This window comes from Humulus lupulus, chromosome 9 (genome assembly GCF_963169125.1).
Source record: "Humulus lupulus chromosome 9, drHumLupu1.1, whole genome shotgun sequence".
NCBI lineage: Eukaryota > Viridiplantae > Streptophyta > Magnoliopsida > Rosales > Cannabaceae > Humulus > Humulus lupulus.
Genome location: NC_084801.1, coordinates 147,097,929 through 147,170,017, shown reverse-complemented (window position 1 = coordinate 147,170,017; position 72,089 = coordinate 147,097,929). Strand labels below are relative to the sequence as shown.

Sequence of the window (72,089 nt, the reverse complement as noted above, 5' to 3'; positions counted from 1 at the left end):
GGGTGTTGAACATCCCTAAGTGGTCAGATGGGTCTCCATCCCCGTTGAACTTTGACAAGTGAGGCATACGAAAGCCAGAAGGGTATGCCGTTGCTGCTATGTTGGGGGCGAAGAGCTCCATCTCATCCCCTGAATCATATTCGTCTTTTTCTTTTTCTGACAGGAGCTTCTTCATCAGCTCCTCCATTTGAGTTAAGCGCTCTAAGGTTTTGTCCTGAGATCCTGGGTTATTCCGGGGCTGTTCAACAGCTCCGGACCCGTTGTACATATTAGGCGGGTTATTGCCCCTCCTATCTGGAGATAGGTCATTTGGGGCATTCCCGCCATTACGTACTTCGGATCGGACCCCAACTGAGCGGGCCTGGCTACCATCCCTAACTGGACCCTCTCTGTGAGAGTTGAGGCGATCTCGAAGGTCGCCTCCATGGGAATTATGGTGACTTTGTGCTGAACTTAGTCGCTGTCACAGGTCCCCTCCTGAAAGATCACTCCGTGCGCTACCGGTCCAGTGACTCCTGCTGGACAGGCTCGATGTGCGTCTTTGGCGGCTCCGACCTGCTCCTCCTCCCGGCGCCCTGCTGCGGCGGGAAGGCCCGGCCGATGGCGGGTCTCTCCTACTATTTCCGTAGGTCGGGATGTCTCGGATGGTTTGAGGAGACGGATATCTGATGGGAGAGGGAGGATGTCTGACCGGAGAGGCGATCCTAGTGCCGTCTGGACGGACTAAATTTGGTGGGGGCCTCTCGGCCCTGCCAGCTTGATGGTTTCGCGCTGGGCGATCTGGACGAGGAACTGGACGCTCTTCGGGGACGGGCTGGTGTCTCCGGATCTCCTCGGCCCTCCTTTGGGAATTTCCCCTATCTCTTCTGGGTGTCCTCGAGGAAGGCTGAGAGCTAGGGGTTGATGTCCTAACCGAACGGCTGTACTGCTGCGGTTCGGTCTGAGGCATTTCCCTGAAGTTCGCCTCTTGATGGCGTGATGAAGGGGTGGAGTTGGCTGCAGGGAGTCTACCCGAACGGCTATGCCTGGATCGATTACTCCGGCGAGACTTAGGAGCCTCGCCTTGCCTCTCTCCAACGTTACCGTTGGTTGTGAGAGGGGGTAGTCGACTCAGAATATCCTGGATTTGCTGACCAGCTGATGCTAGCTGGCTCCTCAGTTGAGCATTCTCCATCTCCACCGCAGTATAATAACCTGGATTCGGATTAGGCGGCCGGGGCGTCGAACTACCAGTGTCGTCTTGGCCGGCCGGCTGCTTTCCTGGCCTTTGCTGGACTTCAGGAACTTGCTCCTCGGGGAGGGCAACATGGCGGGCCTCCTGCCCATCATGCTGTTCTGTCTCGTTGCCATGTTTGGATCGAGTGGTCACCATAGTTGTATGTTTGTGGTAGTACTAATTGGACTTGCTCTCAATGAAAGCACCAAACTGTTGACGCGGTTCTTCGGCAACAGGTAATTAAGAGAAGAAGAGAAATAGATTAGTACTTAAAAGTAGAACCGCCGCAGATATGAAATCTTTGTGAGAAGAACTAGGTGACCCTAAACACGTTTTTTAAGTGGTTCGAAGGTTAAAATCCTTCTACTCCACTAGTCAATATTATTGATCTTTTCTGGGTAATTGGTTTACAAAATATATAGTTCTTACAAGACTATTTTTTCCAACCCCTATCAATTCCCAGGGTCTCCATATTTATAGGAGAAGGCACCTGGAAATTGGTAGGGAGGTCATCCCGTGACCTTACCATTTGTCATATCAAGTCTGTGATATTCATGATTACTTCCTAAACCTGACACACCAGTGTGGTCTAATCAGTATGGAAGGAGATAATGGGCCGCACGGCCCAACCCATCCGTGGGTGTCTGAATACGCACGTTCCTGCGGCGTGTCCGAGAAGTCAGGGGGATATCGGACACGTGATGGCAGGATTATGCACGTTTATCTTGCGTGTTGACCTCCCATAGGGTCAGAGCTTCCTGAGAAGCTCGTTACCGGAGCAATCCATAACCCGAGCTGATCCTTCAGTGGTCGTCGGATGTTGTTCCCAGCTCCTGGAACAACAAGAAGGAGCAGGAAACTCCATCCCCTCGAGCTAGAAAGGGCCCGTCCTGAAGATAAAGCCTCTGTCCTGTGGGAGCCTCGGGCTAAATCATGTTTAGTCCGAGGATCGTCCTGCTAAACAGCCCGTGGGAAATCCAGGGCGTACAGTGATATATATGTGTATCATTACATGATTACGTGAGTTATATTATAATATGATTAGATATGCATTTAGGTGTATTAAATATGCATGTGGACCCGTTTCTTATTAGAATGTCAGTTTTTGTAAAATGGCTTGTTACTGGTATATTTGGAATATATGTGCATATATGTGATATATGTGTGAGACCACATTATTATGTGGATATATTTGGGTTACTCGACACGAGGCAATCCTAGGGAGAAAGTTAGCGGGAGAGTCACAACGGGACCAAATACCCGACTCAAGGTGAGTTAATGGGTATTTAGTACATTACCGGGATATCGGGTAATGGGAATAAATATCTGAAGATATATTCGGAGTTAGTAAGATTAGGAAGGAATATTGAGAATTTTGACCATTTTACCCTCGGGGAAGTTTTTGGTACCCCGAGCTCGGAATTTGCTTAAGGTTACTTGAACCCTAAGTAAACCACACAAAAACAAAAAAAAACACTTCGAACTCTCATCAGCTTTCTCTCTCACACGTGCACACTCTCTTTCTCTCTCAATTCCTTGGAATTTCTTGCGATCTAAGGAGAATCGAAGCTAGCTTAAGCTCGGGATTTCTTGGGGAAAGGCTTAGCATCATTTTGGGGAGCAGAGGTATCGATTTCTAGCCTTAATTCTATATGTTTTCTCTGATTTTAGTTGAGTTTTAGAGTCTTGAAAACTCAAATCTGAATTTGGTTTTGTGAGGGGTTTTAAGCTTGTGTTTTGGGGATGGTTTTGGGGCTTATGAAGTGCTGAGTTGATTGGGAACTTTGTTTTTAGGGCTTGGCTATGTGTTGATTGGCTTTTTGGTGAGTTTTGGCTTGAAGAAAATGGAGAAAAACTGGATTTTTCATGTTGGGTCACGACCCTGTTCTTGGGGCATCTCAGCCCTCATGAATGAAGGGAGAAGGAGGTGTTGAACCTCTATTTGAGTCGCAACGCTTGTAAGGGTGGGTCACAACGCGTGAAGAGGAGAGCCCTTGGGCTCTCTGACTAGGGGCGGGCCGCGACACTTGAAGGGCTTTTGAGCCCCGGGTAGATTTTGAGTGCAGGAACTTAGACTTAAGGGCTCGAGATCGATTCTACTACCCAGTTTAGTAGAATTCGACGTCCCCAGGCTAGGACTCAATCCGGAAGCCTTTATTCGCTTGTTATTGACGGGATTCTATATTATGGTTGTGACTTGGTTATCGCTAGGGGCTCGGAACCAAGATCGTGCTCGATGGTCGTTCTTATTATACATTGCACACGAACTTGGGGTAAGAAAAATGTACCAATTACGTGTTAAATGTGATTATCTGCATGACTAGGGCTCGGCCTCGTTAAGGAACATGGTTATTACTGTAACGACCCGGATTTGCTAATCAGGCTTAGGGCCTTGATTAGTGTGTCTGGAGGGCAATAAGTGGTTTAATATGTTTATATGTGGATTTATGTGTATATATGATTGTGATGCATGTTTAATTGAGTTAAATGTGCACGTGGGCCCCGTTTGGATATTAGGGGCATAAGTGTGATAAATGAGATAAATGTTGTATATATGTGATATGTCTGTACTGTTGGTTTTTATTGATCAAATCAGATATTATGCGCAGCGGAACAACAATCAAATTGTCAAATTAATCCCATAAGATTTCTAGATCTACTTCTTCACACTCATATATATATTGAATCAAGGACAAGAATAGAAAAATTACCTTAGGTCCTTCCTTGCTGCTATCTTTTCGTATGGCTGAATCCTTGAGATCTCACACCAAGATCTTCCAAAATGTTCTCAGGCACACAAAGAACGAGTGTGGGCTCGCTATACAAATAATAGGCAATAACTATTTATCAGATGTTCTCAACACGAGATCTGATAAAGTTTGGACCTAGGTTTTTTTTTGAAGAACAATGACCTTTGTTTTTGTCACTGTTCTCTTTTCTACGAGAGAATCCTAGATATTTTTCTATCCCTGAAAACTTACGTTCTGTGAAAACTGATATCCCATATTTAATAATATCCAATATATTAAAATATTTGTTATTTTAAACAAATTCAAAATAACTGATCAGTTATCAGATTTTTGTTTAAATAATAATATTTTAATCATATTAAAATATCTCATTATTTATTTAATATTTAAATAACTAAAATTGTGGAATCAAGAGACTCAGTCTATCTCTTATGCGTGTAGCACAGTGCCTATGCACTGTGCCACACGTGTACCACATGCATGTGCAGGCATGTGATTTTTCCCAATTTTTATTATTATTTAAATACCAAAAATCCCAAAAATAATTAATTCAAAATTAATTATATTTTTGATAAATCAAATAATTAATTAATTCTTAATTAATTAATTACACATAATTAAATAATAATTATGTTTGATACATAGAAAAATATTTTACTTATCACATAAGTCTTTTTTGCCTATTTTTTGTATTTGCCTTTGACAGTGATTGTTTGAGCCATTTCGGGGACCATGGACCTATAACATTAAGCTCCAATAAATTGAAACTAAATAATTAAACTCTTTAATTATAATAGTTAATTTATTAATTCTGATATTACTCCACTATAAATTCAGAATTGCACTCTTTATGTTATAGATATACTTTTACAGAAATCTTTTTCCTAAGTTGTCCATTGATATAACCATCTTACAATAGCTCAACCCTCTAATTAATTAGTTCATAAATTAGAATGGGAGAATTACCATTTAACCTTTCTAATTTACTTCTTATTCCTTAAGTACCATTAATTCACTAGTGAATAATTGATCTATAATCTAATTATAGATTTGAGCTCAAAATCATTCAGTTCCAGAATTAACCCTTAAGGGAACTAATATATGATCCGTTAGGAAAGATTAGATTCCGTATTGTTGATACATGTTCCCAGCCATCCATGATATTAAATCTCCAAAACAAAAGTCATTAGCATCATTCTTTGAAGAGACCTTAACGAATGAATCAAAAGATTTAATAAACATGAACAGGGGTTCATGAACACTCAGGATTTAGGTTGATCTATAAATGATCATCTGTTATGATATGAATTACAATTCTTTATTGTTAAATGGTTTTTGGATAAAGACTTTAATTCATATCGGTCCATGTCATATATAATCATATTATATAAAGCACCTTTACCAAGATGTCTTACCATATCAATAATCCGAATCTAGATTATTTGTATCATTATGATACTCAGTAAACCATACTTACAACTCCAATTAAAGAATTCCATAACTTTAATGTGTTGTTGTTGACTATTTTTATTCATTCATGTGATCTTAATTCTCTCGTACTAATACAAGATCACACCCTCAATAATGAATATGGAATTTTTCTGATATTTACAAAATTATTCAAACAATAATTTAACAATCTAAATATAACAATAATAATAAACTATTGTATTTATTTATTCATAGAAAATCAAATGTCTTTACATGCTTTTAGGACACACTCCTAACATGTACAGCACGATCCGAGACAGTCCTGGGGAGCGGTTAGCCAGAGAGTCACAACGGGATTGGGATTCGGACTCGGGGCGAGTCGAGGGGTAATTTGGGTATTAGATGAGTTATGAGGTTATCGGGACATGAAAATAAATATTTGGAGATATATTTGATGATAGAATGTCTAGGCGGGAGTATTTGGGAAATTTACCATTTTGCCCTCGGGGACGTTTTGGTACCCCGAGCCTTGAGGTAACCCTTTAGACTTAAGTCAAATAAAACAAAAAGGGAGAATTGTTTAGAAACTTGAGGAAACCGACACATATTTTCCTTTGAACTGAAGATAGCTCTTGCCTCTCTCTCTCTTTCACTCTTTAAGGCAAAACTCAAAGGGAACTCAAAAGGAATTGGCTAGGAATTAAAAGGATTTCAGCTGGGATACTCTAGGAACTTGAAGCTTGGGGATTTGAGGATCAAACTCAGGGATTAAGCTCTGCAAGGTAAGCTCTAATTACTAAGGTTTAATTTTAAAATTTCTGCTGGTTATGGGGGATTGCATGTTAGCTAAGCTTGATTTATCTTTGGGTGTTCTAGCTGAGTTTTGGTGCATATTTTAATGGGGTCTTGATGTTGTTTTTGAGCTGGAATAACTATGCTGGATATCTAGGTATGCTGGGCAAGTTTTAGGATGAATTGGCTTGAGGAAAGGTTTGGAAAATGGTGTGAAAATCTGGGTTCGGTGGGGAGCGCCGCGGCCCTAGGAGAGGTGTGCCACGGCCCATGTGCGCGCGCGACCATGGGAGGCCGGGAGGTTCATGCGCGCTGCGGCGCCTGGTGGGCACGCCGCGGCCCGTGTGGGGGTCAGTGAGGTGCTAGCCTCTGTTTCGAGGCTAGCCGCGGCTCTTGTGGGTGAGGTCGCGGCCCTTAGTGCCAGTTTGAGTTTTTAGGGTATTTTAGGCTTGAGAACTCAAGGGGTAAGGCTCGGGGCATATTTTATCACCCGGATTGATAGAATTCAAGGACCCGGAGGTTAGGGTTATGACTCGAAGTTATTTATTGGATTAGAATTTGATGGATGGACGTTGTTAATGTGTTGTGACTAGGGTTTCGGCAAGGCTCACGTTAGAGGACTGTGCTTGGGGCATCGATGCTCAGAAAGCTCGGAACTCAGGTAAGAAAACCCCTGTTCCCATAGTGCTTGTGTGCAGGGCTGAGCCCAATGTGTTTTAATGGAATTGATATGAAGGGCTGAGCCCAATATGTTAGAACTGCAGGGCATAGCCCTTCATCTGTTTATGCTAGAATTTTGTACTTGCTTGTTATATTATGTGTGTTATTCTATGAGTGAACGGCAAGAGCCGGGAATGGTGTAGACCGAGAACGGCAAGGGGCCGGGAACGGTGTTGGGCACATTGAGTGCATGGCCAAGAACGGCAAAGGGCCGGGAGCAGTGTTGAGCACGTAGAGCGCGAGCTGCCAGGGCGGGTCCCTAAAAGGATACCTGGGATATCCTTACGGCGTGGTCCGCGAACCCAGGGCTTGGTAAACGCCTAGGACGGCTAGGCTGTATGTGTTTACCCATTGGAGGCCTGTTTTATGCTTGACTTATGTGTTGCATATGTTATCTGTTTGTAGGTTTTCTTGCTGGGCTTCGGCTCACAGATGCTCTGTGGTGCAGGTAAGGGTAAGGAGAAGATCAACCAACCATGAGTACAGCAGGCGTGAGGCGGCGTGTACATGTTTGGCCAGCCTGGCTGCCACAGCCAGAGGATTTTGGGAGATGCTTGTAAATGAACTTAAATTTTGTCGTCTAGCCGACTTAGTACAGTTTTTATGTTGTAAATATTTCTAAACTGTATTTTGGGATTCCAGGTGTCAAACTTTTATGATTTACTATGAAAGATTTCTATCTCTAATGTTTTTCCTTTGTTTACGGCTTAATTACACCGTTTGACCTAAAATCTCGATTAACGAGTTAAAAGCACGTTTTTAAACTCACTTAGTAGCGGCTCTAAGGAAGTAGGGCGTTACAATTACTGTGCTTGTATTTAATTGGTTGAGATATATGATTAATATGTATGCATACTTGTATTATTTGAAGTATGCTTATATATATCTGGTTATCTGTTTATCTGGTTGTCTAAATATCTAGTTAAGGCATTGACTCATTAGACAAGGGTGGCAATGTTGGGAATAGTGCCCTTGAAGTAATTGTAGTTTACAAATGTTTTAAATGAAATAAATAATTGAATTGAATTATTATATATATAGACTATGTCCGATATTATGTTGATAATATTAAGTAAATATCATAAAATTCCAAAGTTTATCTATGTGGTCTTAATCTCATATTGGTATGAGAGGATCAAGATTAAGATAATAAACTTAAAACAGTTCGCAGTAAAATAAAGTTATGGAATCTTTAGATTAATTACTGCTAGTACGGTTCACTAGTATTATGAATACATGTGACCTAGATCCGGGTCACTAGTGTAGTAGGACACTTTAGTGAATGTACTTTATATATAGTAATATATAGGACTGGACATACTTGTTTGAACACTGTTTCATAGTATTAATCAAACGCATCAAACGATGATCATAAACACGATGATCTTAATCCTGAGGTTGCTATGAACTCCTAAATATGTCATCTGATCCTTTGATTCATGCGTTAATGTTTGTCAGAATGATCAGGCTAAGAACAAATGTTTTGGGGACTCAATGATATATATGGCTGGGGACATAGTTTAACTGATATGGAATATACACCTTCTTATAGATTGAATAATGGTTCCCTATTGGGTTGACTTTTAAAACTGAAAAGGTTATGAGCACTCACATCGCAAACTTGTTGTGACACAACCTTCACTGGTAAAGTCAATGGTACTCTAGGAACAAGATATAGTTAAAAGGGCAAAACGGTAATTTTATTCTCTTTTAATTATGAACCATTAATAGAGAATTATCGTTGTATGTAATGATTATATCAATTGACTCTTTATTTTTTAATAAAGTATTATTTAAATATATGTCTATAATTATCAAGAGTTCTCATATTTATAGTGGAGTAATCATGAGATTAATAAATATGATTATTTAATCAAAGAGCTTTGATTAATAATCTAATATTTATTAGAGCTTGATATTATAGGTTCATAGGTCCCCAGAGTGGCTCTATCAACACCATATCAATGTAAGAGTTGATACAAGGGTAAAACTATAATTTTGAAATTTGAGAAGAATTTTATTTTTCGGGTCAAGTATATAATTATACGATAATTGAGATTAAATAATTCATTTGGAATTAATTATTAAATTTTCAAAAATATGTTTATTAATTTAAATATATAATTTCAAAATTCGTATATATAAATAAATAAATAAAAATTTTAAATTAGTTATTTTATTTGAGTGGGAGAACAATGGTATGAAATGAAAAAAGTTTTTACGGAAAACAATTGTTGAAATACCATGAATCTAGAAATGGAATTTGGAATTTTATGACATCTAGATTCTTGAACATCCAACTAAAGTTCATTGAACTTTAGTTTGAAACAGAATATTCAAGATGAAGAGGAGAACAAAGGAAGTACAAACTTTTCAAAGTTAGGTTAATAACCTAAGGCTATGAACAGAAAGAATAATTTATTACTCGAAAAAACATCTTCTATTGTAACCAAACTTAAATTTGTCTACATACTCTTATCCACTACTTTATGCTTGAATTATGAGATTAATTTAAATGGATGTCTAAGTAGTCTTTACTGAATGGCTGACATGACAAAATCATTTGAAGATCTCGACCAGAAAGATTCTAACGTTCTAATCATTGAGAATGATGTATAGAAATCGTCAATAGAAAAGAAATGGTTAGCTGAACAATTATAAATATTAGATTTAGAAAATTCAAGAATGTTTTATACATTCAACTCTATAGAGATTGAAAGAACAATCCTTAGGCACTGTCTCAAGCAATTTATATAGATAAGAAGCTTAAATGATTTAGTTTACAAAAATTCAAGAAGTGTTTTTTGCCTTCTCGGTCGAGAGGATGTATTATCTAAATAATAACGTCAATTTATTATTTTACTAGAAAATGAGGACATGAGACATTTATTTCTATAATTATATGATAATTGAGGTTAAATAATTAATTTGGAATTAATTATTAAATTTTAGAAAATATGTTTATTAATTTAAATATATAATTTCAAAATTCATATATATAAATAAATAAATAAAACTTGAAATTAATTATTTTATTTGAGTGAGAGAATAAAATTGGTAAGTCAAAAATAGTTTTTAATTTATTGAATTTTAAAAGATGATCATCAATTTGAATTTTGAATTTAAAATTTAAATTTTGAAATGTGGTTGTCATATTTTTCCTTTAAAAGATAAATACCTTATTTTGTGAAAGATTGATTTTAGTTAAATAAATAAATAAAAGAAAAATGTAATATCGCTGAAAATGGAATATAACAGTTCACGCATGACAAAGTTCAAGGATTGTACCATGTGTATAGCAGTACACTGATATTGTATCAGTGTTGTTTTTATTTTATTTGTTTAATTAATTAATAATTTAAAAATATATTTTTTCAATTTTGATAAGTTAGATATTTACTTTAATCAATTCCTACATCATTATGATATTATTATTATTATTAGAAATAATAAACTAATAGAATAATTTCTATATATATGATATAGAATGATAAGAAGAAAACAAGAAACATATACAATTAAGAATAGTTTTCAGATTTTTTATCAGACAAAAGATTATCTTCTTCTTCTTCTTTATTCTAAGATTTCTCATACTATAATCCAAGTTCTCATGTGTTGAGAAATACTTGTGATTCCTAAATTACAAACTCATGTTCTCTATGTGCCCACACACATCTTGAGGTGTAGAGAACACTCCGGAAGATCGTGGTTTGAGTACTCAAAGCGTTGGATAGGAAGAACGATATAATTATAAAAAGACCCAAGGACACTTGATAGGCTTCAAGAGGTAAATACTTATGTTATTGAATATTCATGTATATGCTTATATGATATATATATATATATAAATATATTGTACATTTATATATATGTTGCATGATTAATAATATTTTATGTTAATGTTTTTGTCTGGATGCTTTCTTGATCATATAAATTGTTTATATGAGAGATGGAAAATTTTATTTTTGTATACACTGGGCCCACCACACTTATTCCCCTACGTACTCTGATTGTTTTTCCAACAGGCAATAGTGCGTTGTGTGCTGGTCGAGAGGCTTAGGCCTAATCAGGGACGTACTATTACGTTGACCGGCCCTATGGTCATTTGGAAAAATAAAGCGCTTGGCTAGCTCTATGGCTAGTTACTCAGAGCTAGGGCAAAAGGCCCAGAGTGACTCTATGGTCACTTAGCTAGGGCACAGGGCCCCGAGTTACCTCTATGGTCATCTATTCAGGGCAGCGCCCCAGAATGATCATATAATCATTTATTTGTAATTGTATACATGCATGAGTAGGTTATTACTACTCGGCATGTTAGATATGATCCTATAATAATTTATTTGTAATTGTACATATGCATGAGTAGGTTATTAATGCTGGGCATGCTAGATATGCATCTGGAATCTGTATTTACTGTTCATGCACATGTTAAAGTTTTCTTGCTGAGCCTCGGCTCACGGGTGCTATGCGGTGCATGTAAGAGGAAAGGGAAGTTGGACCAGCCATGAGTTGGAGAGCTTCAGTGGTGACTTGTACATATGCGGCTGCTCGACCACCACATCCGAGGGTTTCTTAGAGGAACTACGAGTCAAACCCTATTTTAACGCTTAGGTTGGATGGTTGTAACTTTTGAACTGTATTAACCTTTTAAACGTTATTTTGGGATCCAATGTATAAACATAAATATTTTAATGAAATGGTTATTCCTTTTTAACCAAAAATTTTAACTTTAACCCTTGTCATTAACCTTAGTTACATGTTTATAACCAAGGGACCATATTAGCAAGTATGACACTATTTAAAGTACATAGTGTAACGATCCTGGATTAGGAGGACTTTACAACTTGGTATCAAAGCTGCCGAGGTTTAAGGGTTCCTGAAGACTGGCCGGGCATGTACACTCGCCACTAAAGACAAGCTCGACTCAGGGTTCGGTAACTATTTATATGATTAAGTGGTTGACTGTTTAAATGAATGTATATGCCTTATCTGCATGCCTTATTAGGAAACATGAGGTTATCTAATAGGGTCAGGCCCCTTGATTGTAATGTGCATTATAGAGAGGTTCTTATTAGCACTATGATTAATTATAAATGTTAAAGAAATGCTTATTAGCGTTATTAATTGCATATAGGACAGGGAATGCTTATTGGCACTGTTAATACTGGCAAAGATTAAAGAACATGCTTATTAGCATTGCTATACATGTATAAATGCTTGAACATGCTTATTTTCATCGTTAACTGCTTATGAATGCCAGAAATGTTTATTAGCATCGCTATTTGCTAATGAATATCAGGAAGTGCTTATTAGCACCATGGTTGAATATATTATGTGTTGGCATGCTTATTAGCATTGCATCTGTAGGTTTGTTTAGTCTTGGACTGCCAAGTGGCAAGAGGTATAGTTATTACTTACCTAACAACCGAATTGATCATTGCAGAGTGGGACAGTTGTCGGTATGCTTCCTCGAAGGTCAGAAAGTTTGGCTAGCCATGAAATACAGGCCAGGGAAGAGAATGACCAGGGCCAAGCCCCACCGCCAGCTTCAAAGAACTGGTAACATGTGCTTGATAATATGCAAGTAAGGTTACAAAGGAAAGAAGATGAGATTCACCTCTTGAGACAGCAACAAGTTCCAGCAGGGAACCTACAGCTTGCAGTACCGGCAGTGGTATAGCCAGCGGTACCAGTGGTAGTACAGCCTTAGGCAGTGGAAAACAGATGGGAACCCCTGATGAGAGGTTTAGGAAACAACACCCTCTGGTTTTTAAGGGTAGCTTAGACCCACTGAAAGGCTGAGCAGTGGATGACAATGATAACTGCCATCCTGGATTTCATGAGGGTGGGTGGTAATGAGAGAGTGTCATGTGCCACTTATATGTTTTGGGAGGATGCCCGAATATGGTGGGAGGTGGTATCGCAGACCAGGAATGTAAATACTGTGGAATGGGAAGAATTCAAAATTATGTTTAATGAGAAATACTACAATGATGCAGTTAGAGCTGTGAAGGCCAAAGAGTTCAGCAAGTTACTTCAGGGCAACATGTCAGTGACCGATTATGTTTTGAAGTTTGATAGATGGGCAAAGTTTGCCAGGGATCTGGTGCCCACTGATGGGACCAGAAGGGAGAGGTTTCTCCATGGGCTACAACCGATGATTGCCTGGGATGTTCATATTACTACTGTGTCGGGAGTGACTACTTACGCACAGGTTGTTGAGAAGGTGCTCACAGCTGAGAGCACAAAGAACAAGATATGGCGTGAGGGTGCGGCCAGAAGGGATTTTAGGAGGCCAAGACCTCCATTTGCAGGCTTTGGTTGGGGCAGAGGCCCTAGTGACCAAAAGAGAAAGATTCCAGATACATTTTCAGCTTCAGGGCTGGATAGGAGGCCACAGGGTGTACAGATAGGCGGCCAGAGTGGCAGTGAGACCTAGAAAGCATTCCCAGAGTGTACTCAGTATAGGAGGCACCATATTGGGGAATGTCAGGCAAAGGCTTGCTTCGTCTGCAGGATTGTGGGACACCTGAAGAAGGATTGCCCGAAATCCAGGAAGGAAGAGCCCAAGAAGGTGGGCAGCCTTAGGCCAGCTTGGGTGTTCACCCTGACTCAGGCAGAGGCCGAGGCTAGTCCCTCGATGGTTTCAGGTCAGCTTTCTAGTGCTGGGACCATTTATATTGTTTTGATTGATTTGGGTGCTACACATTCTTTTATTGCTGGCAGGATTGTAAATAGATTGTGTAGACCTTGTAACTTTTATCCAGTGGGGTTTGGTATGTTGCTGCCTACTGGGGAGTTAGTGGTTTCCAGGAAATGGGTCAGATCACTGCCAGTGATAGTGGATGGTAGAGACTTGTCATTTAATTTGACTGAGCTAGTCATAAGTGACTTTGATATGATCTTGGGTATGGATTGGTTAGCCAAGTATAGGGCAACGATAGATTGCAAGAAGAAGATGGTAACCTTTGAGTCTGAGGGTGATGATCCCTTTGTATTTGTTGGCACTGTGCATGGACCCCGTATACCTATGATATATGTACTTAGAGCTAGAGACCTATTGCAAGGGGGATGCATAGGGTTCTTAACTAGCGTGGTGGATACCAGTGACAAAGCTAGAAATTATTTTCAGAGAGGGCTTGATAATTATTTATTTATTTTTTTAAATTAGCTGGTGTGTAATGATTATTTTACGTTTTTTAAAGAATAGTATATAAATGTTTTAATTATCAAACACATGTAAGTGTTAGCTCAATTATTGAGTGAGCCTTATATTTCCTCAGGACATGGGTTCGAACCCCTAAGATTTTTTTCCTCTAAATCAATATAATTTTAACAAAATAGAAGGATGCACGGTTCGAACTCGGGAACTGGTAGAAGAAGAAACTTACCATTTCACCAAGTAAAATTAATGTTATAATTAACTAAAAAATTTATTTATTAAACTTCAGTGTAGGCTAGAGCCTACACAAATCACCATGTGGCTCCATCCCTGGTGGATACCACTCAGGTCGTGCCAGTGGGAGCAAGACAAACCAGATTGGTGTGTGAGTTTCTGGATGTGTTTCCAGAAGATATGCCAAAGTTAACTCCATACAGGGAGATAGAGTTTGTGATTGAGTTGGCACTAGGGACGGAACAAGTTTCTAGGGTGCCATACACAATGGCTCCAGTAGAGCTAAAGGAAATAAAGGTTCAGTTACATGAATTACTAGACTTGGGTTTTATTAGGCCCAGTTTCTCGCCATAGGGTGCACCAGTTCTCTTTGTGAAGAAGAAAAATAGTTCTCTGAGGATCTGTATCGATTATAGATAACTGAACAAGTTAACTATCAAGAATAAGTATCCTTTGCCAAGGATTGATGATTTGTTTGATCAGTTACAGGGTAAGACGGTATTCTCCAAGATAGATCTTCGATCTGGTTATCACCAGCTGAGGATCAGGGAAGAAGATATACCGAAGACAACTTTTTGCACCAAGTATGGGCCTTATGAGTTTCTGGTGATGTCATTTGGATTGACTAATTCCCCAGTATCATATATGGATCTAATGAACAAAGTGATCAAAGAATACGTAGATCAGTTCGTGATCGTTTTTATCGACGACATACTGGTGTACTCTCAGTCAGAGACACGAACACGAGCAACATCTCCGATTAGTACTACAGAGGCTGAGAAAGCACAAGTTGTATGCAAAATTCAAGAAGTGTGAGTTCTAGTTACCACAAATGACTTTCTTAGGTCACATAGTCAGTAAAGATGGAATTATGGTGGTTCTAGCAAAGATTAAGTTAGTCAAAGATTGGCCAAGGATGAAGAATGCTTCAGAGATCAAAAGTTTCTTGAGACTGGCAAGTCATTACAGATGCTTTGTGGAGGGGTTTTCCGAGTGTTGACGGTTAGAAAAAATAGGATATTAATGTTTGATCTTTGGATTTCCTAAGAATAGGAATCGATTCCTATTTCTGTGATTAATGTAATTATTCTTGTATACCCTATATATATTTCTAGTCCTAGGTTGTACAAAGTGTATCAGAAAATAAAATAGATAGTGGAGGTGATTAGTTCTCACCATTTTTCACATGGTGTCAGAGTTATAAGGCTCCACTCCGATCCTCACTGTCCATTCCAGCAACCGCCATTTTTCTGGCAAACTCATCTCAGTCACTGATCTCAGCAAGAACCAGTCCGACCCAACTGCAAAAGCCCTCAGACGGCCAGCCACGACACACCCTCGACAAGTCCTCGGCAAGCCCAACCCGACCCCAGTTGCTCAACTCCGGCATCGTCTCCGAAGGTCTCGGCCTGCCCAAAAGCTCTCGGCCTTCAGCCCCTGTAGCCCTTAGAAGGTCTCGGTCCACTCTGGCGTCATCTCCGAAGGTATCGGCCAGCCTTGAATCTCTCAGCCTTCAGCCCCCCATAGCTCTCAGAAGATCTCGGTCCTCCAAAGGTCTCGGCCCCCTGTAGCCCTCAGAAGCTCTCGGCCAGCTCTCCTCAGGTGTCCTCTCCCTCACAGCCGTCAATCTCACTAAGATGTCTAACAGTGATGAAGTTACCTCTCAAACTATTGGGCCTCACTCAACCCAGCCCAATGAAAGTAACCCTAACCCCAACTCAGCCCACACTCAGCCCAGTGAGTCTATGGGCTCTCTTTATAGCTTGGACAGTGGTTCACTTAATATTACAACCCATAAACTTTATGGCAAAAATTATTTGCAATGGGCCCAATCTGTCAAACTTGTCATTTGTGGTCGTAGTAAACTAGGATACATTACTGGTGATCTCCCTGCACCTCTTTCCAATGATCCTACATACAAGGTATGACAAGCTAAAAATTCTATTGTACTTGCATGGTTAATTAATTCAATGGACTCAAAAATCAGTCGCAGAAAATTAGTCGTAGATATCTATTCTTTAAGACCGCTAAGGAGGTGTGGGACACTGCCCAGAAAATGTATTCTAACCTTGGTAACGCCTCTCAGATTTTTGAAATCCATACCATGCTTAAAGAAATCAAGCAAGGTAATCAAACTGTTACCCAATATTTTTCTGACTTACAAGACTTGTGGCAGGAGCTTGATTTGTATCTGGATATCACACCACTATGTGCTAACTGCACTACAACCCAGCGACATCAGTTAGAGAAAGAATGAGTTTTTGAATTTCTTACGGGGTTAAACAGTAATCTTGATGAAGTTAGAGGTAGTCTGGTGGGTCGTGCCCCATTTCTTGACACTGAAGAAGCCTTCTTTGAGGTTAGACGTGAAGAAGCACGTCATTGTGTCATGCTCACTACTCCTGATCTGCAGTCCATTGAAAGTTCAGCTCTCGTATCAAAATCCAGCCCCCCACCACATGGAAAATCCACTCGTGACCCTCGACCTAATCGTAAGGGTGATCGGCCTTAGTGTGATCACTGCCAACGTCACAATCATACTCGATCCACTTGTTGGGTAATCCATGGTAAACCACCCAATTTAACCCCTCGCCACCAAAATGAGAGAAAGGCCTACCAAATTGAGAGTACCAATGATCAGAATAATGCTGCTACTCCTTCATTCAGTAAGGAACAACTTGCCCACCTATACACTCTTTTGAGTCAATAATCCATGAACCCCAATTCCGGTCCTGACACTCATAGTGCCTCTGTTGCCACCAGACAAGAAGGTAATAGGGTGAAAATGGGTGTTCACCATAAAATACAATGCAAATGGATCTATTGAGAGGTACAAAGCTCAGCTAGTTGCCAAGGGGTTTACTCAAACCTATGGAATTGACTACACGGAAACATTCGCTCCAGTTGCCAAACTCAACACTATCGAAGTTCTACTCTCGCTAGCTGTTAACATGGATTGGGAATTGCATCAACTTGATGTAAAAAATGCATTCTTGAATGGGGAACTTGAAGAAGAAGTGTATATGAGCTAGTCTCCGGGATTTGAAGAATCTCTCAAGACAACCACAGTCTGCAAACTGAACAAATCACTCTATGGCTTGAAACAATCTCCTCGAGCATGGTTCAATCGTTTCCTGAAAGTTGTCAAAGGTCTTGGATATATACAAGGCTAGACTGATCACACTCTCTTTGTCAAACACTCAAGAAATGGAAAAATTGCAGTACTAATCGTATATGTTGATGACATAATTATCACTTGTAATCACACTGAGGAGATAAACTCAATCTAAGAAATGTTGGCAAAGGAGTTCGAAGTCAAAGATCTCGGTGCTCTCAAATATTTTTTGGGTATGGAATTTGCTAGAAGTAAAAAAGGTATTTCCGTGTCCCAGAGAAAATACACTCTAGGTCTTCTAAAGGAGATAGGCATGCTCAGAAGCAGGCCCAACAAAACTCCAATTGAGCTTGGAGACAAAAGAAAAATGTTTGAAGGAAGTCCAGTTGACAAGGGAAGTACCAACAGCTAGTAGGAAACTCATCTACCTCTCACATACTAGACCCGACATTGCTTTTGCAGTGAGTCTAGTCAGTCAATACATGCATGATTTGTGTCATGGACATCTCAATGCAGTGTATAGAATTCTGAGATATCTCAAGCAAACATCGGGATAGTGCCTCTTTTTCAAGAAGACAACTGAGAGAAAGGTTGAAGTGTTCACAGACGCAGACTGGGCCAGTTCGGTTAATGATAGAAAGTCTACATCTGGATATTGCACAATGGTATGGGGGAATGTGGTCACATGGTGAAGTAAAAAGCAAACCGTGGTCGCAAGAAGCAGTACAAAAGCAGAGTATAGAGCCATGGCACATGGAGTGTGTGAAGCTATATGGATCAAACGTCTACTAGAAGAATTGAAGGTTGAATATGAAGAACCTATTCAGCTCTACTGTGACAACCAATCTACTATCAGCATTGCACATAACCCTATACATCATGACAGAACCAAACACGTGGAAGTTGACCGTCACTTCATTAAAGAAAAAATTGATGGAGGAATTATCAGCATTAGATATGTGCATACTGATCAACAACTAGTTGATATTCTCACAAAGGGACTATCTGAACAAGCATTTGATTTTCTTGTAAACAAGCTTGGACTAATCAATATCTATAGTCCAGCTTGAGGGGGAGTGTTGACGGTTAGAAAAAATAGGATATTAATGTTTGATCTTTGAATTTCCTAAGAATATGAATCGATTCCTAAATCTGTGATTAATGTAATTATTCTTGTATACCCTATATATATTTCTAGTCCTAGGTTGTACAAAGTGTATCAGAAAATAAAACAGATAGTGGAGGTGATTAGTTCTCACCATTTTTCACACCGAGATTGCGTCACCACTGACAGAGTTGACACGCAAGAATCAGAGGTTTATATGGTCAGACAGGTGTGAGGACAACTTCCAAAGACTGAAGAAGAATCTGATCACCGCTCTAGTTCTAAGTCTTCCTACAGATCAAGACAAGTTTGTAGTTTATTGTGACACCTCAAGATAAGGTTTAGGTTGTGTCCTTATGCAGACAAGAAAGGTGATTGCCTATGCATCACATCAGCTGAAGGTTTATGAACAGAGGTACCCCACACATGATCTAGAACTTTCAGCAGTGGTTTTTGCACTGAAGGTGTGGTAGCACTACTTGCATGGTGAGAAGTTTGAGATATATACTGATCACAAGAGTTTGAAATACTTCTTCACCCAGAAGGACTTGAACATGAGGCAGAGGCGTTGGTTGGAGCTGGTGAAGGATTATGATTGTGAGATTCTTTATCACGCGGGGAAAGCCAATGTGGTGGCAGCTGCCTTAAGCTGGAAAGGTCCGGGACAGTTATACAGTGCAAGACAGATATCTACGGAGTTGACAGAGGATATGACTAAAGTAGGTATTGAGATAGTGGTGGGAAGTTAGCCAACATCACCCTGCAGTCGACTCTTTTAGAGAGGATCAAGGAGAAACAGTTGAGTGACCCACAGTTGGGAAAGATTAGAGGGGACGTCCTAGCTGGAGTGGCTAAGGACTATACAATGTCAGACATGAGTTTATTGAGGTTTAAGGATCCGGTTTGTGTTTCGATGGACACTGGGATGAGACGGGATATTACCCCTGATTCTCTACATCTAGGCACCACGAAGATGTACCAGGATCTAAAATCTTTATACTGGTGGCTTGGGATGAAGAGGGACGTGACTGAATACGTAGCAAAGTGCCTGGCCTGTCAGCAGGTCAAGGTAGAACATCAGAGACCAGCAGGGCTACTACAGCCTTTGGATATCCTAAAGTGGAAGTGGGAGGACATTAGGATGGATTTCGTGATGGGGTTGCTCAGGACAGTGGGCCAGCATGATTCAGTCTGGGTCATCGTGGACTGGTATACGAAGTCAGCTAACTTTTTACTAGTGAGGATGAACTACACAGTTGACCAGTATGCAGATCTCTATGTGAGAGAGATAGTGCGCATTCATAGGACTCCGAGGTCTGTCGTGTCAGATAGGGACCCTATATTTACTTCCAAGTTTTGAGGAAGTTTATAGAAGGCGATGGGTACACAATTGAAGTTAAGTACATCTTATCAGCCTCGGGCCGATGGTCAGTCTGAGAGGACTATCCATATATTGGAGGACATGCTGAGAGCATGTGTATTGGACTTTGAAGGGTCCTGGAGTAAATATTTGCCTCTGATAAAGTTTTCTTATAATAACGACTACCAGTCAACTATTGGAGTGACACCTTACGAGATGTTGTATGATAGGAAGTGTAGATCGCCCATTCTTTGGGATGAGATGGGTGAGAAAAAATATTTGCGTCCTAAGGAACTTCAAAGGACCACTAAGGCTATTGAAAAGATTAGAGCTCAGATGCTCGTGTCTCAGAGTAGACAAGAGTTATTCAGACCCAAAGTGGAGGAATGTGGAGTTCCAAGTGGGAGACTATGTCTTCCTTAGGGTTTCACCACTGGGAGGGGTGAAGAGATTTGGGAAAAGTGGCAAGTTGAGCCCCAAGTTTGTTGGACCATTTGAGATCCTGGAGAGGATCGGTCATGTAATGCCTCGAATTCTCCGATGTGGTTTAATGGCGGGATTAGTAGGCCAGGAGGGCCATACTTGTTTAATTATGCCATTAAATGATATTATGCATGTGTATGTGAATTATATTATAATATGATCTTAAATGCATGCATGTGAGTCCACATTTTTAATTACAGGGGTGTGATGGTAATTTGGCCCGTTGAGGGTATAATTATATATTTGTATGCATGTCGGTGATATGTTGTTGAGACCACATTATAATGTGGGTTTGTTCGAGCCATTCGACATGAGACGATCTTGGAATATTGATTAGCGGTCTAGTCACAACAGGTTTAAGTTCGGGACTCGGGTTGAGTCTCGGGGTGATTTCAATGATTAGAGCATTACCGGGAGTTAAAGGGTAACCGGATGTGAATTATTGGTGTTTGAGATTATCGAGAATAGAGGGAATTGGAGAGCGTTAATTATGATTAACGAGATAGGTGGAAAATACAAATTTTGCCCTTGGGAGCCTTTAGAAACTTTAAATTGACCTAGGGGTAAATGGTCATTTCACCCCTAGGATAGATATAAGCCATTTTTGGCTGAGGAAGAGGTAGAAAAACAGAGTAGGTTCTTGAAGCTTTCCCGTATCCTCTTTCTTCAGCTTTCCTTTGAGATTTTTGAACCATTCTTGAGGATCAAGCTTGGGAAGCAAGCCTTGGGAGTTTGGGAGTGTGTTCCTCCATTGAAGGGCTTCATAAGCTGAGCTTTGGGTAAGTTTCTAACCATAGAATTCTCTGGTTTGCCCTGTTTTAGTTTTGTATTACAGTTGAGATTTCTAGGTTGAGATCTTGGTTTTGTTGGGAGTTTTGGCTAGGGTTCCTATGGTTGGGATGTTTGGGGTATGTTGAGATGGTTTTTGGGTTCATTTGGCACCAAGAATAGGTTTTGGAAGCTTTGGAATCAGGTTGGAATCGAAGGAGATGAAGAAGGTCGGTTCAAGGGATTTTTGGTCTGGAGGTAGCGCTGTAGCGCCCACCCTTGGGCACTACAGCGCTACTCAGGAAGCAAATGGGCGTGTTGGGGGTTCTGAGTATAGCACTGGGGCGCTAGGGATCAGCGCTGTAGCGCTACTCTGTTCCTTCAAAGTCCCGTTTTGAGTGTTTTTGAGGGTTTTTGACTTGGGGTTTCAATCCTGAAGGCCCGGGATCGAATCTACTCACCGTGTGGGCATGTTTCGAGGTCCCGAGAGTGGTGCTTAGGTTAAAACCCTATCCATGTTGATTCTCATTAATTGAGGTTATAATTGGTTATGATTAGGTAACCGCTAAGGAAGCAAGAGTCGATCGTTCTCAGGAGTCGTTCTTATTATTATTTCTCCCTCGAACCAGAGGTAAGAAAATTGCACCCCATATGTGACATGCATGATTATTCTTGAGGCATGTTAATTGTGTACATGTGGACATGGATTGATTAATGAATGCTTAGCAAATCTTGCTCACTTGTGTATGGCACTGACTCATTAGTTAGAATTGGCAAAGGTGTCGGTATCAACTGTGAAGCTATGACTCATTAGTCAGGTTCGGTAGTGGTACCGGGCATTGGTCACACGGTGCTGACTCATAAGTCAGGACGGCCTTAGCGTGTTTAACGCAAGCCAATAAAGATTAGATCTAATTGATATCTACATTGGATGACTCAAAGAGCATTAATGCCGGACCGACCTCAAGTTCGATGAATACTATAAGCGCTTGTGTGGCTTACCCATCAGTCACTCATCTGATAAGTTAGAGACTTACCTATAAGTCTCTCATCTGTTTAAGGCTAGTGGCTTACCCAGCAGCCACTCTTTTTTTTTTAAATTAGTGACTTGCTTGTCTGTCACTCAGTATGGTTTTCTAGAACCTCAAGTGATATTCACTCATCTGTTTAAGAGCTATAAGCTCTGTGTGATTATAATGATAATCATTTGATAATGTTTATATACAATACTGCGTTTTCTTGCTGGGCTTTGGCTCATGGGTGCTATGTGGTGCAGGTAAAGGGAAAGAAAAGCTCACCCAGCCTTGAGTGGAGAGCTTAGGTGGTTATGTGTACATATGCGGCCGCTTGACCACCACGACCAAGGAGTTCTCAGGGGAACTAGGAGGTTTACTCTATTTTTGCCGCTTAGGTCGGCGGGTTTGTAATTTTGAGACAGTAATGACCTTTTTAAGTTGTAAATAACTTGTAAATGTTCTTGTGGGCCCATGAACGGTTTTATGCATATAATAAAACATATCCTTTCCTTTTTGTTGGTTTTTCACCTTAACCTGATAATAACACTTAGAACACGTTTTTAACCAAAGGACTCGGGTAGCGGGTCAAATTTCTGGTTCACCGTAACAGTTCTGGGGTAACCAGGGCGTTACAGGTCAGGTGGCCTATAGGTTGGCCTTACCTCCGGCATTGTCTAGTGTGCACAACGTACCTCATATATATTTTTTTGATGGAAAAAATGAATATATTGAACAAACCAGCAAGATTACAAACCAGCAAGCTTACAAACCAAGCACAAGGAGCCACACAAAAACAGAAACTAACTGAGAACTAGTCCCTAAAAAACAGCTCCTCACAGGACCTAAAAAAGACATAAACCAGCAAGAGAACAACTAAGCTCAAAAGCCAAATAAACACAATTACAACTGAGTAATAGTCTCTAAGAACGCCACCTCACTGGCTCTCACTTTCCGCTTAGTCAATCTGGCTAGTCTAGATCTAATACTGAACTTAATCAGCTGCATAACAGGACCAACAGCCAGAGATCTCATCTCAAACACACAAAGATTTCTATTTCTCCAAACCATGTAAACAGCAGCTGCTAATGCAGCAGCCAACACCTGATGCCTCAGACTCTTCAGCTTCCCACACATCCAGGTACACCAACTAGCATAAGTACTCGGCCATATATCCCTGCCCAACCAATCCAACAAATGATCCCTAAGCTGTTGAGAAAAGGGACAGTCAAAAAACAAGTGTGCATGAGATTCCTGTGCCAATTCACAGACAAGACACAGCAATGAAGGCAGCACCAAATTACACTGGTGCAACTTATCCCTAGTAAGAAGATGGCTGAGAGAAGCTTGCCATAGGATGAATCTATACTTCGGGACTGCCATAGAGCACCAAACCACATCAGCGAATTCAACTCTTTCCTTGTTAAGAAGGTTGTAATACAGCAACGTACCTCATATTTCCATGTTGAGGAAGTATGTATCAGATGAGACTCATGTTTTGAGTTACGAGGATCTGGAACTGGAGACAGATGTATCCTATGAGGAGCAACCAGTTCAGATTTTAGATGTAACACCCTGGATAACCAAGGTCGCTACACTGTGTGTTTATAGAGGTGCAAGACTTGCTAATTAAGTCATATAGTTGAAAATGTGACCATAAAGTTATAATTAGGTTAGGGTTAAAAGATTTTGGTCAAAAACATGAAATTTCTCATTAGAATAGACGTTTAACACATGGGATCCAAAAATAGGTTTTAAAGGACAGTTTACAAAAGTTTCAAAGTTTATGTACAATCACAAGCCACTTTAATGGCAAAATAGGCACTTTAGGTTCTCCTGTCCCTATATCATTCCTCGACCGTGGCGGCCAAATAGCTGACTATGTACATTCTGCCCCAGAGCTCTCCAACTTAGGACTGATCCAACCTTGCCTTTACCTACACCACGTAGTACCCGTGAGACAAGGCCCAACAAGAAAACCATAATGCATAGCATAAGCGACAATCAACAGACATATAATTCACAAATCACCAATCAGATACTCAGCAAGTCACATTATTCATATAATTAATGATACCAATCTGCAAACCAATAATCAATCATCCAGATAATAAACATGCCATAATCATCTGATTAAAAGAAATAAACATATCACATAATATCCAGGGTCGATACCCTTAGGCCACACCCTCTGCCTATTCTACTGACTCTGCCTCTCTTAGGCCAAGCTCAGTGATTATATACTTAACCTCGACTACTAGTGGCCGAGCCGCGTCCTGTGCGCAAATATAGATTCCGACACTGTTAGGCTGTTTATCTCATGTCCCCATGGCATAATACCATCATATGACATCACATGCAAGTATAGGGAACTCTTAGTCCCAACATAACCACATAACTGGGTGCAATTTTCTTACCTTTGATTCCAATTGCTTTGGTTAATGAAAACGACCCTCGAGCGCGATCCCGCCCGAGCCCTAACGTACACCTAGTCACAACTGCAAAGTAGAACCATCATTAAATCTTAATTCCTTAACCTAACTTTGGGTCCAATCCCAAGCCCTCGGGAAGCCCAATTCCACCAAACGGGTGGTGGAATCATCCCTCGAGCCCCAAGAAAAAACCCTAAGAAAATGTAAAGTCCCAGAATGTTTACTTAGTTAGCTAGATAGTTAGTAGTAGTTATAGTATTTTAGATTTCGTGGATTTTGGTTCAAACTGGGACTTAATTGGAAACTCATAACAACAATTATGGATTTTATAAGTTTAACCTATAGTTTAAGAATATTAATTATAACATAAGGTTTGATTAATATTGTTGGTCCTAAATATGATATTTATTATAACCTAAAGTTTAGATAGAGCCAATAAGAACATGACACTTGTCATAAGCATGATTATTAAGGAATTAAGTATTTTGATGATAAAATAAAGAAATATAAGCTTTAGTGCCTACCAGAAACTGTTAGGGTCGTATTATGACTCATTCAAAGCAGTTATCTCATTCAAATTATGCTGAAAAAGTGCAATTACGTGTTTAAAATATTTACGTATGCCGATATATCGCAGCATGGGAGTTGATATATCGCCTAACGGAGGATATGAAAAATACGTTGGCGTTGCACAAACGTACGAACGGAGCCTTGGGACTAGGGCAGAGTCGATATATCGCCATATAGGGGCGATATATCGCCCTTAGTGATATAATTTTTGAAACTTTTGTTTTTAAATTTAAAAATAAGGCCTAACTACTTAGACCTACCTCTGAATGTTTTTGACTGAGTCTTAAGCCTCTGATTGACGAATATTCAAACATTTTCAATTAATATTCATTATTTTTATTCAAATAAAAAAGGGGTTAGTTTCACTCCTTACCTCTATAAATAGAACCTAGTACCCAGCCATTCCTCTCATTCTTCAAGCTGTGATCAGAGTCTCCAAGGTGCTAGTGTTACCATAGAGTGATAAACACTTGGGTTGGGAAAAAGCTTTGTCATTCTTAAGCTTTATAAAATACTTGGGAAGTGAGGTTTAGGGTATTTTGGTAATGAATTTAGACCAATCCATAAGGTCAACTAAGGTATTCTTATTCTTTAAGTCCAGTTCTTTAAAATTCTTTAGTTTTCTTTAGTTTCTTTTATTCAGATCCTAACTTTTGGTTATTGGTTCTTGATTAGGTTCTTGAAACTTAAAGATCTTTCTTGGTAAGTTTCTTCTTGAAGGTTTAGTTTCCACATTTATTCTTTACTCTTTAGAAATACTCACCATTCTTATTGTTGGTTTTAGGAGTGTTCTAAGTCTCGCATTTGTTCTCAAATATCCCGGTTTTGGTAAGGAAAATAAGATAATTTTTTTTATATGCTTATATGTTATGATTATGCTATAATATGTTATGATATGATATGTAATGATATATATGTTTTTGGGGCTTATAGTTGCTTAAATAGCAAACCCCAATACTTTTATGTTTCTTGGGGCTTATAGTTGCTTAGCTAGCAAACCTCAATGTATTTTGAGGCTTATAGTTGCTTAGCTAGTAAACCCCAATGTTTACCATGTACATGGGTTATAATTGTGATATATGTTTTATAGTGTATGTTTTTGTTATAGTCATATGTTTATGTTTTATGTTTTATGTTATATGTGTTAATATATTTTCCTTACTGGGCATTAGGCTCATTCCTTTTTCTTTTAGTGTGATGCAAGAAACTAGATACGGAGGTGGGAGGATTCCTGGTGGCTTGACTTGTGTATTGAGGATGAATGGAATGAATGGGCTGCGAGTCAATCGAGGATGACGTTATTTTTAGTTTTTTTAAATTATATTTTTATGTATTTTTCGCATTTAGTATTGTAAACAATCTTCTTTAGCTTAAAATTATGTTTTATATTTTAAACAATGGGTATCCATACCAAAATTCTATTTTACTTTGTAATTTCCAAAATATTATGTTGAAGTTTTAATAAAGTCATTATTATTTCTTATGTATATGTTCTACAAAGTAATAGCTATGTTTAGTAGTTCTAATGGTCTAAGGTCTTAGAATAGTTGGGTCATTACTAAAACCCATTTCTGGAGGCAGGGTAGCGCTACAACGCCACAAGGAGGGCGCTATAGCGCTACAAGCAGAGAAAAACGCCCCCCAGAAAGCCAAGCATAGCGCTGTAGCGCTCTAATGCTAGCGCTACAAACAGCACCAACAACCCTCTGAGTTTTTCCTTCGAATTTCCTCGAGCCAAAACTCCATTAATCCCCTCCAAACCTCAACCACCTTCAAATTAAGCCTACCATCCACTACATCTCATCAAACATGGCCTAACAACATCAAACTTGCCCACATGCACCATCAAACACAGAAAACCAAGATTGAGCTTGAAGCTCAAGAACTTAAACAGAAAACCCAGAAATTCAAATGATCAAGCCCATAAATTATTACCTTTAATGGAGAATCCGACCCTAGGTTGCCTTCTCTGCCCTTCCAGCCTTTAGTTCCTCAAGTTCCCAAGCTCAAATCCTTGAATTCCCATCCAAAGTTCAGATTCAAAGATCAAACATAACAAAATTCAGCCATAAAAAAAAACTAGAAACCTTACCTTAATTGGACACTAACTTCAGCTGAATCTTCTAGCTCCACCAAGAACCAAGTCCCAAGCTCTAGCCTAAACCTCCTCTGAGTTTACAACTTCAAATTTCAGAAGAAAGGGTGAAGGGAGAAGAAACCGTGTGGGAGAACAAGGAGTCTCTGTTTTCTTCTTTCTTTCTTTCCTTTAGTTTCTATTATTTTCTACAACTTCCACTAAGTCTAAAAAAAAACAGAATAACCCTTATCCCCTTTTAACCATCAAATGACCATTTTTCCCTCCCAAATAAACCTAAGTCTTTAAACATTCTAAGGACATTTTGGTCATTTGCTCCCAATTCCTGCTAATTCCTAAAGTGTTCATAATATTTACCACTTAATTCCCATCATCTAATTAATCACCAATTATTTTCCCCAAGGTATAAAAATCTCCAATATATTTCCTTGATTCCCAAAAAAAATACCCCCAGGCTTCCTCGAGCCGGGTATAAACCTCACTGTGACTATTTCGCTAAACCGCTCACTAGGATCGCTTCGAGCCACAAGCTGCAAATATATCCACATAACAATGTAGTCTCAACAATTTATCACATATCTTCGCATTTATGCCCTCGGGCCAAAGTTACAGATACGCCCCTATAATCTAAACAGGGCCTACATGCATACTAATACTCATAATCATACATCTCATATATCCATATAATCATATAAGCATGCTTATCACATAACCATGCATTTAAACATTTAAATCACACATAAACCAATTATGCTCTTCTGACACACTAATCAAGGCCCTTAAGCCTTATTAGTAATTTTTGGGTCGTTACATTAGACAGGAAGGACAAGATCTTGAGGAACAAGACTATACCTTTGGTTAAGGTATTATGGAGGAACATCAAGGTCGAGGAAGCGATCTGGGAACTAGAGTTAGATATGCGGGATCAGTATCCAGAGTTGTTCAGGTAAAATTTTGAGGACGAAATTCCTATAAGGAGGGATAGTTGTAACATCCCAAATTAACTAATAAGGCTTTGGGCCTTGATTAGGGGGCAGGATGGAAAATTATTTGAGTATATGTGATTTAATTATGAAATATGTGTTTATGTGATATATATGTGTATCATTATATGATTACATGAGTTATATTATAATATGACTAGATATACATGTTTATGTGTATTAAATATGCATGTGGGCCTGTTTCTTATTAGAATGACAATTTTTGTAATTTGGTTAGTTACAGATATATTTGGAATATATGTGCATATATGTGATATATGTGTGATACCACATTATTATGTGGATATATTTGGGTTACTCAGCACGAGGCGATCGTAGGGAGAAAGTTAGCGGGAGAGTCACAATGAGACCAAATACCCGACTCGGGGTGAGTCAATGGGTATTTTGGGTGTTTAGTATATTATCGAGATATCGGGTAATGAGAATAAATATTTAAGGATATATTCGAAATTAGTGAGATTAGGAAGGAATGTCAAGAATTTTGACCATTTTAACCTCAGAGACGTTTTTGGTACCCCGAGCCTCGGAATTTGCTTAAGGTTACTTGAACCCCAAGTAAACCACACAAAATTAGAAAAACACTTAGAACTCTTATCAGCTTTGTCTCTCACTCGTGCACACACACTCTCTCTCAATTCCTTGGAATTTCTTGCGATCTAAGGGGAATTGAAGCTAGCTTAGGCTTAGGATTGCTTGGGGAAAGGCTTAGCATCGTTTTGGGGAGCAGATGTATCGATTTCTAGCCTTAGTTCCTTATGTCTTCTCTGGTTTTAGTTGAGTTTTAGAGTTTTGAAAACTCAAATCTGAATTTGGTTTTGTGATGGGTTTTAAGCTTGTTTTTGGGGATGGTTTTGAGGCTTATGAAGTGCTGAGTTGATTAGGAACTTTATTTTTGAGATTTGGCTATGTTTGGTTGGGTTTTTGGTGAGTTTTGGCTTGAAGAAAATGGGGAAAAAACTGGATTTTCATGTTGGGCCGCGACCCTCTTGAACGAAGGGAGAAGGAGGTGTTGAACCTCCATTTGAGCCGGGACGCTAGTAGGGGTGGGCCGCGGTGCGTGTGTCCAAAGGAGAGCCCTTGGGATTTTTGAATAGGGGCGAGCCGTGGTTCTTGGGCCTTGGGCTGCGATGCTTGAAGGAATTTTGAGCCCCGAGAAGGTTTTGAGTGCGAGAACTCAGACTTAGGAGCTCATGATTGATTCTACTACCCATTTTAGTATAATTCGACGTCCCGGAGGCTAGGACTCGGTTCGGAAGCCTTTACTCGCTCGTTATTGACAAGATTCTATATTATGGTTGTGATTAGGTTATTGTTAGGGGCTCGGAACTGGGATCGTGCACGAGGGTCGTTCTTAGTATACATTGCACTCGGACCTGAGGTAAGAAAACTGCACCCAGTACGTGTTAAATGTGATTATCTGCGTGACTAAGGCTCACCCCATTAAGGAACATGGTTATTACTGTGTTTGTATTTAATTGGCTGAGATATATGATTAATATGTATGCATACTTGTATTATTTGAAGTATGCTTATCTGTATAAGGTTATCTATTTATCTGGTTGTCTGAATATCTGATTAAGGCATTGACTTATTAGTCAAGGGCGGCAACAACATTGTGCGCTGGTCAAGAGGCTTAAGCCTAATCAGGGACGTACTATTATGTTGACTGGCCCTATGGTCGTTTGGAAAAACAAAGTGATTGGCTAGCTCAATGACTAGTTACTCAGAGTTAGGGAAAAGGGCCCCAAGTGACTCTATGGTCACTTAGCTTGGGCATAGAGCCCTGGGTGGACTCTATTGTCATCTATTTAAAGCAGCAGGCCCCAGAATGATCCTATAATCATTTATTTGTAATTGTATACCTGCATGAGTAGTTTATTACTGCTAGGCATGCTAGATATGATCCTATAATCATTTATTTGTAATTGTATACATGCATGAGTATGTTATTACTGCTGGGCATGCTAGATATGCATTTGGAATCTGTATTTACTGTTCATGAACATGTTTAAGTTTTCTTGCTAATCCTCGGCTCACGGGTGCTATGTGGTGCAGGTAAGGGGAAAGGGAAGCTCGACCTGCCATGAGTTGGAGAGCTTTGGTGGCGACATGTACATATGCGGTTGCTCGACCACCACGGCCGAGGGTTTCTCAGAGGAACTAGGGGTCAAACCCTATTTTGCCGCTTAGGTCGACTGGTTGTAACTTTTGAACTGTATTAACCTTTTAAACGCTATTTTAGGATCCCATGTATGAACGTAAATATTTTAATGAAATTGTTATTCTTTCTTAACCAAAAATTTTAAACCCTAATCCTTGTTATTAACCTTAGTTACACATTTATAACCAAGAGACTTGATTAGCAAGTCTGGCACTATTTAAATTCTTGTTGAGATTTGTTATATATAATGGTTAAGTAGTATTACACAAGGTGATGTAAAACACTTAACGATTTTCACTTAAGTTGAAGTGAAAATATGAGTTTTTGTTGCAGGCATTAATAATTGAATTTTATGGGTTGAAAGTGATACAATGAGGTATCTAAGCTTACCCTAAAAGTTTGGAATCATTTTGAGGTCATTAAGGGTGATTTTGGGCATCCTAGGCAGTGGGGAGATGACATGTTGCAACCTAGGTGGCTGTAACGCCCTGCTTACCCCAGGACAGTTACTGTGTACGATGAACCGTGAATTTAACTCGCTACTCGAGTTCTTTGGTTAAAAACGTGCTTCTAGGTGTTATTAATAGGGTAAGGTGGAAAACCAATCAAAAGGAAATGATATATTTTATTTAAAACATAAAACTGTTCATGGGCCCATCAAAACATTTACAAGTTATTTACAACTCAAAGTGGTCATTACAGTTTAAATTTACAACCCGTCGACCTAAGCGGCAAAAATAGGGTAAACCCCCTAGTTCCTCTGAGAACTCCTTGGCCGTGGTGGTCAAGCGGCCGCAAATGTACACATCACCACCTAAGCTCTCCACTCAAGGCTGGGTGAGCTTTTCTTTCCCTTTACCTGCACCACATAGCACCCATGAGCCAAAGCTCAGCAAGAAAACACAATATTGCATGAATATAATATCAACAATGATCATAATAATCATCCAGGACTTTCAGTCCAAATTAGAGGAGTGACAATTAGAAAAGTCACTAAAGTGGGTTCCGTTCCCATTAGCCATGTGACGATAGGGTCACCTGGGCTTTACAAATAAGTGATCCTTTCACTAGCTTATCAAGATAGGTGCTCGATGAACTAGTCACCAATATAACCTACCGCATGACCATAAAGTCACAACCATGAGATTCCGCTCCCTAGCCACGTGATAAGCAGTCACCTAGGCCTTTGGCCCTGGCTCTGAGTAACTAGTCCTAGACTAGTCAAGCGCTTATAATTTTCATCGACCTTAGGGTCGGTCCAACATTAATGCTCCTAGAGTCATTCAATGCTGATATCGATTAGATCTAATCTTTTATCGGCTCTGCGTTCACGACGCTTATGCCGTTTCTGACTCTCAGGTCAGTAATACGCGACCAGTGTTGTTTCCGAATAATCAGTGCTATTCACAGATAAGCAAGATTTGCTAAGCATTCAATATTCAATCCATGTCAACATTTAAACATTCAACATGCCTCATTAACAACCACGCATGTCATATACACAGGGTGCAATTTTCTTACCTCTGATTCGAGCGAGAATGAATAAAAGAACAACCCTTGAGAACGATCAACCCCTAAGTCCTTTAGCGGTCACCTAGTCATAACCAAATATGGGATACCATCAATAAATTGAATAACAAAGGTTCCCGAACCAAGATCTAGCCTCCGGGAGATCGAATCCCACTAATCTGGGTAGTAGGAACGATCCCGAGGCCTAAAACTGAGTTCCCATGATCAAAACACCCAATTGGCCTCAAAAACCTCCATGAGTCGCGACCCCCAGCCACACCAGGAGCAAGCGCCGTGGTGTCCACTACTCAGTGCCGCGGCCCCCAACACACACAAACCTCACCTCCTTCAGCATCGAGCTTGGGCGGCGGCGCCCAAGAGCAAGGCCGCGACCCCACCTGGGAAACCTGCCATAACTCCGTTTTCTCCCATTTTAAACCTTCCAAAAACATACCTAAACATCTCCAAATCCAAAAATCAAATTTCCCAAACTTCCCAATGATCCAAAATCATCAAATCTCGAGGCTCAAACGAATCAAAAACTCATCGATACACAAAATCCAAATCAAAGCTTAGAAACTCTAAAACTCAAAACTTAAAGCTTGAATTACCTTTGATTGGGTTGTTTCTTGTTAAATCCTTCAGTCAAGAAGCTTCTAATCTTTTCTAGGATTGCTATGCCTCGATCCTCGCTTGATTCCGACTCCTGGAACTCAAGATTCCTTCGAAATTACCACGAACGTCACAAAGGTTAACGGGAGAGAGAAAAAGTGTTTTAAACGTACTGTTCCTTCTGACAGACTACTTCAGGCTTAAGTAACCTCAAATAAAACCTAATGCTCGGGGTCCCAAAAACATCCCCGGGGGCAAAATAGTCAAAACTCCCAGAATTTCCTCCTGATCTCAATAACTCCCAATAAATCATCAAATAAGCATTCCCATTATCCATATCCCAATAATTGATCCCGTTATGACAAAACTGCTAATTTACCACATAAGACCGTCTCATGCCGAATAGCTCGAATATATCTCCATAATAATGGGATCTCATCCATAACTCACAATATGCACCAAAATACACAAATATGCCCTCAACGGGCAAAATTACCAAAATGCCCTAATAATCAAATGTGGACCCACATGCATGCATTTAACATCATATTATAATATAATTCACATAAACATGCATATAATCATTTAATGGCATAATTAAACAATTATGGCCCTCCTGGCCTACTAATCCAGCCATTAAACTGCATTAGGGATTTCGGGGCATTACAGTGGCAATGATAACTCTTGAATAAAGAATTATTTTTTATACTTTTAAGCTTATAAATATAGAATTAGGAAGAGTGATGTTTGCTTTTTGTTGTTATTTTTAGTTAGTTTCTTTTCCTTTTTGTGTGTGTTATGAGTTTATGGTGTCTTGTTAGTTTTTAAGAGCTGAAAGTAGGAAAATGATTAATTTTATGCATAAATTATCCAAGGAAAAAGATGAAAAGAAAATTGGTTTCTAAGTTGTTTTGTTTGTACTGAAATTTCAGATTTTGCTGGAGCATTTTCATTAAGATTCAAGTGGGAGATTTCATCATACGAAGAAGAGACACTTGACATGTCATTAATTGAGTTGACAATGAGTAATGAGGTGGAAAAAATCAAAGGCAGTGAGCTGCATTTTAGATAAAGACAACCACCATTTTAGAGGGAGAAGGATTAAGTTGCCATTGTAGATAGAGGAAGTAGAGAAATCAAGAAAAATAAAAAAAAAATTCCAAGCTTGAGGAGGAGAATCCAAGGAAGAGGAGGAATACAAGATTATTGATTCATCATCTTTGGCTTGTTTTCTCCTCTTTAATCTTATTTAGTTTGTAATTTCTATCTTTTGTTATTTAATACCCATGTGCATATTTGATTTTGGATTTGTGTTCTTGAATTTAGATATGAACTAAAACATTTTGATACTTTAATTATTAATGAACTCCATATCTTAGTTTTCAATTTCTCTCACTTTATTTTAGCAAAAATATTCATTGTTCATTCAAGTGTGATTAATGATGAATTATTGTTGTTGTTTAGCCATCAATGACAAGATGATTAGTTATATTTGTGTTGGGAAGTTTGAATATAATGAAGGAACTTGAATGACACAAGTAGATAATCTTGTTAGATTATGTTTTGTGAATAACATAGGAATGTGTTATTTACCTTGTGTAGCAATTGTGAATTGAAGTTTGAAATTGAATTCTTAAACTTGATTGACATATGAATATGTTTAATTAGGTGAAATAATTAATATCATAGGATTTGGGAAAGTTCTATGAACTTATTTTGAATTCTTGTTAACTTTGGGAATTTTGCTGTAGCAAACGTTACAGATTACTTGATATAGAAGAATTTAATAGTTCAAGCCCATTTCACCAAATTGAATTTCTCTTGCTTTTAAATTGCCATCTTAGTTTATTTCAAGTATTTTCAATTTATTTTTCACCACTATTAAATTGTTTGATAATTGATTTGCACACAATTATTTGTTATTTTAATCCCCGTGGAGACGATACTCAATTTATCATTATATTACTTGTTTTGTGACTGTGTACACTTGTGCATTATTGATCAAATTATATTACAATAGGCGACATGTCACTACAAAGCTGAAAATCCAAAACCAAGACAGATGACATGCGACATGTGGCCGGGGCTATCTGGGAAAGTCTAATTTTGGCTCCAAAATGACGTGCTTAAAAACTCTAATCATATTGGTTAAACTTAATGATAGTATCTACACTATAAAATTGTACATTAGGTTATGCCTATAATCATTAAAATTTTAAGATATTAATAATTTAATTTATTTTTTCTTCTTAGATTTTCAATTAATGAAATAATAATATATTTTTAATCAATTAAAATTATTACAATAGGTTTTTTATGCTTAAATTAGGAATTAATTTTTTTCTATATTAGATATATTATGTAATCAAAATAAGAAATATTTTAGTAATATTGAAAATAAAAAAGGGTATAATTGAAATTGAATTGCATTTTAAGAGAGTCATAATGTAAAATTACCTATTGGAATTATTGACGAGTTAAACTTATAAGGGAAATCACCTATTTGAATAAAATTTATAATTTTTTTGTCAAATTAAAACTCATAAATATAACACAATCAATTAAAAAAAAAATACTGCTCATTGCATTAAATATTTTTGTTACGTAAACAAATAATATAAGTGATCCGAAAATTTTAAAAGAAAATACTACAAATAGTAATTTTTCTTATTTAAGTATTACAACAATAACAAATTGGTTCTACGTTGATTCCTAGGTCTATTTATTTTTTGTTCTTTTAATATAGAGGCTAGATTAATCCACATCTCAAAACTTTTTTTTTTTTTTTGAAATCAACATCTCAAAACCTTTTTAAGTCCAATAGTTGATTATTTCTAAACTCCTATTTAAAGTTTAGATGCAACACTATACTGTGACTATTTTCTAAGGCCTTGTTTTTCGACATTGGATTTTAGTAAGAAGAAATTTGATGAGGGAAAATTTTAAAGAAAAAATGGAGGAAAATGTTTTCCATAAATTTGATAAGAGATTTTTTTTAATATTGTTTTTTGTAGATATTTATCATTGTTGTAAATTTTAAAAAGATTATATTATATTTAAGTTTTAATTTTTCTAGAAATTTTTTTAATTTATTGATTCAATTCAAATATGAGAAAATGAAATCTTTTGAATTTCATTTTTTGCCTCGTATCTTTAATTGATAAAATGATATATTTTATTTTATTTTTTAAAAAAAACTTCTCCAATAATGTACTAAATAATGTGTCAAAATGAATCCATACTAAAAATTATGCTAAATGTATCATAACAATAAGTATATATTTTTTTAAATTACAATATTAACATTAAACATTGCAAAAGCACAATTACAAAGTGTTTATTTAACCTTTTTTTTGTCTCATGAATTCATCATATGGTAGAAAAAAATATAGTTGCAAAATTCAACTCCTTATACACTACTAATAAAAGTTATAGGACCTCCAACCATACACATTCATTATCGAAAATGGTAGAACTATTGTTAATTATTATATGGACCAAGTGACAAGTTTGATTCTTTAGGACTGCACTAGTAAACCACACATGATTATGCTCACTTTTTTTTTGTTGCTTTTTTTACCTTCTGTATTATTTTTTGAAATCAAAACTATGTTATCAATCCATAATAAATTTTGGGAACGACTGTAATCTCACACGTGAAAGTTATAATTCAAAATAGTTTAGGGTTGCCAAAATTGATAAAAATGAAAGAACGACAAACATACAATGAACATAAAGTAAAAAAATACTAAGATTATAACTTCCACCCGTAGATAAATTTAGGGGTGTTCGTGGTGCGGTTGGTGCGATTTTTCTCTAATTTTTTGGACCGCACCACATATGCGATTTGAACAATTTTCCAAACTGCAACACGCACCGCATAAACTGCACCGCAAAAATGCAGTGTGGTGCAATGCGATTTTGACGGTTTATACATATCGCCAAATAATTTAACAACTAAATATTATAATTAAGAAAAATTCATAATAAATCTCATAACCATAGAGTGTTTAACAAAATAATTAAATGTACAACAAACTAATAAACTTTAAGCAAAACAATAAAAATATAACAAACTAATAACAAATAAAAAATATAATATAAAAATGAATATTATTTTAAATAATGATGAATATATTTAGATTGAAGTATAATATGTATTAGCATCCTATGAAATATATTATATTTATTTCTAGATATTATGTATATTATATTATACTATATAAATATTTATATATTAACTTTAAATGTAATAAAATTAAAAAAAATTAATATATATAATGATGCGGTGCAATTTGAACCACATTTATAAAATTTAAAACTGCAAACCGCACCGCGAAGGGTTCTAAACCGCAAATTGCGGTACGGTATAGACAGTTTTATGAACACCCCTACATTAACTAGAGCACGCAGTACAGTCCCACATAAAAAAAATGTGTCGTACTATAGTCGTTCCCGTAAATTTAGGGTAAAAAAGTGACCATGTGAATTCAAGCACTTTAAGAGCTTGTACCAAGTCCAAGATGGTTTCCCACAAATATAGATTTATTAGTTCGTGTTTAGCTGTCTTCAACCACACATAATTTTACTAGTTTTTTTTTTGGCCATTAAATCTCAAGACTTCTAATTATTTAGCCCCATTCAACCCAAAGGATAGAACGACAAGAAGGGTTACGCAAATACCCACAATCAAGTTTACAAAGCAGATTTATTCAAAAAAAAAAAAAAAGTTTACAAAGCAGTTATTATAAATTATCCAACAGTCTAATAATTAAAAACCCAACTAGTCAACATTCATGTAAAGTTAGTTGTGTTCCATGAGAGTTGTATAAAAGGTTATCTAGAGAAAAGAAGGTTGATCTTGAGGAAGAAACTTCTGCGGTCCCACATCTCAACCATGCTCCATAGATGGCTGTTTTTGTTCTTGCAAAGAAAATAAAAACAAGGAAATAAAGAACTCAAAAATTCTATCATATTCAAATAACAAAATCTAGGAGACTGAGAAAATCCTAAAAATATTTTTAACTCGATCAATGTTAAAGCTATAATTCACACAAATCCAAAATAATAAAGCTAATAATAAGATGAACTCCAAAAAATAATCCTAATTAGTTACCTAATATCTGCTTCGCAATTTGTAGCATAGTAAGTCAGAACCTATCGGCTGTCGCGACCATAGGCTGAGCTTCATGCTTTTTGGTAAGATAGGGACCCAACTTAACAAATTCATGTAGCTGCCCACCAAACACAACCCAAGAGTCCGGATTATGAAATTTAAAATAAAATACATATAAATGCCACAGTTGCTAACACATCCATTCATAATGCATTATTCAACTTAGCGGGACATACTAAACCCTCAACGAGAGAATAGTCAATGGTTTAAAACTAACCTTTTCAGCTATGGCATCACGAGAAGCGTCACTGATAACTTTACCAGATGACAAAAGAGCCTTCTGGATTGCCTTGCAACACTTATACCTAGCTTCCATACCTGGTTCAATTGAAACAACACATCAATGGAAAATCTGTTATTGGAAAAGAGAAAGAAAAATGAAAATCACTTCAAATTCATCCACATCCAAAATCAGAACACAACAATTTTATGATTGCCTTTTGTAGAAGAGATAAAAGAACATTTGTTGGATTCTTCCCTTTACAAGAAAGGTTTATTGACCTAAATAAATAGGGGGAAGAGTATGCACTCTGAACTATAATCACACTTGCATTCTCGTAACCCACATAAACAGTGGGGAAGATATGCAATCAAATAATTGGAATGGAAATGCAAAACAAAAGTTCCTTGAAAACGTTAAGCTATTTAATGTATCAGAGGATGGAGAACAACAAAAAGACTCCAAGATTGCCAAAATGATATGTGACGTGTCAAATTACACGGAAAACTAACTTAAGAATAATATGCAAACTTTTTAAGTGACGGAAAGTGGAAAGAATCTTTGTAGAAGCATGATAGAAACAGATGACCCGAACAAAATTTATATGGGCTCCAATCATATGCGAGGCAGAGAATTAGCATAAAAGGTCAAAAATCGAGTTACATAACAGGAACATGGGGTGTGTTTGTCCAAGATAGACTTGATTTCCTAGCCACATAATTAATAAACAAATGTTGTGTACACAACAGCAAGAATCAATGCGCATTGAGAAAAGAAAATAAACCTATTTTCACGGTCTCAGTATTTCCGTCTGTTAATGTATTTATTATCTCTTGTTTTGAGCAAATCTCCATCAGGAACCAAGGGCGAACCACAAACCCAGTAATCAACCTGTAAACCTGTAAAAATTGATTGCCCACATTAAATTGTTACACTGGCACCTGTAAAAGGAAGTTTAAGTGAGAGATTACATGCAATTCATATATTTCCCTATGCAATGTAAGCAACGAAAACATTGTCAAAAGCCGCGGATACATCCATGATGTTTGCTGTAGGCATGGCAAAATGGGGAGGTGAGGCGGGGCCCAGCCCCGACCCGGTGAGGCATCCTGACTCGGTTAACCCCGCCCCGAATTTTTTTTTTCTTCCAAACTCAAACCCAATATTGCCATCATACTGCAACTTACCCCTTTTTTTCCTACAATATCAAACTACAACTTTTTTACTTTAATGTATTAAGACAATATTGCCATCAATTTAACTCATTTTATTAGTATTTTTTATATCAAAATTAAGTATTTTTAGTTTTTAATAATTATTTTTATTATTTTATTTCAACTTTTCTAATAAAAATTAATTTATTATTTAGAGAGATAAAAAGCTTCAACAATCAATGAAAATATTAATATGTAAATACATATATATTTTTTAAGTTTATATATTATAATAGATTGAAGTCATCGATTAAAATTAGATTTTTGACAAACATTATTCGTTAACTAAATATCCAATTCAATTAGAATTTCATTTCCCACTTTTAATCTAATTTAATTATAATTCAATGTTTCTAAAAAAAAAAAAAAGGGTTAAACAGGTAAGGGCAGACCCGCCCGGATCCAACCAGGGTGGGTCGACCTGATCCACTTCAAGGAACTTATCCCCGCCCAATTTACATGCCTAGTTTGGTGAGCTTTAACCATGTTTTTCACTTGGTATATTTTTGAAAGAAAATATAGAGGATGCTCGAAACGAGACCAAATATTTTAACCTACTCACGTTTTGTGGACTATTCAACCAAATTATCAAATATTAATGAAAATAATTTAGGGATTTTTCCAACATTACTCAAGTAGAGCAATGACAAAAGGTTACGAGAAAAAGAACAAGTGAATCATGTCAAAACTAGAACTATTACTGATCATAAGAAAGCTTCAACAAAGTATTGATTCATGATCAAGGATTGGTAAAACTAGGTTGGATGGCATCACTTAAGGTGTTTGGTAAAGCGTTACCCCACTTCTACTTTCCCTGCTTAATAACAAGAGATTCATAAATCTTGATTTGAAATTCTTACCCCCAGACGAATTTCTGAATCTTGACGAAGAAGAGATAAAAGAACACCCTGCCAAAAATGAGCCAAGAAAGTAGTGGTGAATATGGAAAGCACACCATTATATTCACACACACATATATGTATATACATGACAAGTATACAAACTTGAAACAAATTTGTGTTGAAAGGAAAAGATAAAACCAAAAGTCAAAGGTAAATGGCCTCGAGCCAAAATCTCAGCAAGCAAATAGAATAAGTAATATAATATATCACATATAGCAACAGCTGTATCCATTTTAACTTGTGTACATAGTGAAGCAAAACAACCATCATTTTTAAAAAAACACTTGGTGAGCTCTATGTCTAGAAAGGAGGAAGAGGCTATTTTAGGATTTGGAAGCAAATGAAGACTGTCTTTGGGATAATATAAGGCATTGGGTAGCCATGTGGCTTTTTAATGTGAAGGATTTTGAAGGGATTCCATTCTCTAATTTAGTTAGCGAGTGGCAATATTTTAATTAATGAATTTTAATTTTCCATTACTTGTACTTTACATGGACTTTTTCTAACCCATTTTTTCTTGTATTACTATTTCATATAAATACAGGTGGTTTTGTTTCAGAACAAACATTAATTACACACACAAGAATATTAAATTTATTCTGATTCAATATTCTGATGCAAATTGGAGTAAGGGAGAATGGAGCCAAGTCAGAGTCCCGAGAAGGATTGGAGTAAGGTAGCTGAATCTTTGAATGAGTTGGGGATGAAGGTGATATTTCAGAATTCAAGGAGGAGTAGGAACTGAGAAAATTGGCATGTAACATAAATTATGATAACAACTCTAAGAAGAAAGGGGGGAAGGGGACTACAGATAAATGAAGATCTTGACATGGAATGTGAGGGGAAGTGGGGCAGCTGAGAAACGAAAGAATATTAAGGCTACGATTAGCAAGATTAATCCGGATTTTATTGTGTTACAAGAAGTCAAAAGGGAGGTGGTGGACAGAAAATTTGTTGGAAGCATTTGGAGGTCTAGATTTAAAGCATGGTCTCTACTACCAGCCATGGGGAGATCAGGAGGTACTCTAATTGCTTGGGATTCGAGGAAAATTAAAGTGTAGGACTCTTTAGTAGGAGAGTTTTCTATATCGGTACTTATTGAAGCTGAAGGAAAGGAGCCTTGGTGGTTTTCAAGAGTATATGGACCTAGTAGATATGGCGAGAGAGCTGCGTTTTGGGATGAGATAGCAGGCTTAAGTGCTATAAGTGGTGATAAATGGTGTTTAGGGGGTGATTTTAATGTAGTTAGAAGGCTGGAAGAGAAGTTAAACAGTAAGACAGTAGCCAAAAGTATGAAGTTGTTTGATGATCTAATAAGACAGCTGAGACTTGTTGATCCTAAGCTGAATAATGGTCAATTTACATGGTCAAATTTTAGACAGCACCCAATTTGTTGTAGATTGGACAGATTCCTGTTTTCTAGCAGATGGAATGAGATATTCCCTTTTGTTAGGCAAGAGGTACATGTTAGAATTGTTTCAGATCATAATCCGGTTGTTTTGGACTCCAACCCACCCAAGTGGGGGCCAAGTCCCTTCCGGTTTGACAATATGTGGCTGGAACACAGGTCTTTTAAGAAGGAATTTGCAACTTGGTGGAAGGAGGCTGGAGAAAAGTTTGGGACAGAATACAACTTTATGGAAAGACTAAAAATAATCAAAGAGAAGGTGAAGGAGTGGAGCATTAAGGAATTTGGAAGCAAAAAGATTCTAAAACAAACAATAGAAAGGAGAATCTCTGAGTTGGATAGGTTGGAAGGAAGTGATTGCTGGAGCTTACAATATATGGAAGAAAGGAGATCACTTAAGAAAGAATGGCAACAGTTGCTTTTTGAAGAAGAGAGAGGAAATTGGCTGAAAGCTAAATGCAAGTGGGCAAAAGAAGGGGATGCAAACTCCAAGTTTTTCCATCGTTTGCTAAGTGCCAGGAAGGCCAAAAATTTCATATCCAGAATTGAAAGGGAAGATGGGGTAATATTGGAAAAGAGAACGAGATAGTAGATGAAATCACTTCTTTTTATAAAAAGCTGTATAGATCAAGACACCGAGAAGTGATTGGAATCGAGGGTATTGAGTGGAAGGCAGTCCCGGACTTCCTAGTTGCACATCTGGAAAGACCGTTTGAAGAAGAGGAAGTGAAAAAGGCAGTGTTTGAATGTGATGGGGACAAAGCACCAGGTCCAGATGGCTTCTCAATGGTAGTATACCAGAGGAATTGGGATACTTTAAAAGGGGATGTGATGAGGGCATTTACAAGGTTTTCAGAAGATGGTATTATCCAAAGGAATTTGAACGAGACATACATTTGCCTTATTCCCAAAAAACTGAATAGCTGTAAGATAAAGGATTATAGGCCGATAAGCCTAACTCCAAGCTTGTGCAAGATAATTTCCAAAGTACTGGCTATCAGGCTTTGAGGGGTATTGGATGACACTATTTCTGAAACTCAGTCTGCCTTTGTGGAAAATAGACAGATTTTAGACTCGGTCTTGGGTGGCAAACGAGGCGGTGGAGGAATATATAAGAAAAGGACTAAGTGGTATAGTTTTCAAAATAGACTTTGAGAAAGCTTATGACCATGTTGATTGGGAATTTTTAGACATGGTGCTAGCAAAGAAAGGATTTGGTCATAATTGGAGGAAGTGGAAAAAAGGCTGTGTATCCTCAACATCCTTCTCTATATTTATAAATGGAAGACCAAGAAGAAAGATCTATGGGGAAAGGGGGCTAAGGCAAGGGGACCCGTTATCACCTCTTCTATTTATTTTGCTAGTGGATGTACTTGGTAGGATGGTAGACAAAGCTATTGACTCCTCTTTGTATAATGGTTTTCTTGTGGGGAGGGAAAAGGTATCGGTAAGTCATCTACAATTTGCAGATGATACGATATTCTTCATTAAAGACAAAGGTTCAGTCCAAAAGTTACTTGATATTCTAAGGACTTTCTGTTCTGCATCCGGGATGAAAATCAACATGAGTAAAAGTCAAATCTTGGGTCTGAACATGGTGGAGGAGGTGGTTGATTCTTTGGCGAGGTCGGTAGGGTGTGAAGTGGGTCAGTGGCCCTTGAAGTATTTAGGGCTGCCTTTGGGGGGGAATCCTAATAAACAAGCGTTCTGGGAACCGGTCGTAGCAAAATTTGCGAAAAGATTAGATGGTTGGAGGGGCGCGTACTTGTCTCGAGGGGGTAGACTAACTATTATTCAATCTGTGTTATCATCCCTACCAACTTACTTCCTTTCATTGTTTAGAGCACCCAAAACTGTGATCATCGCCCTTGAAAAGATGATGAGGGATTTCCTTTGGGAAGGGGGTGATCTGGGTGGGGGTGAGCATCTGGTGGCTTGGAAAAGGTGTGTAAACCTCTTTTTCTAGGAGGGCTAGGTATTGGGAAGTTGGAAGCAAGAAATAAGGCTTTTTTGATGAAGTGGCTGTGGCGATTCCCGTTGGAAGACAAGACCCTTTGGTATAAGGTGATAAAAAGTAGATATGGGAGAGCTGATAACTTCTGGGATACGAAAAGAAGGGATTCTCTGTCGTTTAGAGGACCATGGAAGAATATTGCGGCAATGTATGATGCATTCCTGACTAGGGTCCGCTTCAAGGTTGGTAAGGGGAATAGAATCAGATTTTGGGAGGATGCTTGGGTGGGTGATGAAGCCTTTATGAGACTATTTCCTGATCTTATGCAGATCTCTAATGGGAGACAAAAGAGTGTAAAAGAAATGGCGGGTGGGGGAGAAGGCTTCTCAAGATCTAACTCTGGATGGGACTTTCAGTTCAGAAGACAATTGAGAGAGTGGGAGACCCCCCATTTAGTAGGTCTGCTTCAGCTTCTTGAACAGAATCCAATTCTTGATGTGGTGGATGACTCTAGAATTTGGTCTCCTGGGACTAATGGTATTTTCTCTTGTAAAAGTGCCTTTCAAAGTTTAGTCTCATACCAGTATAATTCACAAGGAAATTGGGCTAAGTTGTTGTGGAAAGGTTGCGCTCCATCTAGAATCAAAGTGTTTGGTTGGCTGTTAGCTTTGCAAAATGTAAACGTTCAGGAGGTAATGCAAAAGAGAAGGCCTTTCCAGGTGTTGTCTTCGGGCTGGTGTGTCTACTGCAAGAATGCTGATGAATCTCTGTCACACCTATTTCTTGAGTGTCCTTTTAGCCAAGGTCTATGGAATAGATTACTGAGAGAATTTGGTTTAAGCTGGTGCATGCCAAAGAAATGTGCTTAGCTCTTGTCTTGCAAGATAGCTGGGGGGAAGAGGTCTGCTAGATTATGGACAGCTACAGTATTGGCTATCCTTTGGGCAACATGGCTAGAAAGGAATGGCAGAATTTTTGACAATATAGAAAAGAAAGTGTAGAGGTGTGGGATAAAGTTAAATTTTGGGTTGCAACATGGGTCTATAGGACAGAATACTTTAAAGATTTTTCATTTCAAGATCTCCATAGAGACTGGGGCTGTATTTTATCCTACGATATTGACCATGATTAGAATCTGATCTGATTTATAACTTGTACTTATGTTCTAGGTATTGGTTTTTCTATGTAATGACCCACGGTTTTCCTCCGCCTTAAGTGAGGGCTTCTAATGAAATTGGGGGTCAATCATTGATTGACCTTGTCTCTTTTTAAAAAAAAAAATATATATTCTGATGCAAAATATTAATAAAGCAAAAAGATAATTATTACTCACTGATACTGTCAGTTTTGTAGTCTTGGATGATGATTCGTAAATTAATCTCCTTAGGCTTTCTTCTGCATTGTTATTCAACATCATGGTGTTCTCTGTGCGAGTTTCTCCAGAGATGTTCCCAAGGGCATGCAAAGCAGCCTGTATTTACCAATTGCCAGAATAGAGTATCACGTCACATACGGCAGGTAAGCTGAGAAAATAATTAATTTTAATCCTTTTTCCCGACTAGGAAGACGAAAGAATTCAAAGCAAACAAAAACAGTCATCCAACACTGAAAAAGGAAATATAAACAACATACATAATTCAGGTTTGAAATAACTATTTTCTCCCTATTTTGTTAATAAGAAAGCCAATGAAGATTATTGACTGTATCTACAATAAACAAAAGTGGAATTATAGGAACATTTAATGTCTACATATTCCGGTCATTTTGATTTCTTTATTTCTTATCAAAAAAGATGAAAGAAAACAAGCCTTATCATTTTATTTTAGGGTTTTCAAATATAAATTTTATTATATACAGATATGACAATCCTTACTAATTACCACACAAATAAAATGATAAGAAAATGAGACAGAGGTATTATGAACCAGGAATCACAAATAGGACTTGCAGAAAAGGGGCCTACTCAGAATCAAAATAAGCAACTAGAACAATTTTCCCCATACCAGCATCAAAGAAACCACACAATGTAGTACAAGTATACCAAAGATTCTGCATCATTCTTACACATAATGCACTGACAGGGAGATTAAAGGCATTTTTTTTTAATGGACTAAGCTATATTAAAACTTCAATTTTAGTGGGAACCTCCTTTCAAATACAATTCAATTTTTTTCACACTTGATTCTTTCATAGAAAATGCAACATATGAGCTTAACATTGTCCACATCCATAAAAGTTCAACTGCATCCTCTTTAAGGTTCCAGAAAATAAAAACAAATGAAAACGGGCTAAAGCTTTCAGACACTTACAAGCTGTTTACCATGCCCTTGTCGATCAAAGGCAGCATCAATGACATGTTTTGCAGAAGGTGGCGAACCTAATAGTAGCAGCTCCGCTCCTTGGATTGCTAAAGAATATAAAACAAAAAACAGCTTTATAGCTTTTGAAATGTAGTGGCATATTACATAAAAACATAGAAAGTTCAAATTGCTTAAAATTAGATATTAGGTGTCGTCACATGTTTTTGAAATTCAAACCCCAATTAGCCTATTGTGATATTTGTTCTTTCTACTATTTTTTCACTTCTATCTTTAGCTAGTTCTGTCTCATCATCAGACAGTGCAACCTCTATAGAAAATTTTACAGTTAAATGCTGATCAGAAGTTTAAAATAAAACCGATAAAAACATTAATTGAAAAAAAGGAGAGAAAAAAAACTTCCTTGGCCTTCTGAAGACTGGCAAATGGCACTACTCCTAGACCAACAATTAATCCAGTAATATATTAATTATTCACAATTTAAGAAAATTTGTAACTTATAAATATCTAGCCTTCATAGGTGATTATTAGTTTTACATTAATAACTACTACTAATTTATGCCAAACAAAGTTTCCTTCCACTTGAAAGTATACAACAATCTCCACACACTGCACACTTCTTCTATGAAAGAGATATATCAGCCCAATTAAATTCTACTATGAAATTACAAGTCAAAATCCGTATGGAATAAAAACAGGAAACAAGAAGCAAAAAATTGGGAATAAACACAAGATAGAAAGCTGCTCTAAATAAGAAAGTTGACAAACCCAAAATCAACAAGGATTTCGACTAATTCACAAAGTCTCCAACACTCTTCCCCAAGTTAGCTCAAAGATATATTTAATTCCCAGAATAATTTGAAGGAAGCAAGCATCCCTATAACTAGACACTCTCCAAAGTCCAAACTGCTTTTGGGTGGAATACAAATCTCTGTCAAGAGATTTTGGGTAAGCAGTAATATACAACATCTCTTCCAGGAAGGGGAACGCAGCAGCAGAATAAGAGGATAGGCTCTACAAAGATGGAGATACATCATGTACTTGCACTCAATTCAGATGCAATCACAGAGGTTGTAAAGCATACTTTTCAAACAACCATCAATGAGGCATCTGCCTGCACTGTGGGGAGGAATGTAGCAAGCAACCTATGTGTTAGGCCTCCTATTCGGTTCACTTATGCTAGGAGAACCAAGTCCACGCACCAGGGGTAGTTCGGTCTATAGGAAGGGGCTGTTTAGTAATTGTAGATAATAATGAGGAGTAGCTGAATATATTGAGTGAGGAGGAAAGAGAATGTTATGCATGTACTAGCTTTTGCTAATTACTGCTGGAGAGTCCCAGGCTCTCGAATCCCTGTGGAATCTGTATCAATTTGGCTGATTAATATACATTTCACAGCTTCTTGATTAGCTTGGATTATTTGTTCTGTTCTTCCTGTTTTGGTACTGTTTTATTGGATTAATTCCAGAATTGCAGGTAGTCGGGCCTAACACTGTGGGACTCTGTGCGAATTTTCTAGAAATGATGTTCTGATTTTCCTATGACTATGGGTTCCTAAGATCACTTTAGCATGAGTTTTATTTGGGAGATAAAATCATTAATTTCAGGATTTTGGTGTTAGTTGTAATATAGCTTATTTATGCTTCTATGGCAGCCTAAAAAATAAAAAGAAACTATATTATGTAATTACTAATTATGACTAATAAATCTTTGGGCTTATGCTTGCTTTTTTTTAGTATTTGTTTTTAAGTGCAGACTTATACCTCGATATGCTTTGAGATTTATACCCTACCACACCAGGGCACAACAATGGTGCATCCAAGTTAGGCTTCATCACCATTTCACTATGTTGCTCTGAGAAAAGGAACAATTGATGGAAACTAGAGTTTATTCTCCACATTCTGAAGAAGTCATGATAACAACGATCACTCACGAACTTCATTTGACAAAATACAGAAGGCCTGTTTTAAATTATATACACCTCTTCAGCCTTCAACCTCATAATAGCAAATTGTAAAAGTCTATCGCATCAACAATTACTGGAAGGGTCACATCTTTTAGGGGTTAAACCAGTCTTACCTTCTATTCATTTGTAAATGAAACCTAACAGAGATTATAAATAATTTCAACTAATATATATTATATGATTTATGGCGATAAATAAGTTTATACGATAAAGTCATTTCCCCAGACTAAGTACGTGGCAAACTTACAAGATCCTATTTGGCCTACTGCCTCGAGAGCTGCTTCGATTTCATCTGTATCTTCAGTTTCTTCTGAGTCAAGTATTCTATCTATTGCTGATATTACAGTTTGGAAGCCTGAATTAGAAAAGAGAGAATGCACGTTAATAAAATGACAAATTTATTCAAGAATAGCAATCACTGCTAGAAAATAAAAAATTGGAAAAACAAAAACCCAAACTTTAACCTTGGATTTTTATATGATACATTTTATTAAATAATACAAATTTATTTAAGGTTAAGGGTACAACAAAATTCAGGAAGATTTCCATAAGAATAATCAATATTGGCACAGCTGTGTAAATCACAGTATTTTATAATCCAATATGCAATATAGAGTACAAGCTATCCAATCTAAACTACAAAGAAGGCACAGATACTAGCCAATAATATATGAATGCTTATGCCCCCATCATTTTTTTTCAATAAGAAACAAACAAAACTTCTATTAATGACCACAACAATAACAAAAAACAAACATGAGAAAAAGAAAGAAAACTTAGATAAGGCATCCTCAAGAGAAGAAAAAATGCAAACTGAAAAAAGGAAAATGTAATGTTGAAGAAAATTTTACTTTAATCATTCTGAAATTTGTTAGAGACCTAAGAAACAAATAAAAAGATTTACAACAATGTCATGTGTTTATGTTTTGCCATAATTAAGAAATGTGCCTCAGAGAGTTTGGTGCATAGTTTGAGAATTGGATTGCATAAGACATGAAAGTACAGTTGCAAAGCAATGACAATGCATTAGTCTCGAGATCAACTTTAAGAAGGCTTACTATAATGTGGAATGGTCCTTTTATTTTATACGGGGATTGACAATAAACATACAAGTTAGTTACGGTTGTTTATCTGATTGTTCACTTCTATGAGTAACAGAAAAGTTTAGCGGAATGTCTTTGAGGATCAAGTGGCTTTTAGACAAAGAAACCATTTGTCTTCTATACTAATGCATGTGTGATCATATATGCTGTATATGCATATGGGTTTTAAAATCCAGTAATTGAATAGAAGTCTTACTCAATTTATCAACAAACATGTAATTGTTCTGCAGGAGTCTTCCACTGATCATCATTGCTCTTGACCTTATAATTGATCCAATTGATTTATTGCTATAAAAAAATTTTTAAAAAAAAGTGAGAGAAATGTCTTCTCATGCCTTAAAAAAGTGAGAGAAATTAAAAGTTAGAAACAATTACTCCCTCTACCTGATTATAGAACTAAGAAGCTGCAGAAGGGTGTTCCCCGACAAAAACTCCCTACCATGCTGGATTTCTGACAGCTACAATAGTTCAGCACATAAAAGGAGCTAAGTCGATGTAAGCTACTACTTCAAGACAAAGAGAAGCAAAATAAATAGATTCACGAAAACATATGAATGACTTAGATTAAGATTAAGATTGTTCCAAAGAGACAATTCTAACTTAAATATAGCATAATTTAAAAATAAACATGATGAAGAACGATACTTCTTTTGTCTTGATGAGTGAAACATTTATATTCAAATTTGTTAGTGCATTATTAATCTAAGTAATAATAAAATGAGTCTGGAAAACATTTATATTCAAATTTAATTGGAAACTAACTCCTCGCCACAATATTTAAGGAACAGAAAACTAAAACTGTAGAAATATCATTGTAAATACATTTTGTACAGACAGCCAAGTGTATTTTTTCCAGCATTTTGTCTAGCTTTTTCTATAATATATAGGCCATACTATTCATCAATAAAATCATATTAGAAGTATTATTCACAAAAATTACATGGTATCAGAGCATTAGTAGTCGAAAAATTAGAAAATCTTTCCAATGTTTTCTGTCCTTTTCAGTAAAAAAAATTAAGGTATTGCACTCTTGAGCTCAACCTTAGAAAATCATTTTAGGGCAATCTTCTACTCTCACCTCCTCCACAAGAAGCTTCCTGCACCTCCGGCCGGCAAAACCCTGAAGTTCGGCACTCAGCAGACCTGCGCGTGAGCCTCACGTGCTGCCTCCATCTCCGGCCCCTCTCCCACGCGAGTGGTGCGTGCAACACCCCACCAACGAGCTTTTTCCGGTGACGTCCTCCTCGGCACTCCTTGCTGCATTTCCTTGGTGCTTCCACGATTTCATCACAAAAATCTAATCCAAAAAGATTTTATTTTTCTAGCCCTGGCCTCTATCTTTACTAAATAATATATTTTTTTTCCAACCCCTCATAAGCTTATTCCAGTCCAATTTTTTTTTTAATTTCACTCTATAGATCAATGGCTATTCCAACCAACTCCTCTTCATCTAAAAATCAATCTCAAAAATATCAACTTCTCAAATCAATGGCTGCTCCTCAACTTCTCCAATCAGCCAAGCCCACATCTCAATCAGCTGCTCTTGTCACAAAGTTATCCATTTTCAAGACTTGGAGGTCAGCCACTTGTCAAAGGACAAAATCGATGCAACTCCAACACCTCTTGGGTAGTGTATGCAGCAGCCAAACCCATCTTCAACTGAGGCAAATGTCAGCATGTGTCATCAAGGTTCTATGTCTCACACATTTACTGCAACCTCCAACAAAAGTACTTGGATTGTTGATTCAGGGGCTTCCGACCACATGACAGGTGATTTACAAGTCTTCAGCACCTTCAAACCATGTGCTAAATCCCACACAAGTCAGAATTGTTGATGATTTTCTCTCAAAAGTGATAGAGACAGGCTCTGTAACATTATCATATGACCTTCTCCTTTCATCTGTTTTATTTTTTTTCAATAAGCAATCTTCTTTCAATAAGCAAACTTACTCTAGATCTGAATTGTATAACTAAATTTTATCCAAATCTTTGTGAATTTCAGGTTGAGGGCTCAGAGAAGGTGATTGGTAATGTTGAAATGCATGATGGGCTCTATATTCTCAAGGATTCTCCTAAAAGTAAACAAGTTCACAAATCAAGTTGTGGTAACCATTCCAATTTAGATTCTGTTTTCAATTATGTGTCTGTTTCGAATGAAAATCTCGTCATGTTGTGACATTTTCGACTAGGACATCCAAATTTTGGTTATCCTGAAAAACTAATTCCTCATTTATTTGTCCACAAAAGCCCAAAATTCTTTCATTGTGAAGTATGTCAACTTGTTAAACATACTCGAAACTCTTATTCCAGTCTTTCTTACAAACCTTCACAACCTTTTTTTCGATAATACATAGTGATATTTGGGGACCCTCACGAGTAACAAATATTAATAGATCTAGATGGTTTGTATCCTTTATTGATGATCATACTAGGACAACATGGACATTCCTTGTGAAAGAAAAATCTGAAATTGCTTCCATTTTTAAAAATTTTCATTCCATGATTCGAAATCAATTTCACCGAAAGATCCAAATCCTAAAATCTGATAATGGAAAAGAATATTTTAATTTCATTCTTGGTCCATACTTGTTAGATCAAGGTATTGTTCACATTAATTCATGTGTTGATACTTCACCAAAAATTGGAGTGGCTGAGTGGAACAACAGACATTTCTTGAAGTTTCTAGATCTATCATGTTTTCAAATCATGTTCCTAACCAGTTTTGGGGAAGCCTTTCTCAGCCACCTATCTCATCAATTGTATGCCTAGCCATGTACTACAATTCAAAGCTCCCAAAAATCAGTTACTTGCAACATTCCCTCGTATCTCAACCTTCTCCTCCGATCTTCCATTTACAGTCTTCGAATGTACAGCTTTTGTCCATGTTTATGATCACAAAAGAACAAAACTTGATCCAAAGTCTCACAAGTGTCTCTTCATCGGATATTCCAACACTCGAAAATGGTACAAATGTTACTCCCCAATTACAAAAAAGGTCTATAACAATATAAATGTCACCTTTTTTTAACATCAATCTTTCTTTCCCAAATCTGGTATTTAGGGGGAGCATTCACACGAATATCAACTTTAGAAAACTCTTCAGGATCATTAAGCTACATTTCCTCAACCCAATGTTGTGACACACAAACATCAAAGTGCTCAGTCTTTGCCTATCCAACAAGATCAATCAACTAGTCCTTCCGTACCTACTTTTCCTATCCAACCAGATCAATCAACTAGTCTTTCCTTGCCTTCTTTTCCTATCCAACCAGATATCAATCCAGAAAACACACCCAAACCGTCCTCTATAGCCAATCCGACCTCACCTTCCTCCTCAAAAAATCCAAACACTCTTTCAAACTTACCACCACCTCAAACTCAAGCCCAAATTGATATAGGTAACAAAAAAATAAGTTGAAAATATAGAGGTCTACATGCAAGATAAGAACTGCTCAAACACTCATCAAAACCCTCTCAACCTCGAAAATCATGAAGGTAAGGATTTTGTGACTCATGAGTTAGTTTCTCCTACAATTGATGATCTCGACCTACCAATTGTTCATCGAAAGGGTGTTAGAACTTGTACCAATCACCCCATTGAAAAGTATGTTGCTTATGGGAAACTAACACCTATGTACCGAGCTTTTGTCTCTTCTCTTGATCTTATTCAGATTCCCATAGACATTTATGAAGTCTTGAAAGATCCTAAATGGAAGACTGCAGTCGATGAAGAAATGAATGCTCTTGAGAAAAATGATACTTGGGTTCTCACTGAGTTACCTCGAGGAAAGCGGACAGTTGGTTGCAAGTGGATTTTCACTATCAAATATAATTCAATTCAGACGGGAGTATCAACAGATTCAAGGCTCGATTAGTTGCCAAGGGATTCACTCAATCATATGGTGTTGACTATCAGGAGACCTTTGCTCCCGTCGCCAAACTTAATACAATAAGAGTTTATTTATCACTTGCTGTAAATTGTGATTGACCTTTATATTAGCTGAATGTGAAGAATGCTTTTTTGAATGGGGATCTTGAAGAAGAAGTCTACATGGAAATTCAACCAGGAATGAAGAAACACTCCAGTGGTCGAGTAGTGTGCAAACTTCTCAAATCTTTTTATGGCTTGAAACAGTCACCTCGGACATGGTTTGACAAATTTGCAAAGTTAGTTGTCAAACATGGACATACTCAAAGTCAGGCTGATCATACTCTATTTTTCAAGTTCTCTTCAATAGGGAAGCTAACAATTCTCATTGTCTAAGTGGATGACATAATCTTAATTGGAGATGACTTGGGAGAAATTTCAGATCTCAAAAGACTTCATGCCTCCAATTTTGAAATAAAAGATCTCAGAACCCTCAAATACTTTCTTGGTATGGAAGTAGCCCGATCAAAAGAAGGAATTGTTTTATCTCAGCGAAAGTATATCCTAAATTTTCTAAAAGAAACTGGAATGATTGGGAGCAAGCCGGTTGACACTCCCATGGATCCAAACTTGAAATTTAATCGAAGAGAGGATTCAACTCCAGTAGAGAGGGGGAGCTATCAAAGATTAGTAGGAAAACTAATCTATCTGTCTCATACCAGACCTGATATCGCCTTCCCTGTAAGCGTTGTTAGTCAACATATGCACAGTCCTTGTGAGGAGCATTTGGAAGCAGTGTATCGTATTCTAAGGTATCTGAAAATGACACCAAATCTTGGTTTTCACTTCAGAAAACACAACAACCGAGACTTGGAAGTTTACACAGACTCTAGTTGGGCTGGAGAGTTGACCGACAGACGATCAACCAATGGTTATTACACTAATGTATGGGGTAATTTAGTTACTTGGCGTAGTAAAAAACAGTCTGTGGTCTCAAGGAGTAGTGCAGAGTCAGAATATCGTGCTTTGGCCTTAGGTATTTGTGAAGGGATGTGGATCAAAAGGCTCATGAATGAATTGAGGTTTGACTCTCCCGAGTCCTTTAAAATGTATAGTGATAGTCAAGCTGTAATTAGCATTGCTAAAAATCCAGTTCACCACGATAGAACTAAACATGTTGAAATAGACAGACACTTCATTTCTGAGAAGGTGAATTCAAAGATTATTGAGCTCAACTACATTCCTACAAAGAAACAGATTGTCGACATCCTAACAAAGGCCTTACCAAGAACAAGTTTTGAAGAATTTAATTCCAAGCTGGGTTTGTATAACATATACAACTCAGCTTGAGGGGAGTGTAGAAATATCATTGTAAATACATTTTGTACAACTAATTTTAGGTTGTAATTGACAACTAAGTTTAGGTTGTATTTTTTCCTATATTTTGTCTAGCTCTGTATTCAGCCTATATATAGGCCATACTATTCATTAAAATCAGATTAGAAGTATTACTCACAAAAACTACAAAAACAAATTCTGTGGGTACCCAGAAGAGACTCCAAGTTGTTAGGCCTCAAATATTAGTCACGAGAATAAAATTAGCTAGGATTAATGTGCTGAGTTGTTAGTTTTTAAGTGTTGAGTTGTACATCTTGCTAGTTACCATTGTTCTATGATGACCCTTTGTTTTAGTTGAGCGAGCCTATTATATAAGTGAGGCTTATCTCTCTAAGAGAATTATCTATTGATTATGTTTAGATTGTGAGAGAAATAACTCTGTGGAGATATGAGATATCCAAGTGTCTCGAAGACTTGGAACTTTGTAACTCTGTTTTTTGATATCAATGAGAACCTATTGATTATTCTGTAGTTAGTGTCCATCAAATTGATATCAGAGAAGTCGGTCCAGCCTAGCGATGTTACCCATTTTTAATGGGGATGATCCGTTTTAGTGGGTGGTTTGCGTTAAAGAATATTTTTGCCTCCATCGAATTATTGAAAGCAAGAAGGTGGCTGTTGCTAAAGAATGTCTCAAAGGAGTTGCTTGGCGCTGGTTTCAGATGGTAGAAGAACAAGACCCAATCAAGAATTGGTTGGATTTTAGAATCACATTGTTAAGCTTAGGCTTTGTACGAACAAATAACAAAATCTAGTTCTAAATCATCCCAAGTCCTTAGATAATTTAAGATATAAGTTGTGCATTTAGTCAATTATTTGAAGTCAGATTTTTCAAATACATATATAAATATAGGGTAAATTCAAGAAATATGAAAGGCAATTGAAGACCAACCTCATACAAAAGCTCTAAAACACTCATTGTTACAAGTGTGTCATCTATATTCTTGATTTCCTCCTCAAAAAGTGTAAGTAGATTCGATTTGTATATTAATGACGCCACATCACTGGAGACAGAGAATAACTTCACTATCAAAGCTAAAACTCGAACCTGCCCCTGAGAAGCGTATGTTAAAAAAATTAGGAAAGATGGCTCATAGACTGTCCAACATGACTAATTAGAATTTATATAAAAAGCATAAAAGGGCAAACACAACTTCTAACGAAATACCACGTGACACTGCTATTGCCCAAGACAAATCTCATGTTGATGCACAAAAGTTGCTTCAGAACATATTTTTTGAAGGAAGAACAATCTAAGGTAGCAATTAATAGTGTCTCCCCATAATTCATACAAAAAATAAATGCCCCAATGCTTCGAATACACATATAGTAGATTAAAGCACAAATTAGCATTCGCCATACCAAGGATGAGCACTGGGCTGCTAACACTCCAAGATGTGTGGCTTCATTGCTATTAGTTGGGAAGACAATCTCCTGAAAAATGGCATCAGTCATTAAACCAACTTTGGAACACGAACATTGATATATCATAAAGGTATATATTCAGCACAAAAAATTAGAGATTAGACTAGAAATATAAGATGCGCCTCCAACCTTGCCTTGTGGAAAACCGGCTAATGTCTTAATTGCATCCATTGATGCAGTCGACACTTGCTCATTGCTGCAAAAGATAATGCAATGCGCTTCATGAGATTTTAGACATAAGAAACTAACTTTTGAAAAGGTGAAACTGGAAAAAATAACATGCATATTATACAATTAACATCAAAGTTGTAAATAATAGAAAGGGACCACAAAGAGAGAACTCATCTAATACCCTCTAGCTTCTAGATATATTTTGCAATTTTTGAGCTTTCACTATGAATGCTTTAAGCGCAAAGAGAGCAATTCAATTTCCTCTTTGGAAATCCAGCACCAATATTGTGAAACTGTCTTGTGCTCCAAACAATTTGATAGACAGAGTTTAATAGCTTGTTGGCAAAAGAATTTAGTAGCTTTATTTATTTATCCACGAAAACCCCATAACAAGTAAACAGATAAAGTGTGGACACAAGTAACAATTGGACCCTTTACCCATTAATGACACAATCGAGCAGAAGTGGATATACATCATAGTCACTTATAAGCTGAACACCAGAAACACTTTCTTCCTTCAAATTTTCCAGGAGGCATGTAACCTGCAAAAAGTTGACAAAATGTCAAGTTAAACTGCTTGAAAAGTTCAGTCCAATTGTGCTATAATATTCATTAATTGTTGTCGAGTGAACTAAGTAAATCTCCAAAATATATCATAGACCTCCCGTAAGGATCAACTATATTAGGCATACAAAATTAGTGGCTGATTAGGATGCTTAGTGGCAGGAGGGGGTAATGGTTTTATCGATGACATCACTTAACAATCACTAAAAAAACAAAGCCCAAGAAGCAATACTAGAATTTTTTTTTTGAAAAAGTGACAAAGGTCAAAAGGCTGACCTCTACTCAAATTGTTGAAAACCCTCACTTATGGCGGAGGAACACCGTAGTTACAAATAAAACAACAAAACAGCCAAAAAAGAAACCACAACAAACCCCACCCCCAGAAATTAAATCCAGAAGTTGCCTCAATCTCTAATAAGGTCATAGAAGGCAACCTCCTCAAAACATTTGTTTCTATACACCCAAGTAGACACCCAAAATTTTATCTTATCCCAAATAGTCTCTGCAGAATTGGAAATATCTTCGAATATAATGTTATTTCTTTCAAGCCATAAGGCCCAAAAAGTTGCCAACACAGTAGTTTGCCAGAGACGTGAAACTCAGAAGCAATACTAGAAATGATCATGCAGCATACCATTACCATGATCAAAATTTTATGCTAGGAGAATATAACTCAAAAGACATACACTTCAAACAACTTTTCTAAAAAATAAATTAAAGAGAACAGTAGCTCTGAACAACAACTCCTGAAATACAGCCAGAATGTACATTGCACATCTTTTGTGAAATATTGAAAACGAATATTTCTAATACAAGTAATGTCTTGAGAAATGACAGGAAATGGGTAAGCATGGCATATTCATACCGTTTTACAAGCTAGACATCTGACTACTTGAGAATCCGCCCTAAGACCAACCTTGACAAAATCCTGAAAATATAAACCACATCAAACAACAAGAACCTCATACAGTGTTCATCAAGCTAAACAAAATAAAAATTTGCCTCTTTGCTCTTTTCTGGTAGTGATGGGAAGCTTGCTTGTAACTACTGTGCCTTTTTTTACTTTTATTTCCCTTTTTCTTTTCACAATACGAAGGTGAGAGATGTGTTTGTTAGGCCTCTAATATGCCTAATATATTAGTCACAAGAATAGAGTTAGTCCCTTATTGGCTGAGTTGTACTTGATTAGTTGGGATTGTCATATTTTGTTAGTCCTAGAGGGTATGGGCTTTAGTGTAAATATTAAATGAGTCTCTCTAGGAAATGCATCCGATTTGTGTAAGGAAAGTGAGAGCAAGACTCTGTGGACACTCCAAGTTGTCTCGAAGAACTTAGAACTTTTGTACATTCTCTTGAATTTTCTGGGTTGGTTTCTATCAGTGATGAATCGTGGAATTTACTTAAACTCCAGTAATTTTTGCACTTTCAACTTTTCATTAGTAAAAGAGTCAAAATCTTTGTTTGTTATAATATTTTTTAGAAAAATGTGAAGCCAGATAATGTGCACAATTAAAATCCCAAATCCTGATGAACCAACAGTAAGTATACTATATTTTCTTTCCAAGCAGCTAAAAGTGACAAAGTAAGCAGCATTAAATGACTGGCAGCCAATTGACTCAAGAAATCTGAGTCGTGAGTCGCATACCATGTATAGTGGTATAAGAGAGGCACCATACTTCGTTTTGAATATCCTTTCCAAGCAAGCAACCAAGGTGTTTTCTAGACCAGGCACATCTGCTTTGGTTTGCAAAGCACTGCAAATAAGACCCACATCAAGTAATGCAACAATTTGATCCTTGAGGACACTTAAAATATCAAGCAAAATAAAATGCTACAAGTAAAGGAAAATTTGCAACTATAGTCACTAAACCTAATGATCTAAGTGACAGTTTCCTGCTCAATTAATCAATTTTGTATTGCCTCAGCGCAATTTCACTTCTCCTCTACTTCACCATTCTACTTTCTCCCATAAAGAAACTATCACCTCCTGTGATCAACTACACCAAAAATAGTATTCATTGACTGAAATTTATCGTGAATAAATTACATATATGAAAAAAAAAATCCCACTGATAATTTCTCATATCTAGATTTCAATATCCAAAGAAGTACCTTAATTGCATTGAAAATATGCTTGAATTAGCATTTCACGAAATTGATAAATAGAATTAATTGAAAAAAAAAATCAGTATTACTCGAACATAAAAATAAGTAAAAAATAATCAACAAAAAATTAAATGAAAACAAACATTTCTAAATAGGAATTTTTACTTGATAATGACTGGAAGGGGAAAGCGATTGAGGAAGCCCTTCGTCGAAACATCATTTTTAACACCTGAACTATCAGATTCTTTATGAGAAATTTATAACAAAATTGAAAAGAACAATAATAATAATAATAGTAAAAATAGAAAAAAGTGTGAGGAAGAAGATGATTACCAGGATAAAATGCGTACTCTGAAGCTGCTTCGAGCAACTGAGTTGGATCGTCCACCGAAAATTCCTCCATAGCAGAGTATTTCTCACTGTTTTTACTTCTTTTTTAAATAAAATAAAATTATGTCCTCTGCAATTCAATGTAGGGAAGGAGACGGCACGTGTGCATGGGCTTGGCACGTGTCGGGTTTCGCACAAAGCTACTTAAAAGTACAATATTGTCCTTCAGAGGCGGTGCATAGTAGTGTATTGACAATATTGTCCTTCAGTATGGGCTGGGCTTTTTTCTTCGTTGAGACTTGAGATTCGTTAATTAGGAACCAATTTAATGTAAAAATAGACATTATAAAGACTTTTATGAGAAATTCACATATTTAACTAAGATTTTAAAAAAAAACTAAGATTTTAAAAAAATATTAAAAATACAGAATCGGTAAAAAATTACAAAAATATGAAGTAATATAATCGTAAATATGAATTTTTTTTTTTTAAACAAAATTTACAAATTTATAACCCTATAGTTTTTTTGTAACCAGAGTTTACAAATTTGTAACTAAAATTTACAAGTTTGTAACCATATGTTACAATTTTGTAAACAACATTTACAGACTAAATAGAAAATTGTAATAGACGATTACAAAATTGTTACAAATTGTTATCCGTATTTTTGTAATTTTTGTAAAATTCTGCATTTTTAAAAAAAATTTGAAATTTACAGTGTTATGTGTAATTTTTCCAACTTTTATTAGCAAAATAACTTTTCAAATATTTTTATTTGCCAAATGACCATCTTTTCAAATTAACTTAATGAAACTTAATTAACATTAACTTAATCTCATGTATTGACTACATCTAGAGAGTCCTGAACCAACATTTTGAATCATATGTGCCCACACACGTCCTTGTGTGTTTGAGGATTGGTTTGGAAGATCAAGGTGTGAGCATTCAGAATCTGAATGTGAAGATTGTTGATTTATACAAAAAGAATCGTAGATGCTTGATAGGCTTCAAGAGATTCGTGGATACTTGATAGGCTTCAAGAGGTAATTCCTAATCTATTTGTATGTGATTTAATATATATATATATAATCCTGACTGGTATTAATAAATTTTCAAAAACTCAATATCCGCAGTGTATCTCTGATTTACACTTTTAATACCAACAATTGGTACCAGAGCAGTTTATATATATATATATGTATATATTAAATGCTGTGTGAGTTTCTTGCATTTATTATATGTATGTTAATATGTATATTGAATGGATATATATATTTTTTGAATGTGTGGTTGAATGATGTATCATTAATTATATGGTGCTATTGAGTTAGGAATTTGAATTTCTAGATCTTGTGTAAGCCATTAAGGGCATAGGTTTTTTTGTAAATTTTACTTTTGAAATTAAGATCTGAAAAATTTGTACACAAGAAAAATAAGAAAAATGGATCTGGGCCATGCACCTTGGCGGCACACGACCCGAGCCCCACAGCTGCCCCACCTGCGCGCGCACCAGCCCAGGCTCCCAGCCACCTGCGCACACACGAGCCCCAATCTCCTCTGATGCGTGCGTCGCCCAGCTCGAGCCTACCCCTGCACACCCACACCCTGCGCACCAGCAGCCAGCCCACGCCCCTGCGCTGTGAGGCTCCCCAGCTACCTGCACGCCACCTGCGTGCATCAGCCACCCAGTCGCACGCACTTGAGCCCCTTGGCTCACCTTGCAGCTGTTGGCCCTAGTGATCTAGGGCACCATTCTTGGTGCCCAAGTTAGATCCTATTTTTGTGCAATTATCTTATTTTATTTTTATTAGAAAAATAAAATATTTTTTAGTTGGTTAAGATTTTATCTTAAGTTTAAACAATTATTTGAATTTGATTATTTAATTATTTAAATTCAACTAAATTAAAAAGATGACAAAATGATTATTTAATTAAAAGTTAGTTTTAATTAAATAAATTAATTAGAAAGTTAGTTTCTAATTAATTACTTGGGCCTAACAAAATCCTAAGAATTAGCAAGAAAGTCTAAAAGATAGGAGAAGCATTCTTAGAGTCTTGAAAACTACCTAAAGACTATTTTGTAATTTTATTTATATTTTTTCAAAGGTTGTAAATTTAGAAATACCCAATAGTACTTGTTTCATCATTTATTATTTATTTATTGTATTTATTTAAATAAATGTTTGATTGATAACATGATTATGCATTAGTCGATTACGTGCCATTCATAAAACCCCACACATTTTTCATTAATCATGCATCTTTTAGAAACATTATTATTTAAGATTGTTCTAATCGTTTGTTTTGGAGAAATCAATTGCATGTAAACTACTAAGTATTAAATTATTTAAAACTTGGTAATTCACAACATAATAAATGCAATAGTTATAATAGGCCTTTAAGATAACCAACTTTATTAAAAAAGTGTTTTAGTAAAGTTAGATGAATATAATGGTAATTATCTATATCACATTAATTGTAGAAATAGACTCTTTTATAATTAAATGTATTTTGTAATTAATTACATTAATAGGATTATTAATAAACTAGTAATTAGTTTAGAATTAATTGATTAGTTTAATAAAAAACATTATTTCTAAAATAGTAAGTGGGAGAAGATGAACATCTCAATGTGACATATGGTCTCCATTATTAGTACAACACAGTGAGATATGAATAAGGACTCGAGGCGACTTTGTTTCCGTCCCCCTAAGGAAGGTTTCTAGACATATTAATAACAAAAATTGGTTTCTTACGAAAATAGGAAGGAGTGATGTATTTTAAGCTTGATCGACCCTATAGTGTCACTCTCTAAGTTAAGTCATGAATTTTGAAAGAACGAGTTACACTTACAAAGATGCAATTTTGCAGTGAATAATTGCATCTTGACCAAACCAGCGGTACTTTATTTTTTAAAAGAGAAAATAAAGAGTTATTTTAAGTTGTAAATAGTAAAGATAAGATTGTCTTATAAACTATCTGAATTTAACTTGACCGACCCTAAGGCGACACTTTATTTGTTGGGTAGTTTTATCGTGGAATAGTAAATGTTTATTTATGTGTTTTAATTGTTTCATTCATGCATCATATTTACTTTCCAAATAATTGATATTTTTCAAATAGTAATATTATTGTATTTTATTTCTTTCAGTAATGTCGAACGGTGGCAATCCAATAGCTGCTTTACTTTCACTTGAAAAAATTAATGGTGATAATTTTATAAGATTAAAATCGAATTTGAATTTGATGTTAATATGTGAGAACCATAAATTTTTCCTGACTGAGGAATGTCCTGAAGAGCCCGCCGCCAATGTCCCGAAGAATATTCGGAACAAATATGATGCATGGATTCAATCCAACAATAAGCTAAGTGTTACATGCTTGTGAGCGTGAATGATGTTCTGAGAACAAAGCATGAACCCATGGAAACTACTTTTGAGATAATGGAATCTCTGTAGGCCAGTTTTGGGCAGCAATCTGATCAAAGTAGACATGAGGCTACTAGAATCTACATGACTACTAAGATGAAGAAATGTGTTTCAATGCGTGAACATGTCTTGAGCATGATTAACGTGATGCATGAAGCAGAAATACATGAGGTCGTCATTGATGAGCGTACACAAGTAAGCATCATACATGAATCACTCACTCCTGCTTTCTTTGCGTTCACGACCAACTATATTATGAATAAGTTGGAATTCAACATGACTTAGCTGTTGAATGAACTGCAGACATTTGAGTCTCTTAACAAAACCATAACCAAAGAAACTGAGGCAAATATGGTAGAGGAAAAATCTTCAACCTCTAAAAATAAAACCAAGAAGAGGAAGGAGAACAATGACAAGGACAAAAGTAAGGACAAGAAGTCCAACAAAGGCAAGAAGGCACCAAAAGCCAAGGAGAACAAGAATGACAACAACTCCAAGAAGAAATAACCAAAAGGAAAATGTTTCCACTGTGGAGTTGGAGGTCACTGGAAGAGAAACTGTAAAAAGTATCTCGCTGAGCTTAAAAAGAAAGGTAAATTTGATTTTCTTATACTTGAAGCTTTTGTAGTGGAAGACAATATGTCATCCTGGGTTTCAGATTCAGGAGCCGCTAACAATGTTTGTTCTTCTATGCAGACACTTGAGTCATTAAGGGAACTAGCTAATGGCGAGGTGACAATGCGAGTTGGAAGTGGAGCGCTTGTTTCAACTAGAGCAAAGGAAATATTCCGTTTATACTTTGGGAACAATTATCTTGTTTTGAACAATGTTTACTTTATTCCTAAACTTTCTAGAAACTTAGTTTCTTTATCTATGTTGCATGAACACTTTTTTCATATTTATTTTAATAATAATGCGATTGTTATTTTGAAGAATGGTTTCAAAATTTGTCAAGCAGAACATACAAATGGACTGTATATGCTCAAACCTAATGAACGAACGCTAAATAACTCAGAATTATTTAAAGAAGCAATTGTAACACCCTGAATAGTCAGAACCGTTACACCGTTTGTTAAAAATAGTGCTTAACTTGTTAAGCGGGTCATTTGGACTTAAAAGTATAATTAGGGTTAAACGACAGTTCAAATATCAAAAATTTTGGTCAAAAGTTGGACTTTTAATTTAAAAGGTTAAGTAATTACAAGGGATCCCAAAAGTTTCTAATAAAATACAAGTTGATAAAAAATACATACTTAGCCGACCTAAGCGGCAAATTTTCAACTAAAGGCTCCTGTTCCCCAAAACATCTTGACCATGGCGGCCAAGCAGGCTGAGTATGTACACGCCGCCCCTACAACTCTCCAACTCATGGCTGGTCCAGCTTCCCTTTGCCCTTACCTGCACCACGAAGCGCTCGTGAGCCAAGGCCCAGTAAGAAAACCCATACAAATCATACAGATAACCAGATAAACATTAACATGTATTACATATTTTATAATCACAATTGGCTCACATAGATTTTCCAAACAACATACGACTCATGCCGAGTAGATGGACATTCCATCTTCATAATGGCCCCGTCACTATGGCGGATACCGTATATGCGTTATGGCCTCTCCACTACGACATACATTACACATGTAATGCCGTTAACGATCTCCAAACCAAGCAATCATTACCAACAAGTATAACATCATAAATTCGAACACAATAGACATTCAACTACAAATAGTTTCGTGACACACTCATTCCCGTGCTCTATCATTGGGGCGCACGCCCTACACTTGGTGCACGAGACATTTTTCTTACCTTGAGTCCTCTATGATAGGGTAAGGCGGCAACGAGCATGATCCTTTCCTTCCCAAGCCTTGCAATACCCCTAGTCACGATACAATAACGAATAACCATCAAGAACTAAAACCAATTAAAAGCTTCAAGATTCATTCCTAGTCTTGGGGACCTCGAATTCTACTAAACTGGGTAGTAGACCTTTCCCGAGCCTTTAGGTTTGAGTTCCCGCCATCCAAAACCTAATTTGGCCAAAATTTCCATTTTGAGCTGCGACGCTCCTCTTAAGCGCTGCGACTCTCCTCAAGTCAGAGAGCCTAGCCCTCAATTTTGTGGACACAGGCCACGACGCAACCCAACAGGTGTCGCGGCGCGATGGCGGTTCAGGGAACCTCCCTGACTTCGGGATTCGTGAGGGTCGTGGCCCCAAGAACCCAATTTTTCAAACACTTTCTCCGGGCCAATTCCCTCAAAATTTACCCCAAAGCAGTACCAAACCCATAATTGCATCCCAAAACCTAAATACTACACTCAGAGCAGTACATACACCCAAAAACTTAAACAAAAGCCTCATCACAAGTCAAACTTAAATCCTTGAGTTCAAAATTCAAAACACTCTAAAAACCAGATCAAAACAAGGTTTAAAGCCTACCTCGGCTATGAATTACGACCTCCTAGCTGCACCTAATCTAGTCCCAGCCTCATACCTTCAATTAATGCTAATTCCTCCAAAATTCAATGGTTCTAACAAAGCAAGGGAAAGAATGAGAGGGAGAACGTGGGGGGAGAAAAAGAGAGAGAGTTCTGTTGAGTTTTCCTTAGGTTCTGAGAGGTTCCAAGTGAGTAAGTCCCTCCAAGCTTGATAAAAGATTAAACTACCCCTTGCTCACTCCTTACTCATTTAATGCCCCAAGGGCAATATCGTCATTTGCCACATTTTCCTGTTAAACCTCAAATTCCACTTAGGATTCCCAATTAATCCCACTAATCTTCCAAACTCTAATATTCCCCCCCCCCCCCCCCCAAATAATAATTCATACTCTAATATCCCCGGTAACTCACCAAATTACTAAAATACCTCTAGGCTCACTCTGAGCCGGGTATTAGTCCACGATGTGACTTTTCTGCCAAATAGTCATATTATCATACAACTCATATATTTTACATAATCACACATATATTCAATTAAATTCACATATCAATCCATTTATGCCCTCTTGGCATGCTAATCAAGACACTAAGTCTTATTAGCAAATTTGGGACGTTACAACTATCCCCTCCTACTGAAAATTTTGTCCTTGAAATTTACCTGAAAAATTCGGGATACTAATCCTGCATGTATGATTCTAGTTCCTAGGTCGCCTCCTCGACCTTGCTGTTCCTCCATAACACTTTAACCAAGGGTATAGTCTTGTTCCTCAAGACTTTATCTTTTCCATCTAAGGTCTGTACAGGACGTTCCTCATAGGACAAGTCTGTCTGTAGCTCCAGATCCTCATAACTCAATACATGAGTTGCATCTGATACATACCGTCGGAGCATCGATATATGAAACACATTGTGAACTCTTGACAATGTCGGAGGTAAAGCCATTTTGTAGGCTACCTGACCAATCCTCTCCATAATCTCAAATGGTCCTACAAATCTAGGGCTCAACTTTCCCTTCTTCCTAAATATTTTCACCCCTCTCAGCGGCAAAACTCTAAGGAAGACATGGTCTCTCACTTGGAATTCCACGTCTCTGCGCCTCGGATCTGAATAACTCTTTTGTCTACTGTAACACGAGCATTCGAGCTCTAATCTTTTCTATGGCCTCATTGATCCACTGAACTGCTTCAGGACCCAAGTATTTCCTTTCACCCATCTCGTTCCAATGAATGAGCGACCTACACCTCCTACCATACAACATCTGGTAAGGAGCCATCCCAATGGTCGACTGGTAGTTGTTACTGTAGGATAATTCTATTAACAACAAATACTTACTCCAGGACCCTTCAAAGTCCAAAACGCATGCTCGAAGCATGTCTTCCAGTATTTGAATCATCCTCTCCGACTGACCATCTGTCTGAGGATGGTAAGCTGCACTAAATTTCAACTGTGTCCCCATGGCTTTCTGCAGACTTCCCCAAAACTTGGAAGTGAAGATGCAGTCCCGATCTGATAGGATAGACCTTGGAGCCCCATGGAGGCATACTATCTCTTTCACATAAAGATCTGCATACTGATCCATTGTAAAGTTTGTCCTTACTGGCAAGAAATGGGTTGATTTGGTATACTGATCCACAATCACCCACATTGAATCATGCTGCCCCACTGTCCTGGATAACCCAACTACAAAGTCCATAGTGACGTCCTCCCATTTCCATTCAGGGATACCCAAAGGCTGTAATAACCTTGCCGGTCTCTGATGTTCAACCTTCACTTGCTGACATGTCAAACACTTAGCCACATATTTCTTCATCCCATGCCACCAATATAAGGTTTTCAGATCCTGGTACATCTTTGTGGTGCCCGGATGCAATGAATATGATGTCGTGTAAGACTCTTCTAGAATATATCGTCTGATAGTAGAATCCATCGGAACACAAATTCGTTCCTTGTATCTCAACATACCCATCTCTGAAACAGTATAGTCCTTAGCCACTCCAGCTAGGATGTCCCCTCTATGCCTCATCAACTAAGGATCACTCAATTGACCCTCCTTTATCCTCTCCAAAAGAGTGGATTGCAATGTGACGTTGGCTAATCGACCCACCTGCAACTCAATCCCTACTTGAGTCATGTCTTCTGCTAACTCTTTTGATATCTGCTTCAGACTGAATAACTGTCCCGAACCTCTCTGGCTCAAGTCATCTGCCACCACATTGGCTTTCCCTAGGTGGTAAAGAATCTCACAATCATAATATTTCACCAACTCCAGCCAACAACTCTATCTCATGTTTAGATCATTTTGGGTAAAGAAATACTTTAAGCTCTTGTGGTCAGTATATATCTCATTCTTCTCCCTATAAAGGTAGTGCCGCCATATCTTCAATGCAAAGACCACTGCTACTAACTCCAAAGCATGCGTAGGGTATCGTTGTTCATATTCTTTCAACTGCCGTGATGCATAGGCGATCACCTTCCCAACCTGCATAAGGACACCAGCTAACCCCTGCCTTGACACATCATAGTAAACCATAAAATTCTCCTGATCTGATGGAAGACTCAGTACTGGAGCTGTAATTAATCATTGCTTCAACTCTTGGAGACTGTTCTCACATCTGTCTAACCATACGAACTTCTGATTCTTGCATGCCAATTCTGTCAGTGGTGTAGCAATCCTTGAGAACCCTTCTATAAAGCGTCGGTAGTATCCTGCCAATCCAAGGAAGCTCTTGATCTCTAAGGCACTTCTGGGCCTTGGCCAATCTCGCACTACCTCAATCTTAACCGGATTAACTTTAATTCCATCTCTGCTAACAATGTGACCAAGCAAGGTCACCTAAGGTAACTAGAACTCACACTTATTGAACTTGGCATACAACTGGTGCTCCTTTAACCTCTGAAGTACCAATCAGAGATGTTGCCCGTGTTCTGCCTCTGCCTGAGAGTAGACTAGGATATCGTCGATGAAGACAATCACAAACTTGTCGAGATAGTCCTTGAATACCCTGTTCATCAGATCCATAAAAGCTGCCGAGACATTGGTTAGTCCAAGTGACATGACCAGAAACTCATAATGTCGATATCTTGTGCGAAAGGACATCTTCGGAATATCCTCATCTTTGATCCTCAGCTGGTGATAACCAGATCGAAGATCGATCTTTGAGAATACTGTCCTACCCTGCAACTAATCAAACATGTCATCAATCCTTGGCAGTGGGTACTTGTTCTTGATAGCCAGCTTGTTCAATTCACTATAATCGATACACATCCTTAATGTCCCATCTTTCTTCTTAACAAACAACACTGGCGCACCCCACAGTGAGAAGCTGGGTCTAGTGAATCCTAAATCTAGTAACTCTTGTAGTTGTACCTTCAACTTTTTCAACTTTGCTGAATCCATTCTGTATGGTGCTCTGGATACTGGTTCTGTCCCTGGTGCCAACTCTATGACAAACTCAATCTCCCGGTGCGGCGGTAATCCTGGTAAGTTCTCTGGGAATACATTCAAAAACTCACAGACCAATCTGGTCTCTGCTGGCCCAACTGGCACATCCCTGGTGGTATCCACTACGCTTGCTAGGAATCCTATGCAACCTTCCTGCAATAGGTCTCTATCCTTTAGTGCTAAGATCATCGGAAGACGAGGCCAGTTCATAGAGCCCACAAATATAAACGGGTTCTCTCCCTCTGGATCAAAGGTCACCATCCTCCTTTTACAATCTATGGTTGCCCCATACTTGGCTGACCAATCCATGCCCAGAATCATATCAAAATCCTCCATAGCTAGCTCAATCAGGTCTACTGACAACTCTCTACCATCCACCTCTATTGGCAAGGATCTAATCCATCTCCTAGAAACTACTAGTTCCCCAGTAGGCAATAAGGTCCCAAACCCCACAATAAAGAGATCACAAGGCCTACACAGTATACTAGAGACAAATGAATGCGTAGCACTAGAATCAATCAATACAGTGTAAATAGAGTCAGTGCTAGAAATTTGACCTGTCACTACCGAGGGACTAGCCTCAGCCTTTGACTGGGTCAGTGTGAAAACTCAGGCTGGCACCGAACTATCAACCTTCTTCTATTCTTCTCTCTTCAGTTGCGGGAAATCTCTTTGAAAATGCCCTACTACCCCACAAAGGAAGCATGCCTTAGCATGACATTCTCCCACATGGCATCTCCGGCACCTAATGCACACTGGATAACCCCTCCAGGCCTCATTGCCACCTTAGCGGCTACTCTGAGTACCCCGATTCCTCCTATCAGGACCAGGAGTAGTAGAACTGTTAGGGGTCTTCCTCTTTTGGTTACTAGGGCCTCCGCCCTTACCATACCCAGTAAATAGAGGTACCATCCTCCTAGCATTGCGTCTCGTGGTGCTTTTGCTCCAATTCCTATCCTCTTCACCCTTAGCAGTAAGGGCCTTCTCAACTACCTGAGCATATGTGGTAACCCCAGGCAATGAAGTGATCCTAACATCACGTGCTATCATGGGGTTTAATCCTTAAGCAAACCTGTCTTTCATAGCAGCATCAGTTGGCACCAAGTCAGAAGCAAACTTGAGCAACTCATCGAACTTCTAGGCATACTCAGTCACACTCATGTTGCCTTGAACCAGCCTGGTGAGCTCATCTACATTCGCAGCTCGAACTGCATCGCTTTAATACTTCCCATTGAACAAATCCCAGAACTCATCCCAATTCAATGCAGCAACATTACGGGTCTGAGATAAAACCTCCCACCAGATACGGACATCTTCCCGAAACATATAAGTGGCGCAGTCCACCCTATCATTACCTACCACCCTCATAAAGTCCATGATGAAGGTGGTCATACTCATCCACTACTCAGCTCGCAGAAATCAATTTTTATTATTAAAAATTAAAAGACAAATTTACCCTAAAAAATCTTATATTTAAAAAATATACATTTCTATAAAGGAAATTTTAGTTAAATTAAAGCATTACGATTACTTTTCCTAATTATGTAAACAAAATAAAATATTTCTGATTCTCTTTCCGATCAGTTTAGTAAACAACATAATAAAATAATGATTTTGATTCTTCAATATTTTATTCCCATTCATTTCTCCTATCGATTTATTTCGATTACTATTACAGTTTAGTAAACGTGCCAAAGAGTAATGGCTTCTAGTTTTGTTAGTTTATTTTTTTATAAATAAAAAATTAAATGACAATTTTATCATTTGAAAATATATCTCACAAAATAACTACTTTATATTTCAAAAGGGTAATTTAGTCAATTTAAGCATTTTGATTACGTTTCCTGATGATGTAAACAACATAAAATGATTCTGAGCCCCTTTTCGAATAATTGTTGTAAACAACATAATACAAATAATGATTATGATTCTTTCATATTTTATTCTCATTCATTTAGCCATTGATTTATTTTGATTCCGATTACACTTTAGTTATGTTTGATTGGAGGTAATGAAATAAATTCATTTTCATTTCATTTTTTTGTTTGGTTGCATATGAAATGTTTCAATGGAATATTTTTTTTTTATTATTTTGGTGGAAAACTATTTCTTCAAAAAATAGGAGGAAATACCATTTCAATGTATAATAAAATAAAATAAGTAATTTTTTTATCAATCTTTTAACTTATATGAATTATTATTTCATTCCACTCCATTCTCATTCATGTGTTTTCATTAAACACAAGTTCCAACCAAATGTACCCTATTTCATCTAACCATCCTCCATGTTTCATCATGCCATGGTTATTTCATAGAAATGAAATGGAATATAAAAAAAATAAAAAAAAATCGTTCAAACAAAATAAATGACTAAGATAGAGAACAATTAATTACCTTACACATATGTGGATATAGGGTGAGTATGATATTGACACTAGGACTGATAATTCATGTCAGCGTATTATTTTTGTGTGGACTACTACACAAATTACATGATAAGTTAGTTAAAAACTGACTTCTGAATGTTTATAAGTCGGTTGGGAACCGACTTCCCATGCAGTGACTTATGATGTAAAAATATGGTAGGTCAGTTGGCGCCAAATCGACCTCTAGTGTAAGACATGGTAGGTTGGTTGCACACCGACCTCTGGTGTAAAACAGGGTAGGTCGGTCAACAACCGACCTCTGGTGTAAATCATGGTAGGTCGGTGTGACACACCGACCACTGGTGTAAAACATGATAAGTAGGTCCCCAACCGACTTAAGGTGTAGACATCTATTGTTAGTTTTAGTAGAACTGACTTTTGGTAAAAAAAATTTAAAAAAAAGTGTATTATGCCCAAAATAAATCCTACTTTTTTATACAAACAAAGTGAACAAAACAAAACATATATTACAGTAATATAAAATACTAGATTTGAACTAAGTATCCAAAATAGCGAGTCTTAAGTTAATTACAAAATGACTCATATAAGCATTACAAACTATAGTTAGACAACAAAAGTGTGTATATATTCAAGAAAGTCTAAGTTAACATTGTAAGTATATCTCCTTAAAAGTCTAAGTTAACAAAAGAGTGGACCTATGTAGTACTCATCAAATCCATGACGCATTGTGCCCATTCTTCACATACTTCATTGATCTCATCCTTTGTGTAAGAGTTATTCCTGCCACACTAAAACAAAATTCATTGCATGAGTTAAATTAATATACTTAATCTTGAGGTAAAGCTAGAACTTTAATAATGAATATTTTCACTCACAATACTAGTTAGCCATTGCATTAAAAACTCATTTCTCATGAAGTCTTTCATCATCTTCATAACATAGAATCCACATTGTACTGATTGTAATGGTTGACAAGGACACTTAATAGTTCTCCACGTGACTTTCTTACTTTTCGCATTATTTGTGTGCAAATGTTGAAAGACACTAAGCAATAAAAACATAAACATTTAGATGTTAATTTTTTAATTAATTTAAGAGTATATAGTTAATTGGTTAGATTTTTACCAAGAAATGAGAGATTTGATTTCATCTGGTGGAAAATTGTGAAGAGAATCCAGGAAATAACACAATTGGTGATCAAAATCAATTATTATAAGCATCCAATGCTTTCTAATAGAAACACACAAATATTTCATTATTAATATTATCTATATTCACTAACAAAATATTAAAAGTAAAAAAACTTACCCCTTATGATATGGAAACAACCACATCTGACCCAGATTTCAATCAATCATACGCTTTGATACCCATTCAACTCGTTCTTCTTCAGTGGATCCAACATTTGATAACCAAATTGGCTCAACAAAATGAAAAAAGTGACTGATCTCTCTTTTCACTAATTGGAAGTATAAAATCCTACATAAAAAAAATATATCTTTGTTAAATTTATAAAATAAGTTATCTACAAACATATAATTATTTTAAAAATCTTTGATAATAACGATATACATGATGCTCCAATCTTTTCCATTAAGCCAACGTGGACTATATCATCTTGTGAGATATATAAATCATTCTCATGACATAATATCTCGAAATCCATCGGAACTTTGACCATGAAACTTGGCTCCACATACTTCACGGTAGTTAATAGACACTTGAGAAAGAGAGGAAC

General features: G+C 37.2%; 2 protein-coding genes across 2 annotated transcripts; both read right to left on the bottom strand.

Moving 5' to 3' along the window:
• Positions 1 to 23,052: 23,052 nt before the first annotated feature.
• Positions 23,053 to 23,532, bottom strand: LOC133800150 (uncharacterized). The gene has a single exon (XM_062238112.1). It carries the CDS (start codon positions 23,530 to 23,532, stop codon positions 23,053 to 23,055), a length of 480 nt encoding a protein of 159 aa, XP_062094096.1.
• A 14,116-nt stretch (positions 23,533 to 37,648) lies between these two features.
• Positions 37,649 to 58,808, bottom strand: LOC133800540 (uncharacterized). Its single transcript, XM_062238536.1, has 17 exons — positions 58,659 to 58,808; positions 58,491 to 58,554; positions 57,865 to 57,973; positions 57,085 to 57,147; positions 56,094 to 56,197; positions 55,614 to 55,680; positions 55,422 to 55,493; positions 54,952 to 55,113; positions 49,178 to 49,251; positions 48,990 to 49,081; positions 47,938 to 48,045; positions 45,716 to 45,813; positions 44,740 to 44,877; positions 40,003 to 40,050; positions 38,713 to 38,827; positions 37,926 to 38,026; positions 37,649 to 37,766 (listed from the first exon to the last, which is right to left on the bottom strand). Exons 1-17 carry the CDS (start codon positions 58,726 to 58,728, stop codon positions 37,683 to 37,685), a joined length of 1,569 nt encoding a protein of 522 aa, XP_062094520.1. The 5' UTR covers positions 58,729 to 58,808; the 3' UTR covers positions 37,649 to 37,682.
• Positions 58,809 to 72,089: the final 13,281 nt, after the last annotated feature.

Bases quoted from the DNA above. Each gene is read 5' to 3' on its own strand.
- LOC133800150 (XM_062238112.1), bottom strand. From the start codon at position 23,532: ATGGCAGTCCCGAAGTATAGATTCATCCTATGGCAAGCTTCTCTCAGC.
- LOC133800540 (XM_062238536.1), bottom strand. From the start codon at position 58,728: ATGGAGGAATTTTCGGTGGACGATCCAACTCAGTTGCTCGAAGCAGCT. The intron at 38,828-40,002 runs GTAAGAATTTCA...CAATTTTTACAG, and splicing joins ATTCAGAAATTCGTCTGGGG to GTTTACAGGTTGATTACTGG. The intron at 38,027-38,712 runs GTTTATTTTCTT...CAATTGAACCAG, and splicing joins TACTGAGACCGTGAAAATAG to GTATGGAAGCTAGGTATAAG.